At 35.1% G+C, this 72,076-nt stretch overlaps 2 protein-coding genes across 2 annotated transcripts; one reads left to right on the top strand and one right to left on the bottom strand.

Annotated features, from left to right (window-relative positions):
• Nucleotides 1-20,644: 20,644 nt before the first annotated feature.
• On the bottom strand, nucleotides 20,645-41,791 carry LOC126832502 (pre-mRNA-splicing factor CWC22 homolog). The gene is made up of 19 exons (XM_050563298.2): nucleotides 41,700-41,791; nucleotides 39,207-39,543; nucleotides 36,825-37,627; nucleotides 36,314-36,484; nucleotides 34,457-34,585; nucleotides 33,877-33,970; nucleotides 33,622-33,750; nucleotides 32,663-32,798; nucleotides 30,559-30,662; nucleotides 30,107-30,209; nucleotides 28,950-29,012; nucleotides 27,650-27,736; nucleotides 26,969-27,117; nucleotides 26,598-26,675; nucleotides 26,206-26,358; nucleotides 25,827-25,954; nucleotides 25,449-25,550; nucleotides 23,503-23,654; nucleotides 20,645-23,022 (listed from the first exon to the last, which is right to left on the bottom strand). The coding sequence occupies exons 1-19, from the start codon at nucleotides 41,708-41,710 to the stop codon at nucleotides 22,052-22,054; spliced, it is 3,900 nt and encodes a 1,299-aa protein (XP_050419255.1). The 5' UTR covers nucleotides 41,711-41,791; the 3' UTR covers nucleotides 20,645-22,051.
• Nucleotides 41,792-41,852: 61 nt separating this feature from the next.
• Nucleotides 41,853-58,945, top strand: LOC126832508 (cell division control protein 6 homolog). Its single transcript, XM_050563317.1, has 12 exons — nucleotides 41,853-41,947; nucleotides 45,318-45,530; nucleotides 45,930-46,103; nucleotides 46,584-46,931; nucleotides 47,396-47,589; nucleotides 48,270-48,433; nucleotides 48,989-49,095; nucleotides 50,392-50,531; nucleotides 53,053-53,218; nucleotides 53,351-53,562; nucleotides 56,187-56,327; nucleotides 56,828-58,945. Exons 2-12 carry the CDS (start codon nucleotides 45,350-45,352, stop codon nucleotides 56,915-56,917), a joined length of 1,917 nt encoding a protein of 638 aa, XP_050419274.1. The 5' UTR covers nucleotides 41,853-41,947; nucleotides 45,318-45,349; the 3' UTR covers nucleotides 56,918-58,945.
• Nucleotides 58,946-72,076: the final 13,131 nt, after the last annotated feature.

Genomic DNA, 72,076 nt, shown 5'->3' with positions numbered 1-72,076 from the left:
ATTATTATTTATTCAATAAATGATATGAAAAAATAAATTAATGCCTAATTAATACCAATACAGACATCTCGAAGGTTAATAAACAAAGTTAATTCCAATACTAATAAAATTGTGTTATACAATGAAAAAATACCCACCCCCCATTCCCAATTATTAAATAAAAAGTAGCTATTTAAATTGAAAAATAAAGCACCGAGACATTTGGAATATTAATCAAAAAAGTTAATTTCAATACTAATAAAATTGTGTTCAATAATAACAATATCCCCCCACCACTCAAAAAAAGCTATTTAATTTTTTTTTACAATTAACCTTAAAAAGAACTGAGAATATAATATATATGTTCACAATATCCCTACCCCATGGTCCCAAAACATACATTTTAAATATATCTTAATTTAATATCAACCAAACCAAGCACTAAAGACATTAATAATGCACTAAATTGAAATACTTTTAAGAAAAAATAGTCCCTTTAACAGATTAGGAATTCAAAATTTTCTACAGTATATAAATGGGAACTAATAGATAAAGCACAGGCAAATAATTATAGATAGATAAAATAAATATAGCATAAAAATCAAACAAAATGGAGAAAATTAAAAATTTGTAAAACAAAAATTGATTAATTAATAAAACCATTTTATATAAAAGAGGCATTAACATTCGAAATGTTCACTAAATGTTTAAAAATAAAGGTTGATTTCATCCTACAATAATACATTTTTATAATTATCGAATGTTACTATTAATTATTGATGATCCCTCTATATTATTTCAAATTTTCAGGCCAAATCTTTAGTGTTTAGGATTACACTGCATTCTATATAATGAAACAATATTAGAGATGGTTTGGTATTTGACATTAAAAAAAAATGTGATTAAAAAGGCAATGGTAACATATAACTTTTGGGTTTCCACAATAAGATCTGTAAAAGAATTTGATGACTTTATATTCAGAATTTAGAGTTGTTTTCTTTCTTTGGTATTAATATTCACTAAATAGATATAATTCTCCAAGGATGTTCAAGTGATTATTATAAATACACTTATCGACAAATGGGGTTTTGATGTGGATTTAACTTGGTACACCAGTCATGGGTATAGAGTTATTTAGATGGCAGAATAAAAGTAAAATAACTCATTGAGCAGGGGGCGGCGGAGTTGAAAAGAGCATAATTTAACAATATATTATATTATTTTGAGACTCATATGTATGACTACATGCGAATGCAAGAGGGGGGGGGGGGTTATTTTAGTCAGGTAGCATTATTGCTTACTCATGTACACCAAAAACACGTCATCTCGCCTAAACAGATGTTTTACGCCAAAACGCTTCAACTTGATTGATTGCCATGTTTTTGGTGTATATTTATATCTTTTCTTGGGCGCCGAATCGAACTACGGCTTTTAAAATGTTCAAAAATCGACGTAAATTGATTTTTTCAACGATAGTTGGTATACAACGATGAGCACATGAGTGAGTAGACTGTGGGAAAGTTACGACAACTCATTTCCAGCCGCCATTTTGGGTCCCAATTATGACGCCATAAAAGCTATGACGTCATGGCTTCATACAGGTTTACATACCAAAATTTGTTTTTTTCTTGCAGTATTAGGCGTTGAGGGATAATATAACGTTTTACCCTAAATAAAAATGCAAAAGAAATCAATGCAGTTTGGTTCAGTGATAAATATATCAAACAAAATCATACCCAAAATCGGGGAATTTTCTGAGAGCGATATCTCGTAATCAGTGTGTTTTACTATTTACTCGTTGGATTATAAATGATTTCTTTTTAAATTCCTCAAACACAGAGTGGTTATGCAAGCGAAATGTGCCGAAAAATCGAATTTGACAAACGTCAAATTAAAAAAAAGAAGTATTTGTTATATGGTGCCGGGCGTTTCTTTCATAATGGCCGCCAAATTTGGTAATATTATTATTATTATTATTATTACAGCATATTTATAGCGCGCCCTTTCATAAAACATGTTCAGGGGCACTTTACAAAGTGACAATGTAATCATAAATAAACAACAAGATTATGGACATGTTAACAATTATATACAGAGTCAGTTAAAAGCCTCATTAAATAAATGTGATTTAAGTTGTTTTTTAAAAGAATATAGAGATGTACAACATCTTAAACTAAATGGTAGATTATCCCATAAAACGGGTGCTTGATAACTAAAAGAGACTAGTTGAATAGTTTTGGGGTTTAAAAATAGTTTATCTGATGTACGTAATGTTCGACCATTATATCGTGGTTATGTACGCGAAATGTGCGGAAATCGAATTTGACAAACATCAATTAAAGAAATGTATTTTCCATGTGGTGCCGGGCATTTCTTTTAAAAGGGCTACCGAATTTGGTAATACATGTATAAGGCAATTTAACAAAAAAAAACATAAATTTGGTAGACTAAAAGGGCATCTCTTAAGATACGTAAGATATGACTTTTGCAATGTCCTTTATATGGTTTTCGATGTCTCTGAATTTGAAGATAAATTTTGAAAATACAAAATAGCAGCAACACCAATTGGCGGATATTAAATTAATCGTCATTTTTCCTGTTGGATATTAGATAGTGTCTCTTAAGCATGATGTACACTGTAGTTCGATGTACCCTGTAGTTCAGATACAGTCTCCAAACCGTGTTTACACTGACTGTAGTTTGGGTGTAGTTCGTCAAATGAAGATGAATTTTACGATACAAAAAAATGAATATATTGTAAACGCGCTTTAAATATCTGGATGCGATAGACTTCGTGATAAAAAATTCAAGGTACATTATATCATTGGCAATAATAAGATCCAATTTTAGTTTTTAGTTACACACTGTTAACCACGAATAGATGTTTTAATGACAATAAATCATAAAATGTATTCAGCTCGACGTAAGACATAAATAGATACAGTTGGTTCAACTTGAATAGAAGTTTTAATTATCTATGCTGCATATATCACCTTGCAGCTGAATCACATTACATATCTTTTTAGTTGATGTTCATATCGTCTTACGTATTTGTGAACATCAAGGTTAGTGCGACCCATTTGTGACAATTTCTAGTTCCCAAATATTAGCGATTTAGCTCCTTTAATAGCGAATGCAAGTTAAATATGTTTAATCAGAGGCGGATTCAATGGGGGGCGCGAGGGGCGCCCCCCCCCCCTAATTTTCAACAGTGCCCTTTTTTACGGCTGAAAGTGCCTTTTCTCAGACTCAAATATGTCAGTTCCCAACCCGTTGTAGGGATCCCAAATGACTCGAACCATCGACTCAAACACACCAGTCTGGGAAATAGCTCTTGGAATGGCTACAGATGCAAGGAAATGACGGATAATTTTCTTGGGGACCCCCCCCCCCCCTCAGCGGCAAGCCCCGTCTCCGCGGTCAATGCCTTCATTTTGCAGCCCCCCCCCCCCTTTTCAAAATTCCTAGATCCGCCCCTGGTTTAATAGTACTTTTATCTAGTGTATCTTTTATTTTGATTTTTCTTATAGAATAAGGCTATATAAGAATAATGTGCGCTTCTTGTTGTATAATACTAATAATAGTATGTTCAGCTATACTTTTCGTTTAAAAAATGTATGTTTTATGTCCTATATACAATTATTCGCTGAAATCTATGACATCCAACAATATAATAGGTCATATAAATAGATAATAAGTTTGCATGACGTCATATGAAATTCCTGGCTTCACAGTTGTCGCAACTTTATCTATACACGGCGTTGCGTCGACCAACCATGCAATGTGAAGTAGATGTCAATATGGTTATGTGCATAGGCGTACGAGCTGGGGGGGGGGGGGGGGGGAACCAAATGCTGGGAAAATTTGGGCACACAATTGTACTTTGTAAAAGTTGTATAAAAAAATATTGTGTTCTTGAATGTGTCCAATTTAACAGCGAATTTATTATTATTATGTAACATACTAAGAACCTAACTACATTTTTGGGGCACCAACCACCACCGCCCCCCAGTCAAAAATTTCCCCGTACGCCTATGGTTATGTGTAAGAATATTCAGTGCAATATATTCACGGTGTATGATTTTATTCATACTTCAATTTTAGTGAGTTACTTCTGCAACGTTTTTAGAAAAAATTGCTATTAATTTGGCCAGTACTGTAATAGCAAGTGTATAAATATTTTCTGTTCAGCCTGTACACAGTAACATATCTGAGAACCATATTATCATTTCTGCCCAAGGCTCCCTGTGATTTATAGTTAGCAGTGATACAAGGCAATTACCAATTTTCCATGCTCTTGGCCTGAAGAAATAAAATAATAAAAGTCAAGTTTTTATTATTATGCAAGTGGAAAAATACAATTCTTCATGGTATGATTTGAATAAATACAACTAATTTGAAGTTGGAATTATTATTTGTCTAAGATGACTGGGCATTTACAAATTGAAATAGCTACTCTTCATCAAGAAAATACATGAATATTTTTCCCAATTCACCTGGATTTTATTGTAGGTCTTTGTACGTGAAATAGCTTTATTTAACGTCCGCTTCCACCAAAGTGATATTGCAGAAAATTAACAAATTCGGATTCCCTTTTAAAGGAATTAGACTACACTATCGCTGGATTGTATTATATTCAAAATGGCGCCCAGAACACAAAACAAACATTGCAATTCAGGGCGGACTGGTGTCGAGGTTGTATCCTAAGAATGATTTTTTGAATATTTAATCAAACAGAACACAATTATGCACATGCAGTTATGATATAATATTAAATTAGCTTACCTCAAATACCTCGAAATATACTGTTTGGTCAGTTTGTCCGCCCGCCATATTTCTATTAGTCACACATCCTTCGGCCAATTAAAATGGACGTATATTTTGTTTTAACCGAAACGAAAAATTTGCGTTATAAATACATTGTATTAAAAAATACCAAAATCACAAACCTGATGTTCTTATTTTCTGAACAAACTTTTTTCACAACAATATCACTTTTTTCGATACTACTGCTTAATAATACAGTTAACATTTGCAGTACCACAGGGTTTAATACCGCAAAATTACTTCAATAAATATTTCTTTCTTTGTTTTAAGAGTAATTCATTTTAATTGGTCATTTACAGGTAAGAATAAATTTCCAATTTCGATTAATGAACCAATTAAATTAAATAAAAAGATTAACTCGACTATTTCCACGCCCATTCAAACATTTTTTTAAAACGTAGATATAACACAATTGTTATTGTCTTTGATGTGTCAAGTTTATTGGGGCGATATCAATCAGACACTTCCAAATGCAGACATTGTAATAACCTGTCTCTGTATATTGTCTGAGACAAGATGTGAAAATAAACAAAGAGTAGAATCGGAATAATCTTTTATTATATCTAATTAAATAAATAGTTTATATACTATTCAAAAAAAGTAGGGGATATTTGATTTTGGGGGCATAATACTAAAATATGCAAATGACTACGAAAAAAGTCACTATAGAACCTAACAGAAGAAACATTTCCAGTTACATGTGACGCCCAAACGCACCAATAGCTACCGCATGGAATGCAGGTGATGCTTGGGATCATCATGGGGGTCCAACCAAAGATTTGCACGACTCTGACTTTGAATGTTACAGTCATTGTGGCATTGAATTCCAGGGTGGAAACATCAGTTTAATTGTTTTAGTGACCAGAAAACAAATTTTGATATGCGTCGGCTTACCCAAAATGAAAGGTTACGTGCCCTTGGCATGCTACAGATCGGCACAACACAGGCGGTTGTGGCGCGGACGATGAATGTTTCTCAGTCTGTCATAAGCAGGCTATGGTCCAGATACCGTGATACACAATCTGTACAGGACAGACCACGCTCAGGTCGACCAAGGGCGACAACTCAAGCCCAGGATCGATTTATCCGTACCTTGGCCCTGAGAAATCGTGTCATCACAGCAAATCAGATCAGCGCTCATCTTCAAACAGACACTGGTGTGAGAGTGAGTGGCCAGGCGATTCGAAATCGACTGCATAGGGGTCACCTTCGCGCCCGATTTCCTCGGGTGATCCCTTGTTTGAGAGATCATCACATTCAGGCAAGACGTCGTTGGTGTAGGGATCGTCAACACTGGGATAATCGACGCTGGAGCAATGTGATGTTTTCAGATGAGTCAAGGTTCACTGATGATTTTTTGGACAGACGTAGGAGGGTGTGGCGTCGTCGAAACGAGCGCTTCCAAGACGTTAACGTCATCAGACATGATCGATTTGGGGGTGGTTCTGTTATGGTGTGGGGAGGCATCACTGTTGCTGGAAGAACGGCTTTACATGTTGTTGCAGGGCGTGTTACAGGCCAGTACTACCGGGACAACATCTTGGCAGTCCATGTTGTGCCGTTCGCACGACGTCATGGCCGCCGTTTCATCTTCCAGGATGACAACGCAAGATGTCACAGGGCCAGGATCGTTACAGGTTACCTCCAACAACAGAACATCACCACATTACCTTGGCCAGCACTGAGTCCCGACCTCTCCCCCATCGAGCATGTCTGGGACATGCTTGGACAGAGGTTACGTCAACGTCAACAACGTCCTGCCAATGTCCAAGAACTTGCTGCTGCGTTGCAACAGGAATGGGACAATCTGGACCAAAATGACCTTAGACGTCTCATTAGGAGTATGCCACGTCGGATCAATGCTTGTTTGGCAAACAGAGGAGGATTTACCCGTTACTGACTTGGTTGTGATGCTGTGGTAACTTTGCTGTTTGACCTCGGGTATCATTTTACCCTTATAATGGTCAGTCTGTGCCTTACTTAGTCTAACGATCATTTGGAATAAATCGATGAATGTGAACTTCATTTCATTTTGTCATTTGTTTCTTCGTCAGTTTCATTAGGTGACTTTAGTAACACTTAAAAATCAAATATCCCCTACTTTTTTTGAATAGTATATTTAGATAATAATTGACTAAAACTTTGATCTCTTATATCAGTATACTGTTATAAAATACGTTGTTTTAAAAGAGATATTAAATGCATCGCACGATACATACATTGCGATTTCTACTTAATGTTTGTAATAATTAATATAATATCCTTTCAGATAATTAGAAATATTAAAAAATAAATCAAGTGAATTACTCGACATTCAAATTCAGGAAGAGTGGTTTTACATATAGGCTAGGCCAGATCCCTAATCCAGTTCCCCAATCCCATTCAGATTTTCTCAATAAATAAAAAACATAATGTGATAAAGGAACATAATAAATGTTATCTTTAATGTCGACGTAATTAATTATATGGAAAAAAAAACCACATAAGATTTTATAAATGTACACAAGTTTGTGTTAAGACATTGAAAAGAACACAAACTTGTGTCATTGCAATGCAATACAACACAAACATGTGTTAAATATTTTTAACACAAGTTCTTGTGTTGAGATCCAACACAAGGGTTTTTTCAGTGGGGACCTCGGTTTTTCGTCGCATGGAAAGACTAAACAGCTGTCTTTGTCAGGTCCTCCGAACTGTACCACTGACAAGGGGGAAACCACGTCGGAAAATCACAATGAACTTTCTCCGACTTAATGTCGCAATCGAACTCCTAGCTAGAGAGCCAACGTTGTTGTATTCGGGAGACACGAGATGCTTAGAGCAAATCCTGTTAAATGATCTTTTTTTCAACTGCAGTTATATTAAGTCATTTATACGATCATTTCTTTCAACAATACTGACATTCGAAAAAAGTGACTCATTCAATTTCGTCAACATCTTTATATCAAATATGACGAGAGCAATAAACAATTGCGCATGCTTGTAGTTTTGCTGGGTTCTTCGGGTCTCGATGAAGCCTCCGGTCTCCCAGAGTGCCTTTAAGTCCCGGGAAGGCGTCACTCCGTTGTCTAAGTTCCTGGGCCGGTGTTCTCTGGGAAAGTCCGGTATCGAGATTTGGTTCAGGCGTTCGTCTCTCCAGAAACTAGTCGTTATGGTCAAACATAGCATGAACTTTTCCTTGTCACTGGAATTCCTCGCTCATAAGAACTTACGAAAGACTTTACAGCTTGTATGTATCCATCAACCAACTTGTTGCTGAAACAAGTCCGCAGGTCTCAAAGAGTACTAGCATGTACACAAATAATTGTTATTGCTCTCGTCATATTTGATATCAAAATCTTTACGAAATTGAATGACGTCAGAATTGTTGACAGAAATGATATTTAAATGACCTTTCTTTCATTATGCAGATATACATCATGATGCCTCCTATGAGTAGGGTGACCCACCATAAATAAATATCTCCATATATCTCGACAATTTCGCCACAATATTTATATATATGCCAAGCCTCAAATCAGTTTCACACAATTATAGTCACTAAATAAACGATCATGTTTTACTTAATAAGCTATGACCATTAATCATCTATAAATAATAGACTGAAAACTGGTTCCATGTGTCGTCCATAACATCCAGACACTTTTGAGTAAAAGATAGGTTACGTGCCCTTGTTTTGAAATTAGTCTCGCTTAACCAGTATATCGACCATTCTAGGGCTGATTGACAGGTCAGGATAATCAAGACTACTTTTTTACGAAACATAACAGAAAGCTAGAACAAGAAATTGAATTTAGAAATGAGCACGTTAGCTAGCTCAACAATTGTTTTAAGAACCTTGTAAAAGTAAAATGAAACTACTGATAGTATCATGTTCCTGTCTAACCCGAGTGTTTCTGAGATATTATTTGTACTAAACCAAAAGATGCCGCTCTTCACGGTACAGTTAATGATAAAGCGATTTAAAAAATGAAACGAACGTAATTTCTAAATCTGCTGTAATAACCAAGAAGCTTAATTTTACTGCTATTCAAAATCGTCAACAATAATTTTTTTACGGCTGTAATAGTTGATAGATTTGTAGAGAATTGCACGTGCCATGGCTATTTATAGTATCATACTGTCAGAAAGTTGGCCTCGACACGGCGAATGTGCACGCTTCAGTGGTAGTCTCGAACTATCAGCGGTTGACTGTATTTCTGTAGGTGCGTGGGTCACCCTACTATGAGAAATATTTTTGCCTAATTTATCAAATCCCAACTGTCAAGGTTTCTTTAATGTGAATGAATATGCAGGTTTTCTCAGCTTTTCATTCAATCAGAACCACAAGTCTTTTTCTTTGCAATGCCCTTTGTCCTACCCACTGACAACCATTAATTGGATCAATTCCATGCTCACAGCCATTGTGGAACTCATAATTAGGCTTGAATATCTTAAATGTTTCTCTATGTCAATTAGCCAGGATTTCAACTTGGGACATTCTGATTGTGTACAGTTCCCCAAAACAAACAACCACTGCTGAACCAGATTTTATATATTAACAGAAAAAATATAAGTTTCTATATTTTTTTTTTAGTTTTTATTATTTAAACATATCTTCTATGTTCTGGGGCCTCCTCCTCCGCCCCCACCACTGGCACCTCCTGGACCACCGCCCCCTCCTCCTCCTCCACCACCTTGTTCATTTCTCTGGCCTCCGCCACCACCCTGGAAAAAATAAAATAAAAGACTCAGCAAAAAACTTTACTGAAATATGACAGTGAACAATAAAAACACACTTATTAGGCCATGAAAAGTTCACATTTTTTGGCTATATAACAGGTAACAACCTTAGAGTCTTTATTAAAATATAACCTTTAGTCTGAACCAAGTTTACAAACACTAAAAAAAAAAAGTAAACCGGTAATATTGCCCAAAATGAACAATTTGATTGAACTTGCATGAAAGGGAGATAATATTTCATTATATTGGATATAATGATAGTTTGGCGTATTCAGAGTTGATTAAATTGAATTTAAAATACAATGTAACCCAATTAACTTACTCTCATGGGTCTGAATCGGATTGGAGGAGTTCTATCTTTTCGTCCCTCTTTAGATCTGTTTCGTACTACTTTAGAGTGAATAGCACAGGAAACACAGTACAACAACTTTGCGTATAGTTTAGGCAAGGCATAAACTGAAAAACATAGTCAGATCACCTTATAAATAAACTAAAGATCATAGTTACAAAATGAAAATGAATTGGGTTTAACATCCTACTCCGACTAGGCTAATGAAGACAGGCATACAGTGTGCTATGAGGGAAATTTTGCCCGGGAAGCGGCACTATGGCCTACTCTCATATCGAATTCCAACTGCCAGGGGATCTTTTACGTTGAATGCCAATGTATACACGGGACCTCGGTTTTCGTCCCATCCGAACGATTAGACAGCTGTCCTTGTCAGGACCTCCATCCTGCACCACTGACAAGGGAAAACAACGTCGGAAAATCCTGATGAATTTTCTCGACCAATGCAGGGATCGACCACCTAACCTTCAAGTTAGCGAGTCTGTGTTTTACCCACTTAGCCACCGTGGCTCCGTCAAAGTTACATATTTGCAATAACCAAAAATATGTAGACAAACTCAAATCTTAATTATTTGGAATGCTTATTGAAGTGTCTAAAAGGACAGATTAACCCTGAACCATCACACTTGTAAACACCATATAAATTCTCACCTATTTTTGATGCAAGCTTTACTTTACAGAGTAAGCAATAAAGGCTCTGAACAGTTTTGGAGTTTTAAGAGGAAAAAATTGGTCCACCGCTTCTGACACAGTCAACTATGCTTGAGATTACTGGATTGCAACAGCAGAACTATAAATATTTTATTCATTGTGGATAATTTATTGTTGCTTGTTTCAACACTGAACATGTTTCAATTTCAGAATTGTGTAGGGAGAAATCTTTTTCATTTTATTTGAACAATTTCTGATAACTGACCTTCATAAACGCTGGCCTCAGAAATATCCCGAACAGCAGCAGCTTCTACAATGTTCCTGATGACAAACTTTTTTATAGCTTTGTCTTTAGGAACGCAACGAGCACAATTAGTACATCTGACATAGCAGACATGCCCTCGGTTCTTCTTGCTGCGCCCGTTATTTCTTCGCTTGCGAGTCTGAAAATCAAGGCATATGATATATTAATCATGAAAAGTAAGCCTTCTACCAAACTGATTGCCAATGGATAATAGTGGCATCGTTGTATAGGGTTGGACAAAAGTGTACCCTGGGGACTACATTCATGTATACAGGTAACAGATACTCCAAAAAATATTTTGGTGTGAAAGTTCCTGTAAATGCACCTATGCATAACTAATTTCAAACCATGAGCATGTGTCGGCATGTGACCTATTTGCACTAAAAAATGAACAGATGTGGTGTTCCCCTGTCATTTATGATTTCAGTCTGGATGAACTTTCTCAGCCAATGCTTGGATCGAACACTCGACCTCCAGGCTAGCAAGTCAGCGTCTTACCCACTTAGCCAATATATAAATATTGTGGCGTAATTGTCGAGATATTTGAAGATATTTATTTATGTGGGGGGAGGGGGGGCACCCTAGTATTAAACCAAAAGATGCCGCTCCTGGTGGTATAGTTAATATATATATACAAAGCCTTAAATCAGTTTTGCACATTTATAGTCACTAAATAAACCGTTATGTTGTACTAATAAGCTATGACCATTAAACCATCAATAAATAATAGACTGAAACATGGTTATGAGTGTCGGCCATAACATACGTGCACTTTTGAGTAAAACATAGGTTTTGTGCAGTTGTTTTGAAATTAGTCTCGCCTAACAAGTCTACCCATCCTTCTCCGTTTCATTGATAGGCTGGGATAATCAAGCGTGCACATTCACTGTGTCAAGTTCAACTTTTAGTAGGGAAAATTCTGGCTGCATGGGGCTTCCTATTAGTACAATAAATATCCCTGAAGTTCCTTTGTTAGGCAAGAATAGAATACTAGTAGTATTTTTCTTTAGCTTTTACAAGGTTCTCAAAACAGTTGTTGCCTAACTTGCGTGTTACTAATTTGGATTTCTTGATCTAGGTTTCTGTAATGTTTCGTAGAAAATAGTCTGGATTATCCCGGCCTGTAATTGAGCCGAAGAAGGGTCGGTAGACTGGTTTAGCAGGACTAATTCCAAACCAAGGGCATGTAACCTATATTGCACAAAAACAAAAATGCTTGGATGTAATTGCCAATCTTGGTGTGGTTTACCTTTTCAGTCTATTTTTTTTATTGATGTTTAAATGGTTATAACTTGTTAAATACAACATGACCATTTATTTAGTGACTATAAATGTGAGCAACTAAGTTAAAATAAATATTGTGGTATAATTGTCAAAATATTTGGAAATATTCCATGATGGTGGGGTTCCCTATAGCTACAATTATGTATCGTTAAACTGTGTTTAACGCTACAATTGATACAGTCTTGTCTAAGACTCCTTACGCATGTTTAAATAGGTTCAAACGCATAATTGAAAACATTACAGTTTGTATTGAAATAAGTAATTCTATCACAAATAGTGAAGATTGGACCACTAAAATAGTTACCGAATAGTTTTTCTTTGTGGTAATGCATTCTACATTTTCAAAGCAATGTTTCTTATAATGTGAAAGCCGCCATGACACCGGCCAGTTGAAATAAGTTCGGTAGTCGAGAAATTTCGCGTAGCAGTTGGGTTTCATATCATATAATTATGCTGTAAGGCTTCACCTTTATTTCAATAAGAATTGGTTTATGGGTAATTATCTCGTGAGTGTGCATTCATTGTATCCGAGTTCCGAATTATTGAACCATCTCGAAGCGATACATTTTTGACTTTGTTTTGACAACTAGTATCTTCTACGTCCTATGTTATATGAATTGACATGCAGTCTTTAGAATTTTAAGACAAAAAAATTAAGCTTTTAGTGGAACATGTTTTACAAAATCTCAACACCGTAACGGTATTGTATAGTCAAAAAATATTTTAAATTAACCAGAAAACGCAAAAACATTCACCCTTCTGAAAAGATGAAGGGGATTACACTTCAAAAATAATATTTCTTTTTATATCGTCATAATTTCTTTGCTGTAATTTGTAGTTTATACCACTTACCTCAAATCGCTCCACATTTTGTAATTATATTAAAGTGTAGCGCAATAAAAACATGATTTTGTATTTGATTTCTTGATTCAGTAACACAGACTGATCAATTAATATTTCTGTCCGCTTATAAAATGGTTCTTTAACTTTAAAAAAAAGTAGCAATGAGAGATTTTACACTATGTGACGGTGTTGAGTTCATGTGACGGTGTTGAGATAACATAATATGCCCTTATACGAAATGATAATGCTCAGAATGATATTTTTAAATTGGTGGCTTTATATAATAAACAATAACCTTATATTAGATATTATAAAAAAAAGTATGTTTACATAACAGTTTGCTGCTTTACAAAAAAATATATTCAATAGCCATTTTGATATATTAAACCTTTCAAGAACACGTAATTTATTGAAAATTTTATTCCAGACACAATAAAAACTCGTTGAATATTTGATCGATATTACCGGGAGCACATTAAAATCTTGATAAAATACTGATTTAACACTAATTAATTATACGGTTGGCATAAAAACCATGCGGTTGGAAATAAAATGTATGGGAAGTAAATGAAATATACGGGTGGTAAGTAAAACACACGGTTGGAAATGAAATATATTGGTAGCACGCCCTTAACTAAAATTGGTCGACCATAAAAAATTTCGCCCCATGTGAAAAAAATCATCGGTATTTGATATCGGATTCGCAGTGTTTACGTTTCCGGCAGTTCAATTTGAAAATTTTTCTTGAAGCCCCCCTAGATATACATTGTCCGTCATTTTTACAGCACCCCTGAAGATGTCTGGTACACTGCAGTAAGGTTTTCGTGTGGTACACTTTTGAGCTAATCTAGCCTAGTTGGGGATCATGGCATTTAGGGCGTTGAATTACACACCCACCACCAGAAACCCGGCAGACTTGCATTCTGATGATACCAGATATACATACATTGATACCATATAGGAGAAAATTTTCAGCTAGGTTGACCCCATGGGCTCCCGGTCTAAATATCCACTCCGGTGAAATATTAGAGGAACTACATGTTATTCTACATAATTATGTTGATAAGATAAGATTTAATTTAAGCGTTTGTGAACCAAACCTCAACACCGTATCGGTTTCTCAACACCATAACAAAACTTAATGTTACGGAGTTGAGCGTTACGGTGTTGAGAACCATGGAGTTGATGATGTTTTGAGCCAAGAGCGCATGTGTGAGAAACGCCGTTAACATATTAGGTATCGGTACACCATTTCAAATTCAAATATATACATTGTTTCTGATCAAATCGACTACAAATGCAAGAAAACCATGTTACGGTGTTGATTATGAATTAATACACGCAAGCAAAATCAGAACTTTGATTGGATTTACCTTTAACTCTATAATATTCACAGAGCTGTTTTCAAGATGGACAGGCCAGACTGACAGATATGGTTGGTGGCACGTGGTGAAGTGACCCTCGCCTCAGTAGATAAGTTATATTGCGGGAAAACTATCAGTGTTACGGTGTTGAGCATTTTGATAGTGACAATTTAAAATTTGAATTTTAAAGATTCTACAACAATACCTTACGACTCTGTTGTATACCGAATCTGACAATAGTCCTAGTAGATGCTTATGCGCCCTGATTGGCATGATTATTTTTTTGATCAATATAGTAAAGAACAATTTGAAAAATACATGTAGTGTTAGTGACATTGAAAAGCATACCCACAGGGCCCCAGCTCTCCTATGTCTGATCTTATAAAATGTATAAACTATTTAATAAATCCAAAATTCTTATCCGTATTTTCTGTAAAAATGAAGGGGAGTTACATGCAATATTTTTAAATTTTAAAATTAAAGAAAAAAAACAGAAAAAAACTCGAGTGACACAAAAACATTCAACTTTGCACACCCATGGGATAATCACCCTTAAAGTTATATGTTAAGCTATGTGCAGTACAGTTTTGGGTCAGTTTATGTGTACATTAAGGAAGCTATGGGCCAGTAACCTTTTTGTAGTCATTTGACTAAAAAACTTGCGCAAAGGAACTCCATAGGACGAGCCACTACTGTGGCTGGAGTAAGTTGGAAGACATCAGTAGTGGAACTATTTCTAGGGCACTCTAATGCCTCACAATTGAATAAGCTAGGAGTAGGACCATCTGACATGTAAGTGAAATTTACTGACTGATCTGATATTTTTCAACTCAAGAGTATTTAGTCTACTAAAAATTCAGTTGTAATTTGCTTTTAAGTAAACCTGCTTGAGGCCCCTAGCGGTTAACATGAAAGAATAATCTCACACCCCTGTCCTAGAGTACCGTAGCAACTTTAGGCTTGTGAGGAGTTGAACTTGACTTAAATTAATAAAAGAAAAACAAAAAACTGAATGGAAGGCATGTAAAAGATAGAGATTGAATTAATTGTGTTAAATCCTATCTTATACCTAATCATGAACGCCAACAAATCACGTTTAAATTACAGACGCACTCTTTTATCGCCACAATCTGAAAAGTAGAAACGTCTTTCTTTCGCCATTTTCATCAACACGTGTTTACCCAGGAACGAAAACATTTAGGTATAAAAATAAACTCATCTTTCAGCAAAACAGTATTCCAAACCAAAAATAATAGTGGTATAGGGTTCAGTAACCACAAGAAGATGAAAATATGAATTCAATTTTTTGTTAAACGGCATAAAAATCTTTATTTTTAGGACTGATTCGCAGGTAGCATACCATTTTGGCTCACGGCTTATTGTAAAAAGGACTACTTTTAAGTTCTTACGCCAGAACTTCCGCTTTCTGAAAGAAAAAGTTCTTTATGTAGAAATGTTTTTTTACAGGACAAGATCTTCATATTTATTTCTGAAATCGATTTTTAATGTCGAAAAGATGTAGAAAACTAGGTGGCTAAATATGGAAGTGGAAATTATAAGTAATTAATATTTTGGAAACGTTGTGAGCTGCTTTCTACATAAATAGAGTTACCTCCCCTACACCCTGGAACTAATAAAACCCTGAACTGCTTTGGGAAGGCATAATTACAGGGCGGATCCAGAAGGGGGACCTGTCCCCCCCCCCCCATCTACATAACAAATTTGTAAAATAATGCTTTTTATGCAGTGTGATCCTATTAATTCATAATAGAAATGGACTCAAACGGGTTGTTGGATTTCTCTCTTTAAAAAGCTTAGTGGGTATGTACATACACCAAATTGGCGATAGAGACCATATGTATTTCTCAAGAAGTTTCAGGAACCAGCCCCCCCCCCTGAAAAAATTCCTGGATCCGCCCCTGAATTAGCAGGAGACAATTTTAATTGTATTCCGTGGCATTATTGGTCTTGCCTCCGCACAACATTCGGCCAATCTGATTATTCTGCCAGACGGGTAAAGTGGGAAAAAAATTAATATATTGTTTTTTGGGAAGTGCCTGAAATCCAATGACTTTTACTTGATAATAAAACAAAAAAACTAAGCTTACTTTCTTTTAATTGACGAATAGGTCTACCGCGAAGCTGTACTAAACTTACTATAGATTAAAACATTTTGTCTGGAGACAGTCTACTAAGTGCAACATTTTTCGTGCATTGACCATTATTAATTTGTTTCATCCTATTTCGGGAATCATTTTAAAGTGAGTTAGCCTATGATTAAAATTTAAAACCATTTAAAATCAGTGTAATAAACAGTATGCCTATCTTGAGTAGTCACTCAGCTTTATGATGCGCGAATGTTCTTCGGGCATAATCATTAAATTGTTTCGGTGCTGGCGGGCCACCGACTCCGCAGGTCCCGGCTTTGCGTGGACTCCAGTATAAAGAGACTGTTCCGAACGGAACTATGGTTTCGGTTACAAAACCACATAAATAAGGCTATATAGGTATTTAAAACCATTCAAATTGCTGCAGATGTACTGTAGGGAGAGAGAGAGAAATAGGGTTTAACGTCCACTCGACACAAAGTAGGTCATTTCAGGACTAACATATGATTTAATTTTATTTCAATAATTCGCTTGCGCGTGGGAGGAAACCGGAGGACCCGGAGAAAACCCACGAGGTTGGACAGGCGACCCTACTCCTTGTCACGTACAACCGGGGATTCGAAACCACGCCAGTCGACTCAATGACAGACTTTATGATACAGCGCGCACGCTAACCATTCAGCCATCCACCCCCCCCCCCCCTGTACTGTAGGATAGTCCAGTTGCCAAACTCCATTTTAAGCCTTAACGTGGAAATATAGTCCACCTAATGTTTTTTGGTGGATTATATATTAAGAATCCGGATGATGCCACCCTGGCACCCTTGGGGAAATTTAAATATTCAAGATGGCAGCCATGAGGCATTGCCTAGTTATTTAGTGGGGTAAAATATGTGACAGATTCCCTCGGACCTCCTCGGTTTGAATATGGGTTTTATAAGAATTAGACCCACTGAATCCAATGAACTTTGGTATTCTTCCTATAAAAGCTGTCTAATTCCACTAGGGGGCCAAATTCAAAATGAAGACTCATTTTTGGGGGAAACTCATAAAGTCCCTCCGAAAAGCTGTGCAATATATTAAACTATAGGTAGGGTGACCCACGCACCTACAGAAATACAGTCAACCGCTGATAGTTTGAGACTACCACTGAAGCGTGCACATTCGCCGTGTCGAGGCCAACTTTCTGACAGTATGATACTATAAATAGCCATGGCACGTGCAATTCTCTACAAATCTATCAACTATTACAGCCGTAAAAAAATTATTGTTGACGATTTTGAATAGCAGTAAAATTAAGCTTCTTGGTTATTACAGCAGATTTAGAAATTACGTTCGTTTCATTTTTTAAATCGCTTTATCATTAACTGTACCGTTAAGAGCGGCATCGTTTGGTTTAGTACAAATAATATCTCAGAAACACTCGGGTTAGACAGGAACATGATACTAGCAGTAGTTTCATTTTACTTTTACAAGCTTCTTAAAACAATTGTTGAGCTAGCTAACGTGCTCATTTCTAAATTCAATTTCTTGTTCTAGCTTTCTGTTATGTTTCGTAAAAAAGTAGTCTTGATTTTCCCGACCTGTCAATCAGCCCTAGAATGGTCGATAGACTGGTTAAGCGAGACTAATTTCAAAACAAGGGCATGTAACCTATCTTTTACTCAAAAGTGTCTGGATGTTATGGACGACACATGGAACCAGTTTTCAGTCTATTATTTATAGATGATTAATGGTCACAGCTTATTAAGTACAACATGATCGTTTATTTAGTGACTATAATTGTGTGAAACTGATTTGAGGCTTGGCATATATATAAATATTGTGGCGAAATTGTCGAGATATATGGAGATATTTATTTATGGTGGGTCACCCTACTTTACTTTAGATATAAACATAAAAACATGTTCCGACAAAAAAGTATTCCAGGTTGAGCTTACATTCAAAATGGTGGCCATATTTGGCAAGACATAACAATATTTGTAATGTATTAAACTATAGGTTTTCGGGTTCGCCGAATTCATATCTGAATGGTGAAATGTCGACCGAACGAAACGCCAATATGGTTCCCAAATTCAACAAAATAACTAAATTTAGTAGACCATGGAAGATAATAGAACCGTTATGTATCACAGGACAAAGAGCACAAATTACAGAGCCATGCGAACAGAAGCTACGGAGAGCGAATTGGCAAGCATAAATCATGATCCACTAATGGCACCCGTCCGTGTCACCTTCTCTACTAGAAAACAGAGTGGAATAAGGGATGGAAAATGTTTGTCAGCGTAATACAAACTCCAGCTTTACCGGCGCGTATGAATGACCAAATTAACTTGCAAGACAAATGTCATCCCCGTTGCGGATGGAATGGGAAGAATCAGACCGTTCTACCGATTGCGAGTATTCCAGTGATTTAAGAGAGGGTGAGTTAGACAAATACCCGAGGTTACACAAGAGAAATATGTGAACCCCAGTTAGCTATTAGAAACATTTGCTTTCAATGCACGATGGTCCTATACTTGATTGTGTTTGACCGTGTCTACTTTGTGTCCTTATCAGAATATAAGTGGAAGAATATCATCGGGTTGGAACACCATTTGATTGAACCTTTATTTGTTTATATCTGAAGAATTTGACAACGAAAACCTATATATCAGTGTATTGCACACCGTATTAGGGATCATTATGAGTTTATCTCAAAAAACGAGCCACAATTCACCTAATGAACATCTACATCAGGTTTAAACATTCTACCTCATTTAAAAAGCAGAGTTTTTATGTTTCAAAGTCTTGACCAATCAAATTGCTTATCGCTCCATAGCCCAGACAGAAAATTCGCACAATCGAACTAAGTCAAGGTAATGATATAATGAATCTATATTCAGAGTTTCATCGCTCCCACTTCATTATAACCGAAGTTATCGTGCCCCTAAAGCATCAACCAATCAGATTGCTTATCTCTGCTTACCGTAAGCAGACAATGTTCATCATCGAACTCCATCACTGGATTTACCTAATGAATGCCTACACCAAGTTTGAACATTCTACCTCAATTAGAAGGAGAGTTATTGTGTTCCAAAGTCTCGACCAATCAAATTGCTTATCGCTCTACTTACCCTCAGTAGAAAATGTTCATTATCGAACTTAGTCAAAGTATTGATGTAATAAAGCTATACACCAAGTGTCCTCAATCTCACTTAATTAGAACTAAAGTTATCGCGTCCCAAAGCATCAACCAATCAAATTGCTTATCTCTGCTTACCCTTAGCAGAAAATGCTCATCTTCGAACTCCATCAAGGCATTGACCCAATAAACACCTACACCACGTTTGAGCATTCTAGCTCAATTAGAAGGAGGGTTATTGTGTTCCAAAATCTTGGCCAATCAAATTGCTTATCGCTCTGCTTACCCTGAGTAGAAAATGCTTATTATCAAACTTAGTCAAGGTATTGATGTAATGAAACTATACACCAAGTTTCATCACTCTCATTTAATTAGAACTAAAGTTATCGTGTCCCAAAGCATCAACCAATCAAATTGCTTATCTCGGCTTACCCTAAGCAGAAAAGGCTCATCTTCGAACTCCATCAAGGTATTGACCTAATAAACACCTACACCAAGTTTGAACATTCTAGCTCAATTAGAAAGGGAGTTATTGTGTCCCAAAAAGTGTTACGGACAGACAGACAGACCAATGAAAGGCGGGGGACAATAACCAGAAAATGCCTCATGACGGCCATCTTGAATTTTCTAATTTCCTCAAGGATGTTGGGTGGCATCAACTGGATTCTGAAACTACACATATTGAATATATAATACACCGAAAACCTATATTTCAATATATTAAACACCTTTTTAGAGAGCTTTATAAGTCTCCTGCCAAAATATGCCACCATTGGGGTGGGACACCTTTATTTCTGGAATAGCCCTCAGGTCCACAAATAACTGTGCTTAATTTATCTATATAAAATAAAAATGTCTGTGTGTGTGCATCCATCACGCTTCATCGCAATGATTCACCCCCACATATTAACCAGCAGAACCCTGTGAATGTTTTAGGCATCAAATTTGGGCATCGGGCAAATCAGACTTAGTCACTGAACTCCACCCCCACATATGTGGTATCAAATTAACAAACATGAATGTTTTAGGCCATCGAATTTGGGCCCCGGGTATCCTGCTAGTGTACAATAAATGCAAATCATATCTTATTTTTCTATTTCATTTATTATTTTTTTTTTAAGATCAAATTTTGCATCTTTTTTTTTTATCAAAATATTTTATACATTATTGACTTTATTATATACAGGTATTTTTTTTTTCAATATATAAATACATGATTTTATATTCAACATCATTACACAAATATGGAAATTCAGTGATGTACATGTCCTACCCATGTTGATTTAACATACATAATAAATATGTATACCTTTTTAACATGAGCCAGAAAACAATATTTTGTCAGATTTTTTTCCATTCTTAGTAAACTTTATACTAATTCTATCAAATGTATTATCTGACCTAAAATTAAAAGAGACATTAGCACTTTCTTTTTGGTATTAATTAACTATACATTACACTGTATTGTGGGTGTGCAAATTAGATTGTATGCAACTTTTGCCAAATCCTAGATCTTAAAAGTGGTACACATATTTAATATACATATAAATCCTATTCAAAATATCAAACTCTTAGAAGGTCAGTGCTTAGATTTTCAGTAATACAGTACATGATTATATTTCTGAGGGTCATTTTCAAAATTGATTACATTTATTTTCTTGGTGAATGTGATAATGCATCTTACATGTATATGAATCTTTCTTTTTAACAATACAAAGATTGACACTTGCTAAAAGCAGATAAATCATCATATACTGAGACGCAATGAAAACCCTCCACTGATTTGACTAGAAGTGCTGTGGAGAAATAATGCAGCTGAATTGTGATTTTTGGCATGCTTAATGGATATTTACTGACACAAGAAAATCAACAACCCATGGAGGTAAAAAGGGGTAAAAATGAACAATCAGTGATGTATCTGTCATAACAGCTGTACATGGCTAAGAGATAAATCTCTAAATGGCTGGATGTTGGATTATTATAGGTGTGCCTAGTATCATTATCTGTGTGGTTGTATCATTAGTTTCTAGCTAATTAACGTGATATGCTCTTGCATGTACTATCTGAAGTAAAATGTAACATATTTCTTTTTTTATTTTAAATTAATTAAGCATCTGGATTGTTGCAACTTACTTTATTGAATTTATGATATATTTCGTAGCAGTTGTTTAAATGTCTGACCGTGTAACGAAGTATGTAATAAAAACGGTGTAAATAAACTGACTTAAATTTCACATTCAATATAGTATAGAAAATGTTAGGCACCAAATGAAAATTACAGACATTTTACAATCCAATCCAATCACAATATATGTAATATAAATAATTTTTGCAATGTAAAATAAGTTTAAATTTTGCTTATCAAATCTGTAAAATCACATTTTTTCTTAGAAATGGCACCTAAAAGATTTCTCACCCAACACTCCCCTTACCACTTCCCATGACCAATTTCAATAATATAGTTTATAAATGATTGTATTTCACTCAAGCCCTCATTTTAACGTCGCCTATGTTCACGTGATCTTTGTGGACTCTGTTCATATCTCAAATTTTTAGAACGTTTTTTATAAACGCTTGCTGCCTCTTCATCAGAAGAGTTATCGTACCGTCTTTTACGAGGGGAATAGTCTATATTTTCTTTATTGTGATTATAATAACTACGCTCTCGATCATCTTGGTGGGAATTCTTTCTTCGACTGTCTTCATAATATTCATCTTCGTTCATTTCTCGCTTGATACGTTTATAATTACCATCACCATAGCGATCAATGTCAACACTGCGTTCACGGCCATAATCGTCCTCGCGACTTCTTTTAGAATATTCAGCACTTCCTTGCCTATTTCTTTCAAAACTAGAATAATTTTCTCTATCTTGTCTGTTTCGATCTAAATCTGAATAATCATTTCGACTTTGTTTTTTTCGATCTGAATTTGGGTTATCACTATTTTGTCTTTTTCGATCTGAATTTGAGTTATCACTATTTTGTCTTTTTCGATCTGAATTTGAATACTCTGCACTATTTTGATGTTTTTTATGTGATTTTCGTGATTTTTCACTATCTCTGTGCCTGTCACTATCCTCATCTCGTTCTTTTTCTCGGTATCTTTCACTACTTTTTTCACTCACTCTCTGATAATTATCCCCATATTCCTCGTCAATTTCTTTACGACTTTTGTCTCGCTTATTTTTACTTTTGTGTGCCTTTTCAAGATCTCTTTCATATTCTTGCTCTATCTCTCTACCACGTTCGCGTCTATGCTGATTATTGCGATTACTCTGTCTCTCCCACGGATCTGTATAGGCATCCCCGTTATTTCTAGTTGAAGCAGGTTTTCGATAATTTTTTACAGTATCTTTATCTTTCACACTCTCTTTTTCTGATTTTTTTTTACTTTCCTTTTCTTTCTTCTTTCGAAGCTTTTTCTTCCTTTCTGCATCTGATTCATCTGACGAGGAACTCTCAGAATCTAAAAGTCAGAAAGACAAAAAAAACAAATCAAATATTTTTTAGCTATAAATATGTCAATATGAGAATTTAACAAATATTTTTGTCAAAGATTTCAATAAAATATATTTTGAACTTTCAAAGATGCAAAATAAAAGTAAATGAAATGAGGTTTGGAGTCCTAATTTTTGTAACAAACTAGACTAATGAAGACTGGCATGCACTATGCAGTGGATTATGAAAAAAATTTCTTCTAAACAGTGTGGCGTTTTCCCCTACTCATCATCGAATTCCCAAACAAATACATTGTCTTCTACGGGCACACCAAGGAGTACTCAAGTGGACGTCAAGTTTTTCAATCCGTTCGAAGTCTATCCACTTTTCCATGCCAGGACATATTCTCCTGCATCAGTGACTGACAAAAAAATGCAAAATAAACCCCAGGATCTCTCCATCCCCCCTAAAAAAAACCACTGATATTCATTTTTAATAAATGATTTACCAGAGTCTACACCACTTGAACTGGACGATGATGATGATGAGTCAGAACTATCTGAACTATCTGAAGATTCATTGTCTTCTTTCTCTTGTTCAGCTTCTTTCTTCTCCATTATCTGTTTAGTGACATCCTTCAGATGATTCCTTAAATCTTCACTAAAATCAACATAGAATAATCATTACTTTATAATTGCCATTTTTAACCAGCGGCTGCCAGGCAGGATACGCCCACATTTTCGAGAGATGGATAGAGAACAAGCTAACAAGAAAGTGATTTTTCCTACAATCAAGGGCCATAATTCAGGAAATTACAATTCGATATGCGCATATATCGAAAGGAACTGAACGAACGGCAGCCATTTTGTCTGTCAATTTTGGGCCGATTTTCACGAAATTCGAACTCAGTCGTCCTCAGGGTGTAACGGTGATATAATAATACGGTTTTTTAAATCGGATAAAAATTATGACCTCTATAGGATCCACAAGCTAAAAACGCAATTTTTTGTACAATCAGGGGCCATAATTCAGGAAGTTACGGTCCGATATGTGCGAATATCGAAAGGAACCAAGATCTTTGGGTTATAAACTTACATTTCAAGTTTCAACAAAATCGGATAAAAATTGTGACCTCTATAGGGTCCACAACCTTGATATAACATATTCTTATGCTATTCCAGAACAAACGGCGGCCATTTTGTCTGTCAATTTTGGGCCGATTTTCACGAAATTCAAACTCAGTCGTCCTTAGGGTGTAACAGTGATATAATAATACGGTTTTTTAAATCGGATAAAAATTATGACCTCTATAGGGTCCACAAGCCAAAAAACGCGTTTTTGCGTACAATCAGGGGCCATAATTCATGAAGTTATGGTCCGATATGCGCGAATATCAAAAGGAATCGAGATCTTTGTGTTATAAACTTACATTTCAAGTTTCAACAAAATCGGATAAAAATTGTGACCTCTATAGGGTCCACAACCTTGATATACCATATTTTTACGCTATTTGAGAACGAACGGCGGCCATTTTGTGCCGATTTTCACGAAATTCGAACTCAACCGTCCTTAGGGTTTAGCGGTGATATAATAATACGTTTTTTTAAATCGGATAAAAATTATGACCTCAAAAGGGTCCACAAGGCTAAAAACGTGTTTTTACGTACAATCAGGGGCCATAATTCAGGAAGTTACGGTCCGATATGCGCGAATATCGAAAGGAACCGAGATCTTTGGGTTATAAACTTACATTTCAAGTTTCAACAAAATCGGATAAAAATTGTGACCTCTACAGTGTTCACAAGCCAAAAACGTGATTTTTCGTACAATCGGGGGCCATAATCCATGAAGTTACGGTCCGATAGATGCCAATATCGAAAGGAACCGAGATCTTAGGGTGATAAAGCTATATTTTAAGTTTCATTGAAATCGGATAAAAATTGTGACCTGTAGACTGTTCACAAACAATTGTGGACGGACGGACAGGGGCGACGACAATATACGTCCACATGAAAATGTGGGCGTATAAAAATAGCTAATAAACATATAAATAAACTACATGAAATAAACAGGTTTCATCTTCCAATTAACATCAATTTCAAAATTTTTATATACTAATTCCTTGGTCTAAGCAAAGTCTTAGTATATTAGGAAAACCTCTTCAAATGGCCATCAATTGATCTGTTTTAATAATCATTTGACTGAAGCATAGATTCAGGAAGGGGGGAGGGGACTGGGATATTCCCTGTACACTGAGCTGTGAGCCAAAATTGGATTGATTTAACATCTCAACATTCGCCCTTCTAATTGACCGATTTCTAGTAAATGATTTTTAACGTGTGGATAAAGCAGGCAGCTCCAAGATTTGCCTATAAGCCTAGTCTTTGCATTTTATATATTGTCTTCGATGAAGATTTTGTATTTACTGATGACGTTTAAAAAATGTCAACTTACGTTAAACCACCTAAACCTATGGTTGTAAAGAAATTTATAGCGAAGCGAGTATTTTTAGGATTATCACGTGGCATAATTCCTTCAAAATATGGCTGTAAAGTGCTGAAATTAGAAAGATAAATTATTACAAGAAATAACAAAAAATAATTGATACAAGTCATTCTTTATTTGGCTGACATATCTTCTTATTCCATTTAACGAATGAAAGAGCCAAGATTATATTTTATTATTAAAGATTTGGTTTTCATTTACAGATTCAAATTAGTGACTCAAAATGGGTAAATTTATTTAATCATTTTTCAAATAAAAGCTATTAAGTTATCACTGCAAAGCTCTATCTACATACTAAAGGAAAAGACACAAAAAACATTTTCTTACGAATCTTTAAATCTGTCATTTAGTTTTGGAAGTCCCATATATTCTGATAATTCTTGAAACAGTAATTTGATAAAAATACGACTGGCTGAAGTTGTATCTTCTTCATTAATACTAATACAGCACAATACCTGAAAATACAAATGTTCTTTTATATTACAGAGAAAATAAAATAAATTCTACAGCGATAATATAAATTCTACGGTCAGGGCCTAAAAATCAACAATTTTAGAATCGATTAATATGTTTCAAGCCAGAGGGAAATTAGCAATCATAGAGATCATCTTTGGAACAACTCTAGCTGTTCCATAAACTTTGGTTCTTTAAAGCCATGTACATTTAAGCTTCTGTTTTATTCTAACAACCAACACATAATACTTACCCCCCAGCTAATGGCATCTGTATAAAGCAGGTGAGCAAAGAATTTGGCAACGTTTCGTAATTTGCTTGTCTCTAAACGATGTATTGTTTCATACTGTTCTTTGAAAATAATCTGAAATGGCTCCACATATTTTTTATCCATCTGACAAAATCTCTGAAAATAAATTAAATGAATACATATTTTGATGTAGTCTTTAAAAAATGTAATACTAAAAGGTAGGCATGTAGCCTTATAAACTCTGTCTAGGTCAATTAAAATATTAATTAGGTGTAGCAAGTAGCAACTGGTTTCCAATGGATAAGCAAAACTTTTGTTTTGTCTCCATTTATATATATAAAAAAAAGCATAAAACATATAAAAGTTCAAAATAGAAAACAGTCACACGTTCATACCTGAGCTAAAAGGCCGAAGAATTTTTCGTATGTCCTGAGTTGGGAACAACAATCTAATATCATATTACACAGCTCCACCTGGTAATAGAAGAAAAAAAAAATCTCATGAGACAATTGGATACATTAAGAAATTGCATAGAAGTATTATATTTAACCTTGTTAACTTGGGTACAAAAAAATATCTATAAAAAGGGGGGAGGAGTTGGAGTAGCATCCACTACCCAAACACCTGTGTAGTCTGATGAGGGGACAAATCCAACTCTCTAAACTATTTGACAATTCTTTCTTAGCTAAATTTTTGAAAATTAAAATAATCATCTCCTGTATAGAAAAGAAACCAAAGTTACCAAAAATAAAGATTTAAAATCTACCTCTTGACCCGGTTTCAGATCCATTTTAAGAAGTTTATGAGCACATTCCTCATAATGTAAACTAGATTGTATAGTCAGATATATAGTACGTCGTAACACCACCATATTGGTTTCTGTTGTATCTATAATTGTCTGTTTAGCTTCAGCATCTACAATGTACATAATATTACATGAAATAACATAAACAATCAAAATATAAATGCGACTTGGTGAACACAATTGTATGGGAAACAATCATGCGTTTATTAAATACATGAGATTTCGTTATCATGCTATCAAGCACAATGGGACTGGTACTTCTTGAAACATCTGATGCCATGTTTTATTTGGTTGTCATGGTTAACAAACTATTACACTTTGTTGTATAGCCTTAAGTCACAAGATTATTTGGATAATAAGAAAACAAGTACGATTGTACTATGGACCAGGAATTGATCATGTTGGATGAAATTCAAATATCTAATTCACCAAATCAAAGCAGAATTGTTCAAAGAAGAAGCATGCTAATTGTAATATCGAGTAGACTTGAATTGACAAAGCCTTAGGGTTTTTTGAAGAGCGTCACTCCAAGAAGAACAAGAACCAGTTGAATAGTGTTTAGCGGCCAGTTATTGGTCCATAATAATGGTATCATTCATATACTCTTTCTATAACATTGATACTGTTAGTTATATTACATACCTTCATTTTCCGAGTCACTGTCACTTGAACTATCTGATCCAGATTTATCTGCAGATCCATCATCAGAACTACTTTCTTCTAAAATACCTAGATTATAAGAAATAAAATTGTAAACAATATTATATTGCTTTAATGTTTGGTTTTTAATCCATCTAAGGAGTTAAATAATTACTATCAACCCAGGAATTAAGGTTTACTTATATTAATGTACAGTTCCATACTCGAATTCAATTCTCAAGAACATCGTAACTTGACCCTGGTGTAGACTAACCTTCTCCTCAACACAATAATTAAATATGCAATGCAAATTTGGAATTTTGTAGGAAATGAATCGTTTCTAATGGCTAAATGTTTATTTTAATAATGTTACATTCGCATCGATGTGTATGCAGACTTTCGTTTTCTGTCCCATACAAAACACCAGGCAAACTGAGAATCAAACATTTTACATTCTAATACCCTATCACTATCTCTTACTAAGCCTCCTCAGACTGGGCAATATTTCAGTTTTTCAATATAGAACCGTCAAAAAAACCATCTTCAGAAAAATGTTGAAAAACCAAACATACCATAATTTGATTTCTCTGGATGATATTTAGCATAAAAATTGGAAAAAGTTATTTTATTGCTTTTTCCACCAGACCGGTACTGATAGAATCACCACTGCTTCTGTTCAATTTTCTATGTATCTTGATGAATTGTGTATACCGATGCTTTGTTTTTTCAAAGGAATCATTGTTTTCCTTATTGAAATAAATTTTAATAAGGCCGAAATATAAATATTGCCGATTTCATCTAGATTATCAGTAGACTGATTATGATGTGTGATGGTGGTCCGTGATCCGATAAATTGCTATTTGACTTAGTTAATGGACCTTTCTTTAGGCAACACTGACGTTTTACAGTTTAATTTAGTGTTCTTGTATTGTAAATGTAACATTAATTTTCAAATTAATTTTGCTTGAATTAGAAAAACAAGTCTGTGTGGGTAAATGAATTCATATCCTCCAACCGTAGCTTTCTATAAACACGCACATGTACATACATGTGTACACAATAGACAAGAACATTTTTATGTTTTTACCCATTTTATGCCTCCTTCAAACATAAATAATTTTAAATAAATCAATTTGTCCATAATATCTTAAAATATCGTAATATTTGTTTCCTGGGATTTCGCCCAGCTCTAAATTGGGGCCTTACATTTTTGATGTTAAAGGTTATATTATTCCTTGCAACATCTTAGTGCCCCATAATATATCAATAAATATATTATGAATAACTACATTAAGATACATACCTCTTTTTAATGTTTTATATTTTTCTTCATTTACTAAATAACTTTCATCTGCCTTGAAAACATCTACAAAAGAAGAAATTCAACTTCAGACCATGCAAGAATTAAATTCTATTTCTCAAACAGTCATGTGTTTATTGAAGCTGTTTTCAGGAATTCACTTAAGTAATCACTAATTCTGTTAATGTCTACTAAGCTGAATACCTGTTCAGGGGATCCCGTGGCTAAGTGGTTAAGACGCTGGCTCGCTAGCCTGGAGGTCGGGTGTTCGATCCCTGCATTGGCCGAGAAAGTTCATCCAGATTATCCGGTGTGGTTCTCCCTTGTCAGTGATGCAGGACGGAGGGGCTGACAAGGAAAGCTGTCTAGTCATTCGGATGGGACGAAAAACCAAGGTCCCGTGTACACATTGGCGTGCACGTAAAAGATCCCTTGGCAGTTGGAATTCGATATAAGAGTAGGACGTAGTGCCGCTGTCCGGGCAAAATTTCCCTCATAGCACACTGTATGGCGTATGCCCGTCTTCATTAGCCCAGTTCGGAGCAAAACAGTAGGACGTTAAACCCCATTTCATTTCATTTCATTTCGAATACCTGTTCATTTACAAGATGTAACTAATTGTTGTGTATAAAGAAAGAGAAATGGGGTTAAACTTCCACTTGACACAAACTAGGTCATTTCGGGACTAACACATGGTTCAATTTTATTTCAATAATTTGCTTGTGCGTAAGGGTCTAGCAGTGGGAGGAAACCGGAAGACCCAGAGAAAATCCGCGAGGTTGAACAGGCGACCTCACTCCTTGTCACGTACAACCGGGAAATCGAAACCACGCCATTTGACTCAATGACAGACTTTATGATACAGAGCGCACGTGCTAACCATTCAGCCCCCCCCCCCCAATTGTTGTGTCTAGTGACAGATCATGGAGAGGGCAACAGAAGAAAATGCCTCAGGCCCGTTTGTGATCTGGTGATATTTTTTATAATGAGTTCTTTCAAAACAAGTACAAATGAACTTGTCAAACAGCAACACATAAATTCCTGTATTTGTAGGTCCCAAATATTAGCGACTTAGCTCCTTTAACATTTTATACTTGGTCATATTTCGTAGATCTTGAAAGCAAAGCTTATATTTCAGTCTGTTGTATACATTTACTTACTTAGAATATCTTCAGGATCACCAGCCTGTTCTAAACTCAGCAGATGAGTAAACTGTTCTTCTTCTTCTATAAGATCTAATGATTCTAACACAGCAGGAAAATCCTAGCAAAATAATGAGATTAAATCAACAATTTAACAAGGGAAATAACTCTCACATAAAAAAGGCTGACTTGTGATGGGTCACATTAATTTCTTTCTCGCATAGAACACAATTTCATGGGAGTATCTTGAATGTGAAGGAGAGTTTTTTTAAAGACACTGGTTTACCTCACACACTGACCTTTCAATTCGTCTCAACCAATTCTGTTGATTTTCCCCTTCACCCCCACAGCCATTACCTCACGACTAAAATGGTTGGAAAAGAACTAGGTTTCTCTAGGTCTACATCAGAATTAGAACCAGGATATTCTAGTCATGAATCAGAAGCAAAAAAGAATATATAAACCCTTACCTTGAAATTATCTTTACGAACGGCAAACATAACCTCTGTCATATACTGAACACGCTTGTCTATTTGTCCTTCATGTAGAATATTACGTAATCTATCAAATATTGCTGAAACAAAAATTGAAGATTTGTTATCATACGAGCCATAGCGCCATACAGGTTTTCATTAAAAAGAAAAACCCCACGTTTTTCAAAGATTTTTAGGCAGAAAAACTTAATTCAAAACTGAGCCAACAAGATTACTGCTTATGTATTTGGTTTACTAGAAATAAGAAAACATTATTTCGCAAGGTGGTTCCTAAAGGAGATGGTCCAACTATTTCTATATTCTAACAAATGATACATAATGACGACAACAACCTTCTCAGATCAACATTCAAGAGCTATCCTTGATGCATAGTTACGTCATTAATACTACCAGATATTCCAATACGCAGGGATGTGATACTATTACAATTACCGGGCGGCACCGCCTGGCATCAATATTGTCCGCCCGGCAAAAATATCTTGAAGTAGATTTCCGCCCACCTCCATTTTCTTGTAAATAAAGATAATCTAAATTGGTAAAAGCGTTTTTATTTGTTGCTTTTAACCTCATAAATTGAATAAATTATTTTGACTCGTGTCAAACTGACCTCATATCATAGACATCTAAATATAACGTTCGTTTTCGACGAAATATATTACTTACGATTTCTTATTTGATGCGCAGAGTTATCTGATATTTAGACTCTTTTAACTGGTCACATCAGCGCGATGTAACTAGCATGACTGGTTAAACAAGCCTACTGCACCGTTATTGTTTAAAAATAGCACTAGCAGACGACTATTTTCGCTATTTAAACTATTTTTATAGATTCGAGCAATTCTATAATCCATATCTACGTAAATTCCAACAAATATAAGTATCATGGTACCAAACTTGCGTTTTAAATGAATACTTCGCCGTTGAGGTGTTGAATTCCGATTATAAAATATCCGTAATACTGTAGCCTAATTTGATTATCAAAAGACGATTTCACACATGTGCATGACATTATATTACATGAACTTCGTGTGGCGGACATGTAACGCCCCCCCTGGAATTCCTTTCTAACGCCACGTCTTTATTTACGCTAAAAATTATATTATATTAATTTATATGATATATTTTCCCGACCTAATTATTTGATTTGATCATATTTTCCAATAAATTATTCATAGCCGTTATTTCTGGAAATTGTTTTGAACTTTTTAAATGATTAAATAAACCAGTCAACGAGCCGTGTGCATCTCCATGTGAAAACATGCGTAGATGGTCAGTGTGAAATCCATATTTGTTATAAAATTGGCTGCTAGTGCTACCTGACTTCCAACCATTTGAGTAGGCGTATGACAATGGACCGTATACGTTCCATGGTCTGACTGAAGGAATGCCGACTTGTGTTTTCGATAGAAAAATACCGTCACGAGAACTCAGGAAACAAACAAAACAATAATTAATAAATTCCTATTTTCGATTATGCCGTGGATTACGCAGGTATACAACGGTGGTTTCAGTGTCAACATTGGCAAATTGCCGTCGTCATATTCTTAAATACGATGTCGCCCGTAGTTCTTATATATTTTCTACGGTAATTTTGCTAAATACTACGGTGCGGTGCCGTCGTGAATTTTGACCCCTGCTCATGAAATTGCGCATTTTCGATCGAAAAAATACCCCGATAATTTTTTGCCGAAGATTACCGCCCGGCATGAATATTTTTCTGGGCACATCCCTGAATACGGTTTATCCAAAATGATATATTTGAGGTTTTTAGTCAAGATTTGTTTATTTTGTGAGTTGAAATAAAATAATGCCATTTAGTATTATTCGTATGCCCCACCTAGACAAATGTGTGTTGAAATTAACAATTAGATTTTTTTCTACTCTATCCAATTGACAATTGCTAGTTCTGGTGGTGCTAGTGACTTAAAAACTTTTTAAAAGCTAATTCAATCAGTTATCATCAGTTATCTATTGTTATAAGGTGTATCATCTCCTTTAGTTAGTTCATCCAAAAGCTTTTATTATACAAGATTTATACAGCAGTTATTATCCTAACCATATACATCTAAAATATCTTTACCTGTTACACCACGAGGAGATAACTCTTGTAATTTCTGTCCACATTCTTTAAGAAAACCAACGGCAATTTCTACAGAATCATCTGTTGGTGTGTATAACAGAAGTGTTAATATCTCTAAAGCCAAAACTTCATGAGCCTGAAAGACAGAATAAGGAACTTTAAAAAGCCAAGTATGATCAGATTACGCTTTCCTAAAGACAAACTCAGTACACTTAAGTTAGGGTTCTTTTATTTCAGTGCCAGTGTTTAAACACAAGCTTTCACATGTGTTCACGCAAACATATGCCCATTTAATTCCTGGTTAGCTTTCAATCGCTCGACTGAAACATGAAGAAATACCAATGTACAACAATAAAAGATATATACTGTAATGCAATGAAAATGTATTTATAAACAGATGTAATAAATGTAACAAAATCGGATCTCAATGATAATATGCAAGAACGGTTTTTTTAAGATCACGCCAATACACACTACAAATCAATTCCCTAAAACAGAAAACATTGTTGAAAATCCCAATTTTATGTTGTAATAGGGATATAAAATGCAGCTCTTAAACCATGAGGGTCAGTACAACTTCTTCAGTTATGTGTAATATGCCACAATATGTCAAGGTTGACACACCTGATTACTGAGAACATGTCCTTGTGTTAATTCAAGAGGGCTTGAGTACCAGTGACATTGCAGTAAGACTGGACTGGAGAAGGATCTCAAAGGCAGCTATTATAAACATCCATGCTGCATTGTTGCATAGCGTGTGTGGTTGACAGAGGTGGACACACATGTTACTGACTTCTTACTTTGTGTCTAAACTACTGAAAAGTCAAGTTGTTATAGCTCTCGCTTTTCTTAGTTCTCTTGGAAATTGATAACGTGGAGGCATGTACACAGGTGGATCTACTTTATTTTAATGGAGAAACAATCGACCTGCTCCACAAAAATAATCTATATTAACTTACAACTTGTTGATTGACAAGATGTGCTAGAAACCTAGTAGACGATAAACAAAGTGTCTTATCATTTCTTCTAAAACCTTTACGGAACTGTATAACCAATCTTTTCAATATTAGTTCACCATTCTGTGGAAACTGAAGAAAAAAAATTAAATTTATATATAAAACCTGTCAAACATCTCACTGAAATTATTTATATTACGACGTGATGATTTTTTTTTTTTTCAAAAATCTTGAAAAGTGTACGAGATGATAACCTACCTTTGTATTAATAATAGCAACAAGAGCTGCATAAACATGAGTAAAGGTTGGAGATGCAGACTGAGCTTGTATGATAGATCGGGCTAAAACACCTCTGAAATATAAAATACAAAAATTACTCATTAATATCTAGTAATCAGTGTACTTTGACACTTCTGAGACCAGCAACAGACAGTAATATACTTATATACACTTGTGAGTACGTAAATTTAAGCGAGAATGTGGTATTTCTACAAATTCTTCTTCCAAGTCCAATGATCAACAGATATTTTAAATCAACTATGACCTGTCATTGAGTTGCTGGACACAATTTTTATCCTAACAAAATGAGTAAACTCAAATTATTAAATTACATTTATGTGTCCTCAGATTTCTAATATTTATAAAACAATGAGCAACAAAATGAATAGCCAAATTAAAACTTTGTTCGATACATTAAAAATATTGACCAAAAAAGTCTCTGAAAAAGCTGACTGGGTAACCCCAAGTGTCCCAACCAATGGCTGTGTTATCTTAGTGTTAATTCTTGGGGCAAGAAGAAGAGAATTGTATATAATCAATAAAATTATCAATGACTTACCTTCCTCTCACAATATTCTCTTGAAAAAGTTCTTGTACAATAAAATTAATATTTGCAATATTGACCTTGTTGATCAAACCATTAATACTTTTCTTGAGTGCTTCCCAGGCCATTCTCTGATATGGAACACTGCAATAAAATTATCATTTTTTGCACTGTTAAGTCATTGCCAAGGCATTGTCTATCTCAAATTTGTAAATCTCCATTTCTATTATTTGTTTTGTTCGGATAGAAATTCTATCAAAGGAAAAGTCCAGCTGTTGTCATTTGTTTATGTTTAATCTAAGGCTACACAAAATAAATGTCTTGTTTCTCGGGCAACTGACAGCTGAAACTGTAGGGGGGGAGGGCGGTTTATTTTTTTTTTTTATCTCATTTCTGGCTAGAGGATGGTGCAAAATAAAATTTGCCTATTGTTGAAAATTGTTGGGGCGGGAGGGCGGCCTTGTATTTTTTTTTTTTTTTAATAAGAAAGTCATTACTTGTCTACGGTTTTGCTTTCAGTTATATATTATACATACTTAGAACATAAACCCAAAAATCAAGTCTACTCAAACACTGAACACTGACTGAAAGGAAAATAATTTTCCATATTTAATTCACGTAATGTAGCTTACTAATGGTAATAGTGACAACCATAATTGAAATTGGTTTAAAATAAAATTCCGTACGACTATTAATAGCCGTCCATAATAACGACAATATTTTAAAGAGTAAGCCTCTGTCAGCATGTGTATCATCATCATCACGGTAAACGACACTTCGATCTAAATCTAGTATCGCTGGTTTATAATGATTGACCTAATTCCAACCAATGTCAGGTTATTCGGTGTGTTTCTCAGGATATTCGGTGTTCTATCTGGGGTTTATATCGAATGACTATTTAAATTTAACTAACAACTCGTCAGTAAAACCATCAAATGTGTAATCCAATTATTATTTTCCGGATTATCAAAACTACCGTTAAATGTGCTAATGACCCAGATTCTGACTAAGGTATGGTGACTATCATCGTATCGTATTCGTAGCCACAAGTTATAATAATTAACCTGTTCTACGATTCATTGTTTTATAAGTAGGATTTTTTTAAACATGGACCGACTGAAGCCGGCAATAATGAGCCGATTAAGATCGAATGATTGAAATACATTGCATTGTTGTCAATGACTTTCGGTGTTTAACACGATTCAAATTCTAGTTCACAAGGGGAGGTAATTAAAATCACGTGATACAAAAATGGAGGTTCTTTCGATATCAATAAAAAAGACCTGTAAATGAGCGTTTACATCTGAATCAGTTTAATACATTTGAATGGATATTCACGTATGGGGCATGTAGATACATGCGGCATATTTTTTTTATGACTTGCTTATCGATGTTCGGGCGGGCGTTACATATTTTTTTTTCATCAAGACTAATAAATAGGCCGCACACGCAACCAATTTTGCGTGCGGGCGGTGCCCGAGAAACAACTTATTTTATTTGTGTTGCCTAATATAAATATAGTTTCACTTCAACTTTAATTAGCTATCAATGTGTTAGAGCTGCACATTCTATTCAATTTAACAACTTTCTTATTCTGTATTCACACTGTCACATGTTTACAATTTACAGAGAGTAGGTATGATAACACAAACATTTACCCTGATAAATTGGATAATTTGAATTATATATCGGGATGTGCATTTTAATACTATTTTAATAATACATTATGAATAAAATATAAACAATTGGCAACGGCTGACATTCCCCTTTAAAATTTAAGTTAACAGAATTCAGTAACTACATTTGTTTTACAGGTAAGTTTTAAAACTGCCAATAGCATTGCGTTTAAAAAGTTCTGTATTTGACATTAACCTGCTCTTATCTGTGATTTGTTGCTGCATCATACGTAGTCGAGCTGGTGGAATATACGCTCCTCCCGTTCTGGTCATTATATTCTGATCATCTTTCGGGGGTTTAGTAACTGGTACAACAGCTTTACTATCACTGCCATCTTTAACTTCACCATCTTTGTTTATATTTTCTCTAAAAAAAAATTCAAAAAATCATTAAAGTTAGCTTACTGAAGAACAGGTCTGGGACAACTTTTGCTAGCTTGATTCATTAAGATGAGACCAATGTTATTTATTATCTTCTTGCATTCTATTTCTAGCCTTGATTTGCACATCAGTTACTGCACAACACACAACCAACTAGAAACCCAGAAGGCAAATGATATGCAGACAAGACAAAAAACATGGACAATGTAAACAATAAAAGTACCATACTGGACATAACTGTAAATAGGGAACTATTTCAAGAAACACTTACTATAAGAAATAGCATTTAATAACATTTAGAAAACTAATAAACAATTTTTATTTACATGTTTTCTTGTTTGTTATTTTCTTCTTCTCTCCTTCCTTCTCTCCTTCCTTCTCTCCTATCTCTACCATTTCTCTTCTCATTATTTTCGTCTTCTCTCCTTCCTTCTCTCCTATCTCTATCATTTCTCCTATCACTTCTCTTCTCATTATTTTCGTCTTCTCTCCTTCCTTCTCTCCTATCTCTATCATTTCTCCAACCACTTCTCTTCTCTCTTTCTTTGTCATTTCCATGGCTTTGATACCTTCTATTATTTCTCCTGTAACGATCATCACGATCTAGCCTTTCCTCTCTGTCCTCTCTATCGTATCTCCCCCCATTTCTTTCATTTCTCCTTCTGTCCCGGTCATACCTCCCTTCACTATCTCTGTCCCTGTGTCTATTTCTCCTGTCATCCCTTTCATTCCGAGCATCTCTTCGACCATCTCTAGAATAGGGGGCATCTCTATCTCTATAACGTGACACATCAGGAGAAACTGAACAATCATATCTATCTGTTCTCATTCCCCCTGATGATTCCTCACCAGAATCTTTTTCTTGTTTAACTAAATGCACTTCTGAAATCCTTTGCTTTTCTCGGCTACCAGTTTGACGGCGACTTTGTTTTTCTTCATCAGAAGACCAATTCCTTTCTCTTTTCCATTCGGGTTCAGGTTCCATCTCAAAATTTTCTTCTTCCTCTTCTACTCTTTCAACCTTGATATCTGACTTTTCACCTCTTTTACTTTTAACCTCTGACCTTTTGCTTCTATCCTCTTGGCCTGAATCCTGCTCGTTCGCACTGTCTTCTGAATCATGTAGCTTCTAAAAAAATAATAAAATAAACAGCATTTTATTATTAAAGGAGAAACCTCAGATATAAATCTGGTTATATCTATGTGTGAAGGCTCTTAAATCCCTTTATTCTAGTCTGAAGCATACTCCTTGCAGTGTTTCATTTGATTAAACCCAATCCCACTCAAACACTGCGGATTGACTTAATTATTATTAGTTAATAGTCAAATAAATCGTGATTTCACTAATTCTAAATAATGCATATAAATTTCATAAAACTGTTGGCATCAGAGCATTCACAAGGTTCGACAAAGCGAAAGAAGAGTCCCAACTTTAGGCGTAATAAATGGAAATTGCTGAAATTCAATGACCTTTTTTGTTTCACTAATTTAAATAGTGCTTATAAATTTCACAAAGTTAAACAAGGGCCATAACTCTAAGACATAATAAATGGATATTGCTAAAATTCATTAGGATTCTTCTTTTTACTAATTTAAATGACACATATAAATTTCACACAGATCGAATGATAACATTATATGTTAGAGCGTTCACAAGGTACAACCAAGTGAAACAAGGGCCATAACTCTAGAAGTAATAAATGGAAATTGCTGAAATTCAATAGGATTCTTCTTTTTACTAATTTAAAGGATGCATATAAATTTCATACAGATCGGTAGATAACTTTTGATGTTAGAGCAATATATGTCCACATTTCCATATGGGCGTATAAATATCACCTTTAAAAAAATTAAGACAAAATCCTAGATATACATACAAGGCTCTACAATGCGACTAAAACACTCGCATTTGCGCATGAATTTTGACAATGGCGACCAGATATTTATAAATGCTAGGTTTCTGGTGAGTAAACATATATCTTGAAGTCCCCAATTAACACTATAGCTATCTGAACTTTTCTCTGTAAAGATAACGTAATCGGCAATGATCCCGGTCAACTGTCACTCTTGTTTCTTTCCTGGTTTGAAATTGGGTCAATTTCATTGTCCTCTGCGAGGAAATTCTCATTGGGCATGCGCTGTTTTTATCGGAAGTTTACGAGACAGCTGACAGCATGGCTAGCAGACGAATCAAACCTATATCGTCTTACTTTACTAGTAAAGTAACTTCGTCTCGCAGTGAGTCTCAGTTGGGGGGAAAAATGATGATAGTCATGCTACTGACACTACACCACCCAAACAAGCAAAATTACAAGCTTCGCCGTCTTCGTCTCGCAGTGAGTCCCAGTCGAAAAAAAGGTTTAAAACATCTTTTATTATTATTATAGGACGACAAGTTGAAGAGTTATGTATGTTCACAATATAATTTAGCTATATCATACGACAAATTATTCTAATCTTTAGACTTTGCAACTGAAAATTTTGTTTGGCTAGTGGTTTTGAAAATTTACTTATGTTTGCACAAGTAAGTTCAAAATGCTGTGTAGAGCCTTGACATATGTGACTAAGACTGGTTAATTCTTCTGTGTGGAAGGCTCTCATTTCTAAAGATTTCCTAAACTTATTCTTAAAAGAGATATCCTGCATAACTCAAATGATTCCTTAAATTAATACATGTAGTAGTAGTAGTCCTATTCCAGTTTCCTTACCTTTGTTGTTCTTGTGTTAGAAACTGAACTTTTAACTTTTCTTGTATTAGAATCATCATCGCTGTCAGATATTTCACCACTTTCAGCACTCTTGGTGGCTCTAATCCTTTGTCGTTCTTTGACCGGTGGGTCTGGGCTATCTGGACTACTGGAGCTACTACTGGAACTACTGGAATCACTGCTGCTACTGTTGCTACCATCAGAGTCACTGGAACCAGAGTCTTCCTCAGATGAAGAATCCTTGTTCTTTGATTTACTTGACATCTTTTTTGATTTTATAGTTTTCTTTTTTTCTACTTCTTCACCAGAATCTGAAGTTTTGTCTGTGTCATGGCGTCTGAAAGAAATGAATTAGAGTTTCATTCAATTTTCAGTGAAATTGTTATCAATGAATTTACATGTTCAATCAATAACAAACTGTCCAAATAAGTTGTTAAAATTTCCCCAATTTTTCTCATGCTCACATTCATGGCAGAGAATAGTTTAACTCTATTTGCTTTGCAATTGGTGCTCAAAAGTTCTGAAATGTTTACCAAATTCAAACTGATTAGAATCAATTTCATCAAATTCTGTTTCAGTACAAAATATTTCACCGAAAAAATGATGCACTTGATATCACAGCCATTATCAAGGGCTATTTTGCCCTCTGTATTGCCTTTCTAGGACTATCATATCGTACATTTTTATCTGGGCACTTCAAGTGTACAATTATTATTATGTTATTATTATGTCTTCAACACATGAATCCCAGGTGGAAATTAAAATAATAAATGGGATCACACATTTGATGGTTTCGTAGCACACTGTATGGCATATGCCTATCTTAATTAGCCCAGTTTGGAGCAGAACAGTAGGACGTTAAACCCCATTTCATTTCATTTAAAGCTTTATACAATCAAGAATTATTATACAGTGGATACGTATAATATTTTTCTTTGTAATTTATTAACTATTTATATATTTATAATATTAAACTGTGGGCAATATTTCTTCAAGTCGATTTTATCCAAGGAATATTATTCGCATGAATTTATTTGAAAACAACCTACTCAAAACACAAAGGAAAATGTTTACATGACATGCTTGCAATAGAAGGCAAAACAAATTTATAAATATAGGGCATACTATGTGTTTTCAATCATTGATAATCGTGGATGTGTGTCGATTCAATTTATTCTGTTTCAAGTAAAAGACATAGAAGCTACATGAAGCTTATCCAACTAATCTGACGAGTAAAACAGATTTCATCCCTACAATTAACATTTCTTTACAAGTCAACTATAAGTTGTGGATGACATTACCAATACCAGGTGGACGACATATCCAATACCTTGTGGACGAGTCAACCAATGCCTGTGGGCGACTTAACTGTGAACGAGTTAACTAGCTTCTATTTCAACTCAAAAACCTTATATCAGAAAGCCCATTATGACTCAATACCAAGCTACTTTTAATCATAAAAACATCTGTGAACTAATCTCAGTCTTGATCAGTTAATCAAGCTCATTTACTATTGATGATAACATTTTCAACAATATTATATTCGAAGTGGATATTTAACTGTATACAGCAAAGTATCTACTTCCGCTATTTTACCGTACATTGTTTCGGCGCAGAAGCACGATTTTACGGGAAAAACATAAACCACTGATAGTCTTAGTACTTAAATTAAAACCAAAATCCGCAGAAATGTGCCCTGGACCAAAATAGAATAATATTCTAAATGCTTTTCTACAATTTACATTTATTATCTTATTTTCTTTTAAAAATAATTCTCCAGTTTCTACCATAGAAATTCAAGTATGGCTATTTCGTTCCTTTACATGTATAAGAAACGGAAAAAGAAGCAATGTTAGACAAAGAACGAATAGAACGGTTGGGTTAGGGTTAGGTTTTGGTTTAGGGTTTGGGTTATGTCAGACGCCAAAGCGAAAACTGCTAAGTGCCGTATACGGTTAAATATCCACTGCCTATTATATTTATATTTCCTAAACCTTGTTATTATCGAGTCTGCTGAACAATCATACAGTAAGTAAGTCCGAAAAGTCATCAGACTGAGACCGAACCGTTGTTTGTGTGATTTCCTGTCCTTTCGGTCCCGCGTCATTTTGGACATAAGACATTTCGGGTTCAAAAAAATATGGCCTCGACGTTTCGGACACGGGCAGGTGACCTTCGGACTGTGGAGTCGAAAAGGTCCCTGGACCGAAATGTCATATTAACTTTCTCCTGACGTGGTTCGTTGTGTAAGACTACAAGTAACATATCAGTTACAGAAACGATAGGCATAACATATGCTTCCTCAGTTCCTGTGAAAAGATGCAAAATCTTGAATTGAAAGACATTTTTATTTTAATGTTCGTTGTTATGTTGACCTGTTAGCCTACCGTTTACTGTCCCTGGCTTCTCATTGCTCATCTAAAATAATACTAGATTTTACAAAACAATATGGGCCTGTGTGGTGACAAATTAATTAAACTTTCATATACGTACTTTCTTGGCATAATGTACAAATAATTAAAACGGCAAATATTGTGCTAAAATGCTTCACACGATGGTGGAACTAACCGGAAAGACGAACAGACGGATGTATATGAGTCGGAAGTCAGAAATCAACCAATCAACGTTTAGTGTTATAGACGTTCCCGCCAAGTTTACACACAGCTGAAAGAAGTGGAAACAGAAAAAAGTTGAAAGAAATTTTTTTTAGACAATATTTAGGACTATATAGTTACTTTCAGGTATAATTCAGCAATTTGATCTTTACAAATACTAGATTTATAAATAATAATAATAGAATAGCCTAGATTTATTATAATATTTTATCTCTTTTGTGCTTGTGTGGTGTTCTGAACCGTTGTTGTTTACGTACTGATGATCGTATCGTGATGATTGATGTGCATTTTCTCGGGTTGGCTGGGATTGGGAAGTCTTTTAAAGTTCATCTTCTGTTTCACGTCCATGAGTATTTCCATTGTAAGCTAGTTTAGTAGTTAACTTGTCCACGCGTAAACTCAAACTCGTCCACGACGCAAACATTGGTTGACCTGTCCGCAAGGTTAGCTATTGCCATTGCCCTTGGTAATTTGGTTATGTCATTCACAACTACCGGTTAGTCACATAAAATAATGGGCCTGCTTGATTTGTCCGCCAATAGGTGAGCCTGTTTCTACTACGGCATACGCCGGTCAGTTTACCGTATCGAAGCAAATCAAGTGACCCGGCGGATAAACAATATATGGCGTCGGATAATGTTATAATATTAAACCGGTTACCTGACATGTTTTAATCAAACAGTATTCTTGAAAGTCTGACTTGAAGTTGAAAATGCCCACAAAATAAGCAGAAAATTATTAGTAATATTACTGAGTAAAAAAAATGACATATATTATGAACTTCTGGTTTTACGAAGCTCAAATACAACTTCACATTTGGTTTAATTTTAACGCTTTAAAATTAGTGTTTTATGGCATTCCTAAATAACGTTAATTTTATCTCGTTGACATGTTCACCATCTTGCGCCGGTGTTCCAGGGGTATAAAAAAAATTTTGAATCCACTAGCCCAGGGCTAGTAGTCTACACTAGCCCGGCATTAATATCCACTAGTCCATAGTTTGACAAGGTACAAGATTTAATCTTCAATGTTTTGGCATATGTTGTGTTGCCTGTCAACCTATTGTTTTTAATAAAGATCGTAGACTTGATTGCCTAATAATTAACGATGTATACGCTACTCGGTTAACCGGTCACGGTTCGGTTGCACTGGTGAAACGGTTAAAAAAAACTACAATCTGATATTCGTTTTCATATCATATCTGACCTTCAAAACCAGGAATGGTAGCCACAACAATGTTTTCTCTCACTAAAGACCATATAAACACTTCATATAGCACATGCCATTTATAATATATCACAGTAAATTAACGTCCTTTAATTCCCGCTCGGAGATTTGTATATGTTATGTTATTATTAGCACTTACTGCAAAGCACAAGATATCCTTGACTGATTGACAAATTAATTGTTTTACCGTATTTATTTACCTGGTCACTCTATAAAGAGTCTCAAAATGAAACAAATCAGTTTGATGTGCTGATATAATATTAAAATAGACAGGATAGTAAAATTGTTTATACATGTATTATCACTCCAGTGCCATGCTGCGTGCCGATAGGGTCAAAGTTGACGACACACAGGTCACTGGAACCATTCATCATGGCGTGTGTGTAATGAACACGTGTAGTAAATTCTTTGGAAATACCTGACATGTTAAATAATCAAAATTATCTTGTATTTAAAAATACAAAGGTATGCTTTCAAATATTTATGTCAGAACTAATCTAATATAAAGTATAAATTAGTCTTTTGTTTTTAAATCAACCTGATTTCAACTGGTTTATACGTGACCTGTCAAAGCGTGCAAGATGGAGAAATGAAATGTCAAGAAGGAATGAATAGAAGGGGTACAAAAAATGTCCATCTGGCTCTTTAAGTTTTACTACAGAAAATATATTGTTATGATTGAGTTTTCCTTGGAATTTGAGAAATAAATGTGGGATGTTTTACAGCTTATTTATCTATATCGTCACTATCTATAGCTTAATTCACAAACCGGTGAAAGGTCACTAGCCCAGGACTAGTACAGCTAAATAGATCACTAGCCCGTAATTTATTTTTGGTAGCGTCGGGCTAGTGGATTTTTACAACCCTGCGGTGTTCACTGTTGCCGCCAAAGCGGCGCATTCGACATACGTCGCAGTCGGACTTTTGTCGACTTCCGGTAAAATCAAGTGACCTCGCGCAAAAATTGCTGAACTGTGGTCAGCTGGTATTGACAAATCAAGCAGGGTCTCTAATAGTTGACGGTCAAATTTATCAATGTTTCAATTGACTTTCTGCTTTACTTAACAGAATGTTACAACAGATTATTTGAATAAGCTTAGACTCTATGTCTTTTAACTTTACACGAAACAGAATAATATAATTGCAATCAATTATCAACAATGGTGTGGGTCAGTCCGTTTAACCCCAGACTGTTGTTGTCTGACTGTTTCATCCCCATTAACTTGAGTTGTACATCTACATGTAACTTATTGTTAAATAAACTGTTAAACACTTATTTCTTGTTAAAGAAACACCTTATTAATTGTTATGGATTAGTAATAAAAACAAGTATGGTATATGTAAGTAATTGGGATGAGAGCTGAGTTGTACAAATTGGATGATTTTGGGTGGTTTTAAATGAATCATTAAATGACAATTTGATTGAATATCTCGATCACCCAGTACTTACTTACAAACATAGCTTGGTCGCCAGGGAGACATTCCTCACAGGGTCAATCACTTTGAATTGCAAATGACGTCAGAATTTTTGGACCAAACCCAACCCTAACCCTAGAACGCGGTGCGTGTCAGTGTCGCTAAAAATAAACCATCACCTCGTTTATCAACGCGAGATTTCGTCAATTCACCATGGCCGGTGTTGTGAGGAATGTCTCCCATGTGCAAAATTTTACAAACATTGTCCAGACATTAACCCATATCAAAAATCAGTCTATATACATGTACAGTGTAATCTGTAAAATAATGGGACAATACTAGAAAGGTGTATACCAAAAATTGAGATAAAAAAAGGTACAATTATTTGAATAATAACACATTTGATTGTGGAAAAAAATGTTATTCATTGTTTAGCAGTTCCATTCCATTGATCACTGATACATCTACTATAAAAATATATTTTAAATGTTTGCACTTGATATTGTAGTATTTGAAGAATTAGGAGATTTTGGCTTTTAAATCATTCAGGTGCTTGAGCTACAGTGTTACTGTTCTTAGCAAAGATAAATATTGGTCCGAGTGGTCTTACAATATAAATTAATTGGTCCGAGTGGTCTTTTGGTTTAGTCCGAGTGGTCTGCATACCACTGATACTATAAAAAGACTTTTCCAGTTTTGCATAAAAATTTAGCTAATTATCCCCAAATTAATTCAATTTATATTGTACAATTCAACCACTGTTAGTTTCTGACAATAATCCTGCCGAATAATATACCGTAGCAAATAGGACAATAAATAGCGTAATTGGTAATTGATCACTTTTTTTTTTCAGCTGAACTCAAAAAGTTGGACTTAGCCACAACAATGGCTTCAACCATTCAAAGGAAATTGGAATTCAAAGTTAGGAAAAGCTCAAGATTGAGTGGAAAACCAGTTGAAGCCAAACTTACAAGTGATTTAGAGAGGTCTGAAAAAAGGTGCCCTCGAAGAAAAAACAAAAATCAATTTAATCTACCAACTTCTCCTAGAAAAAGAAGTGGATCAGGTATGACATTATACATGTTGCCTACAACTAAGTCTATAATTAAGCAATTTATGCACTTGATATAGCAGAGTGAAAAAAAATGATTTTATAGGCGTCTTGTAAATGCTCCCATTATCTACAAAAGACTAAAGTATGAGACATTCTTCGTGCCGTTTTCAGATGACTGACATATATGTGTACCTGCTGTGGGAGTTTCTTTGCCTGGCAAGCTATCTTTTGAGTGTTGCAAACCAGGTTTCTGAAATGATTGATGGGAATAGGAGCCGAAACCTTTGAGTGGCTTAGTAAGTATGGACTGAGAACAGTCCTCAGAATTTTCTACTGCAGGTTTCCCATTGTCAGTGGTACAGGAAGGAAGGCTACGTAATTAATTGTATTATAATAACCGTTATTTTTTAGAATCGGAACCAAACTCACCCGTTAAACTTCCACCCACTTGCTCCCCTAGTAAGAAGAAAAAAGATGTTCCACCACCCAGTCTATCTCGAGAAACACCTAGTAAATCATGTTTAATGGATAAATTCCCATGCTCAACTTTACCACTTTCACCTAGAAAAGAGAACAATAATGTAGGCAAGTACATGTATTAAACAGTAGAAGTCTTTTGAGCAAGCATTATGGCTTAGAATTTGGCCAAAAAAAATTCACGTTTTTTTTGAAGGGAATAGATTTTAATCCCATGGATTATCTTTCAAGAAAGATTAAATGCCATGAAATTTTCGAGGAATCTATATTTTATGATATCCTTAAAAATATGCTTATTAAATACACATGTATATCATCCACTCCAGGTTTCTTGATCCAATACAACTGATTGATTTGTTTTACTATGCTGAAAATTATTTACAGTACCTGGGCCCTTATTCACGAAAACTTAAACTAAGATACAATCGAAATTTTAAGAAATATATATCCAATTTGCATATTGGTCAGCCAATCGAATTGCAGTATTTCTTAAAATTTCGATTGTATCTTAGTTTAAGTTTTTGTGAAGAAGAGCCCTGTACATAACAATGTATGTAATGTCCTTTTATTTATTTTCTTTTTTTGTAGATCATATTTCCAAAATAAAGCAAACATTATTGTCTCCTGTCAAAGATCTAATTTATAGTGAGAAAAGGATGACTCCAAAAAAGAAAAGAAATCTTCTGTTGAATTCTCCCATCAAAGAGAACTTATGTATAATTCCCCTTGAAAACTCTCCAACAAAACGGCAATTAGTTCTTGGCTCTCCAGCCAGAGAAAATTGTAGGGTTCTCTCCCCTCGTAAATGTGATAACTCCCCTATCAAAGGCAGGAGACTTGTGTTGGGTTCTCCAGTCAAGGATCATAAAAGTCAAGCGTCACATTCCAGTACACCTGTATTTGCCTCCCTTTCAATAAAATCCAACAGATATTCATGTAAGTAATGCTAAGTAATTGGAAACATAATCATCTTGGTGTCAAATCTAAAAGTTTTGTGTTAATAGTTTGTTTTGACTCTTGTTAAAGAAGAACTCTCACTTAGCTATCTTTACAATATTTATTGATTTACACATTCAGATTAAATGAGTATTTGTATCATAAATTAAATGTTTAAATATTCAATATATGGCATGCTCAAACCGCTGAGAAAAATGTTCCCAGTAATAGATGAGTGTCTGCAATTTTAATTTGGGTTCGATATATTACAATGTACGATATGGACCTGTGATTTAAATGCTGTGTGATTTAGTAAAGTGAGATTTTTGCTTGATAAGCTTTGGCTGTACCGAACCAGCTCTACAAATGTTATAATGATTTTGAAGAAGTTCACGCAAAATGTTTTGCTCTTAATGGAATAGTGCTTTATGAGTGATCAATCATTTTTTGTTTGTTCAATGCAGCTTATAACCAAGTAAAACAGTCCCTTCACACAGCCAAACCTGAGAGACTGGTTGGAAGAGAAAAGGAGGTAGGAGAGATTAACCAGTTTCTGGAAAAGAATTTAGCCAACCAATCAGCTGGAAGTTTATATATATCTGGAGCTCCTGGAACAGGAAAAACAGCAGCACTACTTCATATTATAGATGATGTTAAGGTATTAGTCTAAATGAAGTTAAATTAATTAGGTACTTTAATTAGATGGGTGTGCACATACAAGAATCCATCAAAGTTGGACAAAATTTCCCACATTGCATAGCATGTCTGTCTTGATTAGCCTGGTTTGTGCAGAAAAGTAGGACGTTAAATCCCATTTCATTTCATTGATGCATCTCGTCTATTGCAGGTAAAATAAACCTCACTATTTCAGAGTTTATTTAATATCTATAGCAGAATATATGACTTAAGGTGCTGCTATAAAAAAAAGGTTTTGAATCCATACAGTACTCAAATTGTAATGATTTGAAAAAACATAAAAACATATAGTAAAAATGAGAAGACGGTGAGTAATCTCAACCTGGTGATTACCAATGTAAATGAACTAGTGTCTGTACAATCCTAGTAGAGTAACTCTGTTAATAGTACGACTAGGCTTGATTTGTAATGTCATACAAGACTGAATGATCAAAAGTCAGAATGGTTTGTATGCCCTGTGGCTCAACTTGAAATAATTGTGATAGCCAAGGGATGTATCATTACCATACACAGTAACTTACATCATAATGCCATCTAAGCAACTAGCCCACATTATATGGAAACTTGAATTGCCCCCCAAAATCAACCCTTGTAACTCTGCAACAAGTTACATGTAGGTCATTGTTTCTTTCTGTATTTCAGACAGATTATAAATGTAAGATATGTTATTTAAACTGTATGATGGTAAAAGATTCTAGTTCAGTGTTTAGAAAACTCTATCAAGAGATAACTGGTAAAGCTTTATCAGGAAAACGAGATCCATCACGTAGCATGGAAAAATGTCTAACCACAAGTAAAACTAGCGTGTAAGTACATGTAACTTTTAAATCATAAAAATGTTATATATAAGATCTAGAAAGGATATCTGCATTTGAAGCTGTGCAAATATACATGGCAAATTTCCAAAAATTAACGAAATAGCGAAACAAATTCAGTCAATTCAAGAGAATTGATCTTTTTTGTCGAAGATGATTTCAGGGGATGTTTACTGTATTTTAGTGAATTTGTAGGCCTGTGAAATTCTATTATATGTTACTACATGCATTTAGAAAATTTTATTATATATTCTCTTTGAAGAAATTACACAATCTTTTAAAAGAGCTAAAGCATTGAGTTGGATTTGGTGGCTGTATGTTTAAAAGGTCTGTCATTGAGTCAAGTGGCGTGATTTCGATTCCCCACTTGTATGTGACAAGGATTAGGGTTGCCTGTCCAACCTTGTGGATTTTCTCCCAAGTCCTCCGATTTCTGCCCAGAGCTAAAGACTCTCACTCAAAAGAGACCTAATTGTTTAATAATATTCTTACCCATAAAATTTTTCCATTTGCTTGCTTATGCATATATATACATGTATATTTCAGTATATTGGTTTTAGATGAAATAGATCAGTTAGATAGCAAAAGTCAAGAAGTTCTCTACACAATTTTTGAATGGCCAACTTTACCACATTCTAAACTGATTTTAGTAGGTAAGATCATACTGAAGTTTTATATTTGAATATCCCCAAACTAGAGAAATATCATATCTTTTCACCAATAACGGTCATTTTACATTATCCCATCTATGAACTTGATTAGCATAGATGACCGAAAAAGTTCCAGTGACTAGAGAATTTGAGATTTTTCACAGAAAGCAAATAAGACATATTCTGTCACATTTGAATTGTTTGCTCTTACAGAGAATTTGTACTCGCATAGTTGTCGTGGCATTTGTATCAGAAGTAATGAATATTTTTAATCAGAATATTTTAAACCTGACTATACAAGAGCTAAATCTGCCTATTGCACGTCTTATTTTAGGCCTGAAATGTTATCTAAATTATTAATTAGACATTAATTAACTTATCCAGACCACAAACAACTCTCAATGTCCTCGGATATCTCCAATATTAAGTAGATTAGAACAGTTCAGCCATATTATGATTTAATCTTAAAATGGTGAAACAGGGCTAAGCTTCGAACAACCGGTGCGGTGGTTGCAATTAATGTACACATCTTGTCAAACCTTCAAAAGCTAATATGGTTGCTCACAATGGAGCGATTTGAATGAAATTATCAATAAATTAATTTTGCATTATCTATATTCAAACTATTATAGTAAGAATGTATGTTTAAAGATGGGTTCCCGCGTACAAACTGGGTGATTTAATGGTATATATGGACCAAAAACATATTCAAACTAATTAATTTGTCATAATTATGCTTCAAATCCTTCTCAAACATTGTAATTGCGAAGGAATGCCCTGCTATTAGAATTCGATCAAACCAGGTCATGTTTACGTGACGTCTTGGGAGTCAGAGGAGAAATCATTGCATACATAAGACGATGTTGTCTTTAATTGCTTACTATTTATTACAAATATCGAATCCTAATTAAATTCTCGGATTATCCACTACCCGCGTCTTTTTCCGTCATTTTTATCTCAGAAAGTATTGTACGTCTAACTCTTCATAAAGTTTATCAACTTGTACATCAAGCGCTCAATGTTCACTTGTGACCTTTGACATTGTGCGTGCAGAAGGTCATAATCGTCGGGCTGTTGATTAGGGGAACCCTTACATTTTGTCCTGTATACGCTCCATGAGTGTTTTTTGGGGAATCCAGTATTTTTCTAGTAAGATTGGATATCTCTACTTTCCATATATACCAGAATTGCCATACTTTTATTGGAAATAACCACCCGATAAATACTTTTCTGCGAACCCATCTTTAAGTTCTTGATAATACCAAATATTCAGTATCCATTATAATTTTATATTGACAGGTATTGCCAATGCTTTAGATTTAACAGATCGTATATTACCTAGACTTCAAGCTCAACCAAAATGTCGGCCACAATTGTTGAATTTTGCTCCGTATAGTAGAGAACAAATTACAGCCGTTATACAAGATAGATTAAAAAAGGTAAAGTTTTATGTGATACTGTGCATTATTATTGAAAACCTACATCAACTGAAATTGATTGTAACTGTAAAATCAAGTTTATATTATGAGTGTGCTTTCTAAAAAAATTTAATTCATTTATCAATTGTTAAAGACCACGTAAGATCAAAAATCTAAATTGCATCTATGTATAGCCCATGGTTACTATATCAACTTTACGGCAAGTTCACACCAATCTGATTAAAATTAAGTCCGCTGTTAACGTTTACGTATCCGACACGCCAAAACGCTTTTCGATTTTTCAATTACGACCTTAATCCGGTTGATTGGCTGGTGACGTCACAGGCACTACACATAGGATATACATTATCTATACAATATCTCACTGTCTGTACAATATAGCACTATCAATACACACGGCAACTGGACAAGCGTCTATTGAAGGTCCAATTACCACGTGACTGGCCTAATCATAATCACCGAATTATCGTCTTTCATTGGTATAGATTAGACATTTGTGATTGGAATATTTTAGAGTGAATTTAAAATGCTGTATCATGCCGTAGATCAATTTAAGCTGCCTTTTTTTTAAATAGGTCATGTGTCAAATGAAGATGACTCAAGAAATTAGCGCATTTACCAGTAATTTGGATAACCCCGTAATACTTGATATCCCAAACTTAAGTACAGAAATACAAATGGTCCCAGTCATTTGTCGATATATTCATTATTCGCTATATATAATAATAATAACCATTTCTATACATAAAGAACAACTACAGTGAATATGGAATTTTCCAATGACTATGCAAAACATGTACAATATATCGCACTCATTTATCTGCCAATCAACGCTTGGTATCTTATTATCATGTACCGTTCCATGTACTACGGGTGTAGTAAATGGGGTTAAACTTCGCCGCGAAAATTGCACAGTATCGTTCGTGGAGTTCCTGGTGCCGTTTGGTGAGTGATTAAACTGTCAATGCAATTGTAAAATATATACTTTTATTATAAAGAAGATAACCGCCGATGTTAGACATTATAACCTAATCGTATCAAAAACGTTAATCCATGTTGTTTAAACGCCAATCAACAAATAATACGAGGCCACTTGATTACAAAAACACCGGTGAGCAATAATTATTGGGTATATAGTAATTTTAAACAAACTTATTAGTAAAACTTCATTATTTTATACAATTAATATGTGTGTGTACGATTCTACCATTAGTTCATTTGTGGGTACTACGCACACATTCCACCTAGAGTGATATCTTTGATCTGGCCGGCGTAAAAAAGATAATTACCTAATCAGCATTCTTAATCCCACTAACAATCATTGCTAACACCGAGATGTAAATTAATTAATGACCCCCAAGTCTGTATAAGTTTAGTCGCATTGATTAATTAATGACAGATATTAACGACACTACTTGTCATATTATTATCAATACACAAAGATAGTTAGATGACACTTCTCAATCTGTCTGTTATTCCATTTTGATGGTTACCCTCAAAATTTATTTGTACTGTATATTGAGATATTTTTTCGCATTTCATTTTTACGGTCTATTTCAGAGTAATGAAGTCAAATCCGTCGTACGATGATAACAGATCATCATTTACAAATCGCTTTTCAATCATGTTTGACTTTTATGATACAATTTGCATGACCACATCTTTTTAACACTGTACTTTTTTACTCGCGGAAATTAGAACCACAATACTCTTTTGACGAAAATGTATCTCTAATCAATTGGACTGCACACGATGTTAGAGGCTATTAAAATTCCTGTCATGAGAAACAAATTCTAAATTGAATCATAAATTAAAATGAATTACAAAACAAATTATTCCGTAGTCAATTGTTTTATTTAATTAAGGAACCAAGGGGGATTAAGGAACCAGTCAGGCGTTAATGAGTACACACGCGGGTTGTATATAGGTAATTAAGGAATAAACATTCCGAATATGCATTCGGTCACTGTGATGTCACTGGCATCTGAGGGGATTAAGAGTGTTTTCGATAATTGGCAAAGTCGTTTTTAAGGGAGGTCTATTTTTACGACTTTGAGTGAAGATAACTGAATTAATTTCAATCAGATTGGTGTGAACTTAAAGTAAAGTTGATATAGTAACCATTGGCTACACATATCCAAAAGTTTCCAAGCCCATCTTATGTGCACTTTAATAGGGCCCATGGATTTGTAAGAATTGTTATGTAATTAATTTAACATGTATTTGAGTTTTAAAAAGTCTTAGTGAAGACAGGATTGACTTGCACGAAATACATAGCACAATTATTATTATTATAAGTTATACAACCCATTTAAGCTTCTCCTTAGATCTGGTCCGATAATCAAACCACATTTTAAAATCTCATAAACTCTTCACCTTCAGCGCTTTAGATTTGCAAGAGGCTGGTATTATGTGGTGTAGCTTACATATAAGAAACAAAATCAAAGTAAATATACTTATTTTCAAGTAGGATATATATTTTTTTTTTTTCTTTACATAAAATTTGCATTTGATTTTACAGTTAGAAAATGATGGTGTTTGTGTTATGGAAGCTAGTGCTATACAGTTCTGTGCTCGTAAAGTCTCGGCCGTCGCAGGTGACATGAGAAAGGCACTAGATGTCTGTCGTCGAGCTGTAGAACTTGTAGAAGCTGAAATAAGAGGTCAACAAATTTTAAAAACATCAGGTAATTGTTTTGTATGGTATGATACTTCTGTACTAAATCTAATCCATCCCCTAACAGTCATCCAGTGTTAGTCTCAAAAAGACTAAAGTACTGTTTTGACAAAATATAATAGTTATGATCATTATGTTTCAGTGTGTAGCAGTCCAAAGAAAGGCAGTCATACTGACACACTGAAAAAAATTGGTGTGATGCAGATATCTCGAGTAATATCAGAAGTATATGGTACTGGTGTTAAAACCTCATCTACAAAAGAAGAAACAGTCCCACTGCAACAAAAACTAGTCACATGTTCCTTGTTATTGATGTTAAAGTCGGGAAAAAGTAAAGAAGTTAATTTAGGAAAGGTTTGTTACTTTTTTGAAACATTAAAAATTTCTCAATTATTTAAATTTGTCCTATGGTTAGAATTTTCAGTTAAAGATATGTTTCAATGACAGTTGAGAGCATGGGTTCCACGTCGGCCATATATGCCGGTCAGGACCTAGGGCTATGGAAAATGACTGTAACTAGAGCTGACCAAACGGTCATTTTGCATGCCGGAAAGAGAGACTTTTTTTTTTCATAACCCAATTTTCAAACATGGCTACGATCGACCTCCACTCTGTAACTATACAATTGTACGGCCAGTACAGAATAATCCACACTATAGAAGCCACATAATCTTGTGATTGGTGTTATAGAGTTGTATACAGTCAACAGATTATACTGAGCATTGTGTTGATAATTAATGATGAGTGTCTGGTAGTAGAACAATAAAAGTTAATTTATATGTGGGAATCTAATCAATGGCGTGAAGCAGTCCATTGTTAATCATTCACGTATTGTCCATGCTAGTACGGTCAAGCACGATGTAAACGTGGGTTATTATGATCTTCGAAAAAGAGCAATTGATAATAAGTACTGCTCTTCAAATCCAATCAATTGTCATATCAAATAAAAACAGCATAGAAATTACTTAAATCTTCAACAACGTATGTGTTAGGAGAAAAATGCATTTATAATTTTTTATAGCGGTATTACAGCCTTGTGGGAATTGTAGAAATAAAATTTAGAGATAAGTTAACTTGCTTACCGAAAAATTAAGAAAATTACGTATTCCAGTTCTATTGTGCAGCATTATTGATAATTCCACGTGTGGCAAAAATGTTGTGTATATACGGTTACTACACGACGATATTCTAGTGGGCGCTAGTGTCGCTAGCTGTGAAGTTAGTTATCCGTTGGTCATAGTTATACATTATTAGGATTTACGTCACAATTCTGCGGCTCATAATCCCGTAAGAGATCTTCAACAACGTATGTGTTAGGAGAAAAATGCATTTATAATTTTTTATAGCGGTATTACAGCCTTGTGGGAATTGTAGAAATAAAATTTAGAGATAAGTTAACTTGCTTACCGAAAAATTAAGAAAATTACGTATTCCAGTTCTATTGTGCAGCATTATTGATAATTCCACGTGTGGCAAAAATGTTGTGTATATACGGTTACTACACGACGATATTCTAGTGGGCGCTAGTGTCGCTAGCTGTGAAGTTAGTTATCCGTTGGTCATAGTTATACATTATTAGGATTTACGTCACAATTCTGCGGCTCATAATCCCGTAAGAGATGGTCTAAAACCAATAAATGTGAGATATATGCCGTGGATAATTATATATGTATCTTCATTTCAAAGTTATTGTATTACAACTCAAAATTATCCAGTGTGTTTTCTATAGAGCATGTGGTAATTACATGTACGTGTGAGCTACTAAAATGGTTTCTCTACGGCCAATTCAGCTATTTCGTTATTTAAGTAGCCAAAACGAAATATTTAATTAATTATCATAAGCCTTACTAATATTTCACGTGAATTCACAATACCCTACCATGAATAAAAAACATGAAATATGAAATTACTTTGAAAAGTTTTCTCGGGTTATCAAAAATGACCGGCAATGAAAATTTTGAAGTGGAAGCCCTGGTTGAGAGCCTTATTACACAACAATTGACTGAAAAATATATGCTAACTAAAAACAAGTTATAAACAGGGAAACACTATTCAAATTTTAATATACAATTATTACGAAGATTGTGTGTAGCTTTATACTAATCAGTTTCAGTCTATCAAAATCAAAATGTCATACTTCCAGTTAAATATTTCAGGTTGAACTAGATTATTTTGTTCTATATCTAGAGGGAACATATCTTTACTGTTAAAATTGAAGACTTTTGAATTTTACCATGGTATTTTAATTATGCAAGTAATTTTCATGTCTACAAGAAAAATAGGTATACATGTAGCTATTGAATATTGATTAATTCTTTTGTTACGGTTACTTATTAATAAATTATCAAGCTAATCGACAAAGGGAAAGAATGGCAAAATGTAGACAGTTTTATAGATTGGGAAAAAAAAAATGTTCCCTCGATTTTTAATAATAGGTTAACAGAAAACATAATATTTAAATATGCATTATGTAAGAGCTAAGTCTGCCTATTGCAGGTCTCTTTTCTAGCTTAAAATGTTATAAATTATTATTTAGACATTGACATGAAATATTCAATTATTTCTCATTATATATTTTTGAACTTATTTTTTATAGCAAGAACGTCCAGCTCTTTATCTAAATCTTACATAATGCATCTTTAATTATAATTATTAACAATACTGTCTGTGCAGATAATACTAGTGCAAGATGGTGAGACTAATGTCCAAAAATATATAGATGACTCGTTATATTCACATTTATACTTTTATAAAGGTTTGAGCAATCTAATTGTTTACTACCTGCGTAAAATGACCATTATCAATCTTAAATGTATTGATGTAATGAAACTTTACACCGAGTTTCATCACTCCCTACTATTGTGTCCCAAAGTTTTGATGCATTAAATTGCTTATCTCTGCTTACTTAAAACAGAAACGCTCATCAAACTGAGTCAGAGTTGCCTTTGTTTCCCATTAATATTTCCTTTCCTTTATAGTTGCATGAAACTTATGGAAAGCTTTGTAAAAAGCGTCAGATGGCACCAGTGGACCAATCAGAATTCTTCAGTTTATGTACATTATTAGAAGCTAGAGGTATTATGGGACTAAAAAAGGCTAAAGAATCAAGACTAGCTAAGGTATAATTGAATTTATGTTTTCTATTGGATGCATTAATTTGGACACCATAGTCGGCATTCCTCAGTTTTATTCCATTATGTCAAATGATGAAGAGTTGGTGGCTACATCACCGTAGTTACATGTACTTTGCTCGCTAACACAAGGGGTCTAAGGTTTACTCCCTGTGTTGGCCGAGTAAGTTCCTCAGGATTTTCCAGCATGAGTTCTCCTTGGCGGTTGTACATGACAGAGGGTATGTTAAGAAACAGTGTCTAGCTTAGATCTTGTGACACCATTAATCCTTACAACAGAAACCATGACAATGAATTAATTGACTATACTGTCAACATATAGTATATTGTGATAAAAGCGAAATAGCTATGACATCAGGTGACAATATGGAATCATTAAGCAAGTTGTCTAAACATGGTGGCTATTCCTATATTATTTCACAGAAATGGCCAATTGATCATTCCTGACTCAACTGAGTTTATTTAATTTGTTTATTTTGCATTTTCAGATCAGTTTGAAACTTGATGAAAAGGAGATAGAACATGCTTTACAGGATAAAGTTTTAATTACTACCATTTTACAGGAGGGATTACAATGACTGATCTGAATTGTTATTCCCTTAAAAACTATAATATTGTGAAAGTTGAATGTATACAAGGAATTTCTGTTCAATATCTTTGAAGATATGATATATTGAAAATATTTCATCTCATTCTACAGACAATATAAACATGATCAAAACAACAGGATGCCAGCTATAATCTTTGTGAAAAACTTTTTATGGCATCTTTTTAGTCCGATTGAATTGATGCCAGGTGATTATCAACTATTAATGTTTGATTTGTTTTCTTATTGAAATGATCAATTTGAGAAATGTTTTTGTGGATTTAGCTGTAAAAAAAAAAAAAAAATATTTTCTGAAAAATCAAAATGACGACCTGCAGCTTGAATTGCTCATGTACATTGGTTATGATTAATGTGTTTAATTAAGGTACTTAATACAGCCACAGAATGTCTTTTGAACCAAAGTATTATAAAAACATTTTTTAAAAAATGGCATGATCTCAAATTTTCACAGATTGTCATTAAAGGGATAAGATAAACATGACTCATATTAGATTGCTGTCAACTACTTGTGAGAAGTCCTTGACAAGAAACTGTATTCCAAGTTGGGTTTAAATCTTTACTACTAGTACTTTGTTGTACAATACTACATTGTCTGTAGATTTAGAAGTAAATTGATGTCTGGCCAGTCAATATAATTCAAGTTTTATCTTGCCATAGTGTGAAATATTTATCACATCTATAGCTGACTCCCAGACTTCAATGTTTACATCTGATAAATTGGACAATAATTTTAAATATGGCTATGCAGTTAATATCAAACACCATTTGAATAGAAGTTTTTAATCCTTATCTTATATTTCAATATTTTATTCATCTGTATCTCATTAGAATCATTACTTGATTTGATTTGGGTAGTAATAATTATATTACAATAAATTCAAAAAATATATCTTAGTTTGGAAGATAACAATTGTCAGTAATTGATGAGATGATAGGAATGTCTGCTCCTCTTCAACTGAATATAATTTAGTAATCTATATTGGAAGTATCGGTAAGCAGATAGTTTTCATAATCATTAGATCAATACTATTGTGGGATAAAATTTAGGGCCAAATAGTTTGTCTGATTTCCTCAAAGGATGCTTGCTTCTAATTTATCTATTTAAGTCAAATGTATATTTTAAATTATTTCATGTATAGGTATTTAAAAATATTTATTTTTTAAACCCCTATTATACAAACATATAACTGCTGTTTATTGTTATACTTGAACATCTATATAGGATGTTAAACCTCATTATATTTCGTTATCTTTGAACCCACCATTATTTCGATCTTTTGCAAGTCTGTAAAACATCAACAAAAGCCTTTTATTTTCTGTGTCAGGAACACATGCTTTAACAATCAATCAGTAAAAACAAGATTAACCAGTACCACAAATATTGTTGTTTAAAAAAAAGCTGGTTCAACAATAAATGTTCATAAAAACCACCCTAATTACGGAAGTTTGTCAATGGTCATGATCTTGGTGATCAAATAAGATACACTGCATATGTCATTAACTGTTACTTGCTGTGATTATGCATGTAAGGTATCCCTTTACCGTACATAGTGATTGAATTACATGTACCAAATTACATGCAATTTGGATTAATATTTTATCAGAAGCTGGATATTGGTTATATATTAATTATGTTGACAGTTCAATAGTTTATTTAAAAAAAAATAGATAATCACATAGAAGAAATCCATTATCTACATTGCTGCAAAAGATATCTTTATTGGAAAAAAAATAGTTCTATACATGTAGGCCCACATTAGAAATGTGGTATTTGATCAATTTGTAGACTTTGCTGCTGTAGATATGTTTACTGACTGGCCAACATTAAATAGATTTATTGAAGTTTGTGGGAAATGTCCATCTGGCTTGTTAGTCTTAAAACCAAAACCTCTGGGAGACATCCTTGTAATTATGTGTAAAATGATTTATGATTATAAATAAAATGTTAAAAAAAAAATATATATTTTAAAAAATGCAAGAAATAATAGTGTAGATTTGTTAACTCTTCCATTGATTGTAAATTTTATGTTTGAAATAAAATTGTTTTTTTTTATATATAAAAAAGTTATCAAATCTTTCATTCAGATCTGACAGTCGCAAATATGCCCAAATGAAAATCATTGAAGAACATTGTAACGAAAGACAAATAGATACACAAACACACAGCTGTCTCAGAAAGGAGGAGTGATTGACATCAACTTGGATATTAAGCACCCTGTAAAGGTCTGAGACCTTCTAGTCACTCTGGTGCACATTGGACCTTCCGTTTTGGAGTTGTGGACCCTGCATTTTATAGTTATGGTATAATGACGCTTGCAAATCCGCACTAAAAGAGCGTGATCGTATCCTGAGACGATTAAAGAACCATCCTTCCATGGAGAATATTGCGGCATACCAAATGGTCTTCATGGCAAGGTTACGTCTCGATCAATTCCCGTACCACATCCAAATCAGTATGGGATAGGATTAAAGGTAACAGTAGTGCATTATCAGTAATGTATAGACGTTCCATGTACCTTATCTTTCCCGCCTCTTTCCGTTTCAGCGGGAGAAATGTGAGTTGCGAGGATGCAAAGAGAATACAGTGGACGTTTAACGGATAACGGACATGGAACGTTTGGTGCTCGTATATGTCGCGCATTTACATCGTACATGGCAGAAAGTTTATCCGTTATAAAAGTTTTGTGCAGCTCAAAACTTTTTGCGCGGATGAAATCAAAGTGAACGGATGCTCGATAGATAGAGCGTATGAAACACGTATGCAATGAGTACACAACGGATGTATGGCTTTTTCAAACGGAGGGCACGTTTTTTTTCCCGTTTTACAGTGGGACCGGGCCTTAACCATCTAAATGTTGATAATACCACCTTAACAACATTTCCTGATATTGCTAATTCTCTGGCCAGTACATTTTCGTTCAATTCATCATCCAATTTCTCCTGTGACGCCTTTCGAGGCATTAAACAACAAAAGGAGAAAAGGCGACTTAATTTCAAGTCCCGCAATGATGAATGCTACAATGATACTTTTTCCATTGCAGAGCTTCGGGATTCGCTAAAGCCAGCTCGGGACACCGCAACTGGTCCAGATGAAATACACTACCAGATTTTAAAACATTTACCTTTTCCAACACTCCTAATCTTATTGGATCTTTTCAACCGGATTTGTGTTGATGGGAATTTCCCTCCTTCGTGGCATGAAGCTACACTAATTCCCATCCCTAAACCGGGTAAAGATCATACGAATCCTACCAACTATCGTCCGATCGCTTTAACTAGCTGTAGTTGCAAAACCATGGAGAGATTGATCAACCGAAGGCTTGTTTGATACCTTGAGTCCAACAACCTCATTACAGACCTCCAATGTGGATTTCGGTCCCAAAGGAGCACCCTTGATCATCTGAAACGTTCGTCAGGGACGTTTTCATTCAGAAGCAACATTTAGTTGTAATATTCTTCGATCTGGAGAAAGCTTATGATACTACATGGAAACATGGTACGAAGCGCGACATCCATGACCTCGGCCTACGAGGTCGCTTACCCATCTTCAATATTCACTGACCCATTTCCTCAGGAAATGGGGGGGGGGGGGGTCCTCAGAGAACTATTTTATCATCAACTCTTTTTGCAATAAAAATTAATTCCATCCCAGCGTGTCTTAAACCAGTTACAAACGGCGCTCTTTATGTTGATGACTTTCAGATGTGCTATGGTTCTACAGACATGCGGATAATCGAACGTAAGTTGCAGCTTTGTTTGAGTCCACTTTTCTTGGAGGGTAATCGCCTTCCAGTTGTGGATGAAACCGAATTTCTGGGGTTGATATTTGATAATAAATTATCATTTATCCCCCACATAAAAAACCCGAGAGTCTTATCTCAAAGACCTCGACACCATACACAATCAGGGACTTATTATCAGTTTAGGGGCATTTCGTACATCTCCAGTAGACAGTTTATACGTCGAGGCGCATGAGCCCTCACTGTACAACAGACGTGATAAACTGGTCCTGCAGTATGCTACGAAAATAGCATCTTTACCAAACCACATTTCATTTAAAACCCTATCATGAGCATTTATATCTGCTCAAGACTAAAGTTATTCCACCATTCGGTATTCGCATACAACCCCTTTTGTCTGAGGCTGATATCAGTCTTGGCAGTATTGCGAATACCCCTTTCTTTAGGACTACAGCGTGGGCTATATCTCCTCCAAAGATTGATTTCGATCTTACGCAACATAAAAAGAGAGATACTAGCTCCACGGTTTTCAGGCTCTCTTTCGAGAGCTAAGGTCTAAATATGGTGATTATGCTCCAATTTATACAGATGGTGATCGGATAGCTTCGGCTACCGTGACACCATCCGCCACCATTTCTCTTCGACTTTCACCTGCTGCTTCCATCTTTTCAGCTGAGCTTCAGGCCATTCTTCAAGCTTTGGAATTCATTCAGTCTCCATCGCAATTAAAACACATAATATTTTCTGAATTCTTTGTCCTCTTTACAAGCAATTAATAACAAACAGCTTGATCACCCATTAATAGCAGACATTTATTGTCTGCTATTATCTTACGAATTAATCAGCAAGGACATTGTTCTTTGCTCCCCCCCCCCCCCCGAGTCATATGGATATCAAAGAGAATTATCAAGCAGACTCGGCTGCCAAATCTGCTTTAGATCTTCTCATATCCGAATTTTTAACACCATTCACCGCTTTTAAATCATCTATAAATCAATTTATATTCGACCGCTGGCAAAGGTCTTGGGATCTTGCAGACACAAATAAACTTCATCACATCAAGCCTCTCTTAGGAGACTGGCCAAGCTCCTATCGTATGAGCAGGGAAGATGAAGTTGTCTTGTGTCGCTCTCGCATAGGTCATACTTTTTTAACACATATTTTCCATCTTAAAGCGAAGGCCCCAACCAGAATGTGAACACTGTCATGTTCCTTTGACAGTTAAGCACATTTTGATTGAGTGCAAGCATCTCAAAGATAGAAGATTACGGCATTACCGTTGCCAATCACTTCATCAGTTGTTTTCCCGACTGGGTCTATATTGTAAAGCGATAGATTTTTTAAAAGAGACAAATTTTTATCGAAAATTTTAATTGTATATATCCTGATTTTCTCTTTCATGTTTTAAATATATACTCTTCAAAAAAGTAGGGGATATTGAAATGCAAATACCTATGCAGGTTGCGATATGATAAATAGTCATGGACATTTGACATGCTTTGAGAGTGTGTTCACAGAGGAAGAACTTATCGCCCCAACAGAACTACTGAGCTATACATGCGACACGCAATAGCGTCATACACCCGGGATGGGTTCATTGTCAAATTTGACACATCAAGGAAGAGTTTGCTTTCATATCGGTTCTTGCATAAGATTTACTGTTTAGCGTATCTTTGCTTTGGTGTGTTGCGTTTAATTTGATCGGGAGACGTGTTCGTTGACGTCAACGTCAACCGACAACACTGCAAGAATTGTCCGTGACACTGCAAGAGGAGTGGGTCAGATTGCCCCAAATCGTGATTGAACGGTTGATTAGGAGCATATCACGACGAATTACTGAATATCTGAGGGTTTGTGGAGGAATTGCTCATTATTAAGACAAAAATCAAAAACGTTCATTTTCACTAAATCTATTTATCAAAGCCAGCTAAATTTTGTCAAGGTCGCTGAGATGTAGAAAAGGTTAGGGCACGTGATTGTTGGCGAGATTGTAGGTAGGGGTAAGGGCTAGGTCCAGGGTTAGGATTGGGATTATCGCTAGCCCTGTTTACATCTCGTGACCTTTGACCAAACTTGAAGTTGGTCTTATCAATTAGATCTAACCCCAAGTTTGTAGCAGGTGTCCATACAAGTAAAAATCAAGTGGTCAGACTTTGTACTGATGGGGCATATAGCCACAGCAGCACCTTAAAATACCCCACCCACCCCAACAGAAGGGGTTAAAAATTAGGTCATAAATTAGATGGATGAAACTTTCTAGAAACAAAGGTATCTAAAATTTCTGGACTTTCTCCAAAGTCAGCCGACGCCCAATGTCTCCTCACGGGGCTAATAATATGGTCATCAGTTACATAGCTGAAACTTTCCAGTTTATGTTGAATTTAAGGGAGCTATAGGCCAGTAACGTTTTTGTAGTCATTTGACTAAAAAAAATGGGCGATCATGTTTGATCCGACTCCCTTTTCTATTTTCATCACTTTTACACCGAAAAACTAGCGGTTAGCCGTCCGTACAGGGATTAATCAATTACAGCCCCCCCCCCCCCGCCCCCCACCTGCAAAAAGTTTCAAACTTGATTTAGGTGTTCATTAAGTGAATGCCTTGACTGTTTTGGATCATGCGCATTTTCCACTAAGGCTAAGCGGAGATAAGCAATTTGATTGGTTGAGACGTTGGAAAACAATAAAATTGGTTCTAATTGAGTGAGAGTGATGAAACCCAGAGTATAGATTCAACTAAATCTATTTGTTAAGGCCATATCAATTTTCGTCAAGGTCGCTGAGATGTAAATAAGGTTAGTGGACGTGACTTTAGGTCAGGGTCAGGGTAAGCATTAGGGCTAGGTCCAGGTTAGGGTCAGAATTAGCACTAGCCCTGTTTACATCTCGTGACCTTTGACCAAACTTGAAGTTGGCCTTATCAAATATATCTAACCGTATAGAATCATTATATCAATACCTTGAATAAGTCCAATGATGAGTATTTTCTCCTTACGCCAAGTAGCGATAAGCAATTTGATTGGTAAGACTTTGAAACATAACAACTCTGATTTTAATTGAGGTAGAATGTTTAAACTGGGTATAGATTTCAATGGGTGAATGATTAACATTTTCCGCTAAAGCTAAGCAGAAATAAGCTATTTGGGGCAAGATAACTTTGTTTCTAACCTATGGAGTTTCACTACCAGGTACTTCAAAACCTTGACCGAGTTCGACCGAGCACATTGTCTGCGTAGACTAAATACATGTATAGATAACCAGTTTGGTTGTTCGTTACTTTTCAAAAAGATAAATGTTCAATTAATTAACATGTGTCATCTATTTATTTTGTGATCGCGGCGGCTGACATCAGCCTCGCTGTTGGTTTGTCCGGAATGTTATTCAATATCTTATTTATAACACAATGAAAAACACAAACAATGGTTTTTGCTTTTCCGAATCTTTGATAATGAATAACCACCTGATCGGTGGCGAGGGTAGCAAAATGCCGCCACCGAATTTACCGAAAATACTAATATTATTAATTCGATATTTGGTACAATCGCCAAGTACATACCCGTAATCAATCAAGTGAAAAAGAAGCCGAAATGAAATGAAATGAAATGGAGTTTAACGTCCTACTTTTCTGCTCCTAACCTGGGCTAATGAAGACAGGCATTCACAAATATTTTTCCTCATATCTAACAGGTATCTCAAACTATGCACTTTTGGTGTTCACTATTACTTGGGAACAACATTTAATGGCCATTCATAAGTCATCTGTACGATTACAAACGATAGGGATTGATTTGTCGTCATCAACCAATTTACTACCCATGGCTTTTACGGCACTTCAATATCTGCAACAATCATGGTCCAAAATAATTTTAACAGCGAACGCTTTCGCTTCTTCGTGGAATAGGCTTAAGTACAAAAAGACAAAAACGAACAAAACAATACTTGGAGAACCATCAAGTGATCAACGAATTCAGGACAGCAGAAAAGGGTTCCATGTTCATGTATTTTTTATCCAATTGTTGAAACCGCAATAACACAATTGAAAATAAGATTTGATGGACAAAAGGTGGTAATCGATGTGTTTAATGTTTTATATTCAGCGAATCTCCTGAATTAGGCATTTGCTCATTTAATACAACCATAGAACTTTATAGTTCTGGTATTAGCAATGATTTTATTTCTGAATTGTGGTCTTGAAGAACACTGTACTGGACGATTTAGAACTTTTGATTTCTTCTCAGGTAATGTTTCCAAAAACAAAATTTGACAAGCCAATCCCCCCCCCCCCCCACAGCTAAAAAAAACCACTTTTGCTTTAGGGACACCGCCCCCCCCCCCCCCCTGTAACGTCACTGCACCTGATGGATTTTTAAAAAATCTTAGTCACTGATGAATTATTGAATTTCTGAATACTATTCATTTACATAGTTTTAATACAATATATAATTTTAGTTATCCACAATAGCCCCGCAAGGTATTATTGGACAAACCCCGGACATTTTGGTTAGATTTGTGAAATATTTACCTCAGCTATATGGATACCATTGCTTCTAGAAAGTTTCGGCCATGTATTTTATGACCTATTCCAGAGTTCATGCCTACTTTAGTTTGATTTGGCCAATAATGCAGAAACACCAGGTAGTGAGTTCAGACTTTTATTTCAAGTGGATCTGATAACACATACAATCATCTTGGAAACATACAACGTAATATTTAAATAACAGCTAGCATACCAGATATAGTAATATGTGAAAATAGAACGGTAAGTTACTCAATTGAAACGGGAAAAACTGATAATAAGGTGCCAACCTAATATAAATATTTACCGGATATAAAACTTATAAATGAAAGTTGAAGGTGTCAGTTAAACAGTTGAACTCATAAATTTTAAAATAACTTTATGGCAACCAGTTTTCTTACAAGCAGTTTTATGGTTTTATTTATTTTGTGTTTTGAAATAAGGGGATATAGTTTTATCTTTATCAGTTATTTTATTTTACTTATAGCGGTCGAATTGTTAATACTTAGATCAAGGTTATTCCATTCTCTTACGATAGAAGGTATAAAGGATTTCAAAAATAAAGTTGTTCGACAAAAGTAATAGAAAGGACGAAGGTATGAAAAGGTGAAATATAATTTTTATACCCTGGACCTGACTCTATGTGCTTATATCATATCATATTCATAATGACAGCATTACACACATGGATCCTATTGGAGCACGACCTCTAACCCCTTCGAAACATTAAGCTGAATTCGGCACTCCTAATTTCATACGGAATCGACAGTGGGGAGTAAAATCATTAAGCAAAAGTCAGCGCTTGCCCAATTTCATTCCAATTTATTGTGTCGACAGTGGTAAACAAAATAGCTTATAATGGCGTTATATAGACTTCAAATTTTCCCATAAAACCAATCATTTTGATCTAACTCAAATCAAAGAGGTATAGCCGTTTAAGATGATTACTTTAATTCAGTGTAGTGAATTGAATACGACTCCTGGTACCTGATATTTTTGTTTACGATTCACATCGTGCAGTATGATGTTATCTTCTGGTAAAATAGAAAAATATGTAATGAATTAAAGATATAAGATCGGGTAGAATAATCAACAAAATAGCTAGAGTCAAAATTAAAACCCCGAATACACCGAAAGTTACTGCCACTGGTCTCGAGTCCTTTACACTGATTAATTTACGTTTACTAAAAGACAGTGTACTTGGGTTTATAATTAGTTTCCGTTTAGTTTTGTGCACAGCTTCGCTCATTTCCAGTTCTGTGTAGTTTTTCTCCGGAAAGCAACGGCATATACAGTTTTCATTTGTCATTGACGTTACATTGTCTGTAAAATCTGATAGTTCTAGAAAAGAGACGGACGTGTCCACTATTTGTGCATACGTCACATATTCTGATGACGTTTCTAGTAAATTATCCGATGGACGTAACGTAATAACATTACTTAATGCCGTAGGTAAAGCTGCAGTACTTAAGGAACTTAATAAAGTACCACTAACAAACTCTTCAGATGTGTGTTGTATTAAAGAGACTGACGTTTCCATTATGTGTGCATACGACATATAATCTGATGATATCGGTACAAAATTTGAAGGCGTTTGTAGTAATTCATCCGAGGAACTTAACATTTGTAATGCTTCAGAATTTAAAAATCTCACACTGTTTGCATCTGTTTCCATATAAAGACTTGTTGATGACGTGTCATTAACTTGCAATGAGGGGTGTGTTTGTGAATTAACGCTTCTGGAAAGGATTGGAGCAATTTCCGTGGACCTGGTTATATCAGTAACATCTGGAAATAGAAGAATTTGGGGAAAATAATCAACCTCAGTGATGTCAAGGAACCATGATACTACTAATACTATAACCGATCGTCCAAACCAACAATTTCTCTGTACTGGGCACGTTCTCAAGGTATCTGTTTATTGATCCCGACTACAAGAAATTGTCGATTATAAATTCTGTCGAATACTGGAGGAAAAGAAAGTTTAATATCCTTTAACACTGACCGAATTCATTTAATGGCTATGTGCCACCATAACAGGAGTGTTGGAACTCATTCTTTTGCCTACATTTTGACGCAATACGTCATGAGTATGACACTGGCTCACTGACCAGGAGGTCCAGGGGTCGATCCCGCGAAAATTCCTCTGGTTTCCACTTGTAAGTGGTATACGGGGTGGGGAGCATGGAAAAGAAACCGTCTAGTATGAATGATACGTCAGTGGTCCCACTGGCAGCACGTTAAACATCCCCTGGCGATCTGAAATCGAAATATCGAAATAACAGTAGGTCATCAGAGCAAATTTGATTCATAGTAGGCCTACACCAAACGGCGTATGCCCCCCCCCCCCCTCTTCATTATCTCCTTTGGTGAAAAATAGGAAGACGTTAAACCCCAGTTAATATCATTTCTTAATGACGTCTCGGTGTACAAAACGCGAGTATATGAGAATCATACGGGTGTAGTCACAGTTACAACATATCATCAAAAACTGATTCAATAATGGATATTTGTATGTATATCTATCTTTCCCTAATTACGGAAGCCCCGCTATTGTCACACCTACTAGTTTCCATACTGATTAAAAAGACCAGTTGGTTGTGAAGAACACATATTACACACATTTATTGTCCATTTCTCTCAATGGATTTTGGTAGTCCGTGGAGAGAAATTTTATTGGGATTATAATTTCTACAGAAAGTTGGTCTCGACACGGTGAATGTGCACGCTTCAGTGGCTTGTCTCGAAATGATTTCTCGCTAACTATGCAGTATGATAATACTCAGCGCTTGAGTCTATGACACTATAAATAGCCATGGCACGTGCAATTCTCTACAAATCTATCAACTATTACAGCCGTAAAAAATCTACTGTTGACGATTCTGAATAGCAATAATATTTAGCTTAAAGACCCCTACGCGCAAGCGAATTATTGAAATAAAATTAAAACCATATGTTAGTCCCAAAATGATATATTTTGTGTCGAGTGGACTATAAACCCCATTTTTTTTTTCTCCCTCTCTCTCTCTCTCGCTCTCTCTCTCTCTCTCTCTCTCTCTCCCCTAAATCTGGGTTTCTGATAGAAGTGTGGTAAAATTGATTGTAACTTACCGAATACCCATACCCCACTTGCCCAAAATCCGGTGCTTACTCCTATGTAATTGACTGGATGGTTAATTGGTCCATAATCTAAGATTATATTCGACCCAGTAACATTTCCCGATCCCAACATCACTCTATTGTTGGCCCAATCCAACCAGAAAGTTCTCTCTTCATTACAATTTACAAACGTGCCAATTTTTTCAGCGACTAGTTGTCCGCTCTGCGGAATTGTACGAAAACCAATTTTAGAATTGAACCATCCACCAATAATTATTTCCATAGTATTGGTTGTAAAATCACCTTTATCTTGCGCCAAGGCAACATGGGCATCGCTGCAGGCCGTGACTCTGAAAATCATTTTATTTGTGCCGTCAATATCCACACCGTTGTCTGAGATTGATTTATAGCCGAAGGTCGTTGAACTGATGATGGTGACCTGACTTGACCCTGTAAAAAAGAACAGTTATTGAAACAGGCAAAATCACAGAAGGACCTTTACAAATTCTTTCTTAAAACATATAAATAATTCTATGATTCGGAATCAGTCCAACACCCAGAATTTGTTGATTTGCTTGTAATCTACAGGGCCGCGCCCGGGATAACTCGGGTTTAGTAGATTGCCAGACAATGAACCATACGTCCCCGACAGCTAAGTCCGAGCAGTTGTGACCTAAACAACCCATAAAGATCCCAACAAGATCAGATCCTAATTAAAGCATCTAAGGTGCTAACACCATTTCGTAAAAAAAAAAGTAACTGAGAGTTATTATCGAAATTCGATAAAAATTAGATTGATAGAACTCCAAGACAAATTTCAGAAAGATGGGTTTATAATTGCAGTGTGTAAAGTTCGAAACACTAGGAGGGACTATTACCAAACTTCGAAAATTAATAGGTTTAATTTCTCTTTTGCGTTAGTGGGATTGGCAACCTATATCCATTTCAAAAAGATGTATTGACCATTCCAGCCTTATGTGTGCCATCAAGAAATGTGGCCGATAAACCAGCAGACGTTGACTAATGAAGGCATACCTATGGAAGTTATCGTAGACCATAAATTAGATGCGGACAAGATTCCGTAACAAAGGGAAATAACGCTGAAATAATAGGATAAACAGTCGATAAAGTTTCAGAACAAGTGCTGACAAGATTTCGTATCTAAGGCGCATAAATTTGGAGATTGTTTTTGAAAAAGGTTGAAAATCAATATGGTTCTTCGTATATGTCAATTTCAAAAAAATGTTATTGTAGCCTCCAGTGTACTTACTAGAAAAATGAAGAATATGCCGACGGACGCAGACGTCTTAGCAAAAGGGGATAACATGGATGCTAATATGGAAAATGAATAGGATTATTTTTTGATCAAATAAATCGTACACATTTCAGAAAAAAACAGATCTTAATTGAAGCCCGTAAGGCGCTTACAACTTGCCGTAACAATGTAGCTATTATTCTAACTTAATGAGATAGATATATATGGATTATTGAACCCTCAATTATTGTACACGAAAATACGACCATATTGAAATGGGAAAATATAAAAACTGGTTAGTCGATTCTGTAATCAATCTGTGGGACCATTGCAAATTTTCAACACTTGCGTCCTAATGAATAACCCCACGGAACGAGGTGAGCGGGTTAAACGACACCGCGGATAGAAAGTGTCGAAGATAAAATTAAGCAAAATGTCTTTCAGGAGCGGAGCAGGATAGGAAAAGAAGATAACCATATATATTTTTTTCAAAATAAATAGACCCGTGGAGTAAAATGGCTTAAGCGTGGAGTGCGGATAATGTGAATCGAGCAATCTCCATTTTCTCATTTTACTAATATAGGGAAATCCACAACGTCTTCACTAGCTGGCTGTTGATAGACTGGTCGCTCAACCTCCACAACTAAAGTAGTTTTGAAGTGTTTTACAGAAAGGTAACTCAATATAGAACTTTGTGAATATGAATTTGAAATAGGGTTTCTCAAAGGGAAACTAATTACTTCGCAGAAACCAGAAAAGGTTCAATCTGGATCAGCAGGCAATTTTCCGTTTCCAATTTCGGGCAGTTAGTGCCACATTTCACGCCTTATTGCCCATAGCTTACAAAAACCTAGTTGCCGTGAGTCGCACATTTAGCATATTTCAGATTGTAGTAAGGTCATAGTTATTTGATTTCCTGGTTTACGAATTTTTCTCCACAAAACAGGTTCAAGCAACAAGAAAATACAAATAAAAATAATTAAACTGTTATCTTATTTGGTCCAAATACTCGTCTGAAAAATCCAGATTCAAATAGTGTGGTTGTAGGAGACCCAATAATTGCACCATCAGACACTGTGAAGAACTTAGGTGTCCTCTTAGAGCCCAATCTAAGCATGGACAGTCACATTCGCGAAATTTGTCGAAAATGCTATTTTCAGCTCAGAAACATTGGCCATATAAGACACTTGATTAGCCAGGAAGCAGCTGCCACACTTGTATGTTCTCTGGTATTCTCAAGGATTGACTACTGCAACAGCTTGTTAGCAGAAACATCTAGTGCCAATATTAAAAAACTTCAACTTGTACAAAATACAGCAGCTCGAATTGTTACCAGATCATCAAAATACTCTCTGAAATCACTCCATTGGCTGCCAATAAATGAAAGAATCATCTTCAAAATTCTGTCCTTGACTTATCAGTGTGTAAATGGCTTAGCTCTAAAATACTTATCCAACCTTATGCAAATACATGTTCCCTCGGGTAACCTCCGATCAAACAGACTTCATCAGTTGTGTTGCCCAAGGTGGAAGCTATAATCATTCGGATACAGATCGTTCTCAGTTAATGCACCTAAAGAGTGGAACAATTTACCAGAAATCATTAAATCATCTCCAACTCTCTCTTGTTTTAAATCAAGACTTAAATCCCATCTTTTTGAGAAATGTTATCATGATCAATCAAATTAGTTAACTGTATGCGCTGTGAGTATGCCTCTGTGCATGCAGTACTAGCGCTAATAAATGTACATATTATTATTATTATTATTATTATCCTAGTCTAATAAATACTGTTCCGATGTACGTCAAAAATGGCCCATAATATTACTTAATGTAAAATAATTAGTTGCAAAATAGTATTCCAAGTTTTGAACTTGGTTCATTTGAACCATTGTTTAATTCAATATCACCGGATCAATCAGATTGCGGTGGACTAATTAAATATCCACATATTATTGCGTTCGAAATCAGACGAGTGATTATGATTATGAAGGTGGACTCCCAATTCATGGAAAGGTGGGAGAACGGATGAGCGAATAGACTCAATTTGATACTCTCACCCTTTTTACCACTGCTCTCACATAACGGAGGGGAACAACAATAATTCTGTGTTAGTATCATGTCCCTTTAATGTTGTTGATCCACTTTAAGTACAACAGAACAGCCTCACAACCAAAAATAAAATTCATCATTAAGAGTAGTCTACTTCAAGTGATTTGGAACTCTTTATTCGGGAATATAGGAAAAATGTAAAACGTCTGCTCTATTGTTCATCAAAAAAATTGATTTTGTCATCCCATTAGCTTCTGAATAATCTGCTTGGTTGTCAATAATATCGTGACAACTGATCAGTGCAGTGAATATTCGCTAGGCAGCTACAATCACTGAAATATGGTGGGGTTTCTAGTTCAAAATGCAATCTAGAGTAAAAAGTAGAAAATCTGAAGTAAACGGGATAAATCTTATCTAAATAGGTATTTTAACTTTATGCACTTCATCTGCAAAAACATCAAGCTTTTCAA

This window comes from Patella vulgata, chromosome 9 (assembly GCF_932274485.2).
Source record: "Patella vulgata chromosome 9, xgPatVulg1.2, whole genome shotgun sequence".
Taxonomy (NCBI): Eukaryota; Metazoa; Mollusca; class Gastropoda; family Patellidae; genus Patella; species Patella vulgata.
Note: the sequence above shows the minus strand (reverse complement) of the source record. Positions and strands in the feature narration are given on the sequence as shown.

Excerpts from the sequence above, each read along its gene's own strand:
- LOC126832502 (XM_050563298.2), bottom strand. Across the intron at positions 36,485-36,824 it reads AATAACAAACAAGAAAACAT|AGAAAATATAAACAAAGATG; the intron begins GTAAATAAAAAT and ends ATTTTTTTTTAG. Across the intron at positions 25,551-25,826 it reads AATGACAGATTTAAAGATTC|CACTTTACAGCCATATTTTG; the intron begins GTAAGAAAATGT and ends TTCTAATTTCAG.
- LOC126832508 (XM_050563317.1), top strand. The coding sequence starts at position 45,350 with ATGGCTTCAACCATTCAAAGGAAATTGGAATTCAAAGTTAGGAAAAGC. Across the intron at positions 46,104-46,583 it reads AAAAGAGAACAATAATGTAG|ATCATATTTCCAAAATAAAG; the intron begins GCAAGTACATGT and ends CTTTTTTTGTAG. Across the intron at positions 47,590-48,269 it reads ATATTATAGATGATGTTAAG|ACAGATTATAAATGTAAGAT; the intron begins GTATTAGTCTAA and ends TCTGTATTTCAG.